General features: G+C 41.3%; 1 protein-coding gene across 1 annotated transcript; it reads left to right on the top strand.

The window, feature by feature from the left end:
• The first annotated feature begins 39,994 nt into the window (after positions 1 to 39,994).
• Positions 39,995 to 61,752, top strand: oprd1a (opioid receptor, delta 1a). Its single transcript, XM_042077574.1, has 3 exons — positions 39,995 to 40,516; positions 57,731 to 58,086; positions 59,082 to 61,752. Exons 1-3 carry the CDS (start codon positions 40,281 to 40,283, stop codon positions 59,624 to 59,626), a joined length of 1,137 nt encoding a protein of 378 aa, XP_041933508.1. The 5' UTR covers positions 39,995 to 40,280; the 3' UTR covers positions 59,627 to 61,752.
• The last annotated feature ends 10,337 nt before the right edge of the window (positions 61,753 to 72,089 follow it).

The following is a 72,089-nucleotide window of genomic DNA, read 5'->3' as shown; positions in this document are numbered from 1 at the left end:
TTAGGGTGTGAAATGACAGTCTGACCATCTTTGAGAAAGATAGTGTGATAGAGAGATGGAAAGAGAAAGTGTGGGAGGAAGGGAGAGAGGATACAGTAAAAGTAGAGGGAGGGAGAGAAATAGGGAAAGAGAGAAAATGAGAGGAAGACAGGGAGAAAGGGAAATAAGAGAGAAAGTGAAGAGGGGGAAGATGAGAGGAGAGACAAGGAGGATACTGCATTAGAGATGTCATGTGTGACGAAGTGCCTACTGATTCAGGTCTGATTGGGAGTCTCATCATCAAATGACAAAATAAGGGTGTGATTTCTGAGGGACTGTTTTGATGACGGGGCCATAGGAATGCATGCCCATGAAGTGCAGAATGAGTCGGAGAGAGAGAGAGAGAACGAGAGAGAGAGATAAAGAGAGCCGAGAGAGAGAAACGAGAGATAGAGGGATAGAGAAAGATAAATAAATAAAATAAGGATAGAAAGAAAAATAATAGAGGGAGAAATAGAGAAAGTGGAGGGAGGGCAGAGACAGAGAACAAGAGCAAATGGGACAAGGTGAGCAAAACTGAGTCAGAAATCCATGGAGAGGAAAATGAGAGTGAGAGAGAGAGAGACAGAGAGAGAGAGAGAGAGAAGAAGGACAATGAAAGCTGAAGCAACAGGGAGGAGACACAGACAGCGAGCAGACAAAGAAGCCGAGAGGGAGGCAGGGAGGGGAAGCTATTTGATCTGATTTCATGCGAGATATTGTAGGTAATGGTCCTAACTCTGGCTGTTCATTCAGCTGTAGCCTTAGCCTATGGGGATGAAATAGGGGGGGCAATATTAGATCACATGTGAGGAATCGATGGATAGTGTGATAAGTCTGTGTGTTAATCACACTATGAGGTCTTCACAGGGGGTGTGGATGTTGGTTTTACATGACTTCTGAATTAATAAGTATTGACTCTCTCTCTCTCTGTCTCTCTAACCTTGTTAAGTATTTGTGTTATTTACACATACAGTTATATGACACACACATCTGACACTATACATTACATTGACATACTTAACTCAGCCAGAGCAACAACATGACTTGACTGAATTGAGTCAACAAATGATTCCTTGGAGTGTCCTCAAAGCACTTCAACAAGGTGATCAGACATTACTGAAGGACTGGACACACTGGAGGGTGTGCAAGAGTAGAGTATGCCTTTTTTAAATGCCTCATAGTCACAAAACATTTAGCAACATTTAAGAAGCAATAAAAGCAAACTCAGACACATCTGTGGACCTCCCAAACACATTAAAAGCATTTGAGCAAGTGGAAAAATCACTCTTAATTTAATATTTTTTGCTTTCAGAATAATCCCTTTATGACACTTTACTTCTAAATTACCTCGTAACCACAAAACATCACTTTTTTCCCTTTAAATTCAGACATAATGCCCAGCAAAATGACACATTATATGTGTATGTGTAGGCTGCTAGGGAGTCATGGCTGTAGATCCTTTCCATCTGTTCCTGGAATGTTTCCTGTTGAAACAACCTTTTAAATATATTCCTTTCCCAAAAAAGTACAAATAGAAAACATGTTCATGTGTACAAGAGCTACAGTATCAGTATTTTGTCATTATCATATAACTCTCAGTGCAATAAGTAATGATTATAGCTGGATAATGGATGGAACTTCAGCATAACCAAAATATTAAGAGAGAGACAGAGAGAGAGAGAGAGAGAGATGGAGGAAGTGAGTGAATAGAGAGGGAGAGCCAGATAGAGAATAGGTATAGGTGGGATTTAAGATTGAAGACATAAGAGGACAGACAGAAGACAGAAGAGATGATCAAATATTTAACTTTATATTTTTTCTGAGGAAGGCAGGCAGACAGCAGGCGCTGTTGTCCTCTGGCTATGGTTTTGTTCAGCGAGACCCGTGTTAGTAATGCTTCCCCCGAGGCTCCTCTGAGCATAATTACATTGTGGCCAGTCTTGTCCTCCTCGTAGACTTGCCCTTGCCTCATGAATCATTTGTATTCCGCTTTCAGCGCGCCAAACATCTGCAAAGCACCATCAACAGGCTCCTGATCTCTATTCAGATTTGGATAATGGTTTATAATTACATTTTAGCGTACCGGTATACCGTCAGTTTTTACTTTTTAAAGAGGCAATTTAAAAATCAGCCTTAACGTATGCATGGGGTGGAATAACAAATAGTTGTGCTGCAGTCTTTGTAGTGACACTGAGCATGGTAAGAAGATTAAACAGCACACGCCAGACACTGGGGTCATTATGAACACACTCCCACAGAAATAATCTTGTGAACAACCACTGGTAGGACGAATGCTGACAAAGGTCACATTGCCACAACATTCCGTGCATGAAAGCACAAGTGATCGTAAGAGTTGAGAGTGTATAGAGTGAGTTTGTTGACCTTTCAACATTATTGCAGGTTTATAAAGACATTTGTCAATTATTTTTACTGTTACAATAAAACATCATTACTAAATAAACTTGCAATTTAAAATATTTAAAAGATCTGAGCTTCAATAATATCTCATGTCTGGAATTTAAATCCGCTATCATTTAGGAGTCTGCACATATAGGGGATGAGTGATCTTCTGTATCTTTCAGTTTGAAATCGTGGAATGGTCAATTTGTGCGAGTCCCTTGAGTCGACCTGTAAGCTTCTCCATAGGGGGAGGTAGCCAATCACTGAAGACTTTTGTGGCTTAGCCTCACTTGAGCGCTTCTCTGTGAGCCGAGGGTACAAAGAGCATACCCTGAGTACCTCCGACCAAGTTTGATTTTACAAGCTCGCTGTGCCAAATAGGAGCTGCACTTACCCTTTGAAGATTCATACCAATTGGATATCAATTGGTATCTATCTACAAATACCAGTCTTGGATGGCAAATTGTTTAGGCGGCAAAGAGCAAATTGCTTCTCGTATGGCCCACTTCGCTGTGTAATTACGAGTTACCTTGGATAGTGACCCCCAGGACTTCAACTCTTCATTTTTATCCAAATTGCTGCCTGTTTGCTTGTTTAAGTGTTTTTAGACCATGGTCAATGGTGAAGCTGCAATTTAAATAACAATAAATTTAATTTAATTGACTGTCATACACTTCTGTGGTGTTCTGGTCAGTGTGAAGATTTGGCAATGTTATGATGCGAGGGTCTGAGCATAACAGCTACTAAGGCTATACTGTCAGGGGCCCACATTTGCCACAACATTAATAATAAGAAACGGAAAGAAACACACTAAAGTCTAACATCCTACACCCTGTCCTTAATATTGTGCAAGTAGGTGGAGGTAGGCCCCAGTGTAAGTTTGAGCAATGTGTGTTTGTGTTGAGTTTGGCAGGAGCCTCAGAGAGTGGTCACACACCTGTGATGTGCTTGAACACTCGCACACACAAACGTTTCATTATATTTTCCTATACCCAGATGTCAAAAACATTTAAAGGCATCTTATGCACGTTTATTTACCCCAATATCAGAGATTTGAGGTCATTTTGATGGTAAACTAACTAGGGAGAATGGTGCACCTTCCTAGCCAAAGGTCCAAGAGGCACCAAGCTGCCGTTGTCTGATCTACAGCCTCAAAGGCCTGGGCTAATTCAGTGACGGACTGATTCCAAACTAATATCAAGACCTTAAAGCAATATGATACACTACTAGCATACTTTTTTGAAATGGGGTACTCAGTGTGTCAAATATGGCACTCCTGTTTCTGCACGGTTCCTACAGTATATCAAAATTACCAGGCTTTCTGGACACACAGTGGCAATGATAGAGATGCCATTGTCCTTATATTACAACTAAGTGTACGATCAGTTTAAAAGCTGCTATCTTAAGGTAAACAAAAATCACACACTGTTTCTTTAAACCACTAAGCCAATAAAATAATCTTTTAGTCCGCATGAGTCCCAGTAGAGCGTGACTGCGTATGCGACAGCCAGCCGTAGTCACATACATATGAAAATGCCATGCAATAGAAGCATATAATAATAATACGCTTCATGATGATGCATGGTGATTTGCAAATTATGTGCATATATACAGCATATAGCTGAATTTTGATATTGCACTTAATGAATATCTCATGAGCTGGAGAAAAAGTCATCAGTCACAGCTGATAACATTTCATTTATAGACATTTCTGTTGCTCCACAATGTATGGTGAAATAGATGAACTTTATTCATTGATTTGTTTATCAACGACAACCAGCAGCTAATAAACAATGTATTGCCATTTTGCCTGCTACATTCTGATGCCTGAAGCCTTGCTAAAAACAAAGGCTTCATCTGACCCATGCTTCAGTGAAATGACAGTTTGCCTGAAACCATGGCCTTACCTTTAAACACAGAAAAAGACTGACATTTGGGAGTTTTTTTTTTATGAGGTCTTTTTAATCCTTTCTCCTTGTGATTAAATGTGTATGGATAGGCAATGTAACATTGATACCTGCGTGTTGTACAGCTATGCTGCTAGATTTACACAAGTTCAGAAAGAATTTTGATTGATTTCATCAAAGTAGCAGTCATTTGTTCTGAGGAATAACACTTTAAAGGGATCTTTTAATGATGATGATTGTTGTTGTCTTAGTTGTCCTGGTACATGACATATTTTATCTGTTATCATGGTTATATAAAGTGTTTTGGACTTTGTCTTTAAGAGTTCTTTCAACTAAAAACAGACATTGATTAAAATTACTGTGTAACATATGTGTGTGTGTGTATGTATGTGTGTGTGTGTCCCTACAGGTTAGCTGATACAGAATGTTTTTTTTTACTTCCCAGTGAGTCATGGGATTAAAGATTTTCTATGTCAATGCTATGCCAATAACGCAGTAGTCTCTACACATATCTCGCCCCTTCCAGTATACCTCCCCATTCACTTGAATAGGAAAATAGCTGCCCGATGCATTGCAAGTTGGCAGCCAAGTGGGAGGACTTGCGTAAAAGGGGCTGTTCCATAGGGACTGTCCCTGCAACTGGTCCCCACAAGTCCCCTTGGATGAAAGTGTTATCTAAATACATAAACTCATGAAAAAAAACTCTTTCCTTTTTTCTCTCTAAATATTCGAAGAGGCATTGTCTCCCTTTCCAACCTCTGATGAGGCGCCACTGCTAATCCTGATCTGGGTCTGGTCTATCCTGCATCCCTGCATCCACATGCATAGATTGCATGCATAGTTGTTAGGGGAGCTCCCGCATACCTTTCAAGTCTCTCGTTTCATCTGCGAGACGCATGGATTTTCAACCTTTCTCATACTCAAAGTATGTGACACTGATTCTTGCAAGTCTTAGTAAATCTCATGGATTTTCACTCCCAATGTAGCACTGAATAAATCCAATAAGTGCAGTACTGTGCTGCAGAGTGGGAGTGAGAGGCTGCTGTATTCACACTGTGATTCACTATGTCTGCATATGAGTTCAGATGCAAAACCCTCTAGATCAGTGGTCCCCAAACTACGGCCCGCCCCCTCATTTTGGGTGGCCCCCCAAAACATGTCTGTGGTATATAGCAACCGGCCCGCACGGGAGTACGACATCGTCAAACTATAACCTCCGCAATTTCCCCCATTCATTCTCTATGGCGAGTCTTAACAGTACACATGTAATACTCTTTTTGTCCACTGGTGGTTGTTTTGGCGCTGTTTCGCGTTTGCCATCAAAAACGGAATGAAATGTAGTCCTACCTGCAAACAATGTAAGAGGCCTATGCTGACTGCATCAGTGCTCAAAGTATTCTAAAAGTTTATCAATGAATTGTTAATAACTAACTAACTTATATTCAAGTCATATTTCTGGGACTTTCTGGGATAATTATTTTTATTTGTTCAAATGTTCATACAATGTTTACAAGTTCAGGTGAGTGAAAGTTAGAATGGTGGTCATTTCAGACCACTTCAGCACTTCATAAAATTCTCATAGTTTGAGAACTTTAAATTTTCAGAGTTCAGAGTTCACACATTTTTAATGAAATATACTTTTGGAACTACCTGCTAATACTTTTGGGAATGCAAACGTATTTTTATTAGTATTATTATAGTGGATGGAATCCACTATCTTGAAATCTCCAGGCTTCTTCTTCTTATTACAGTGCATGAAAATGCACTGTACTGTTCTTCCTAGGCTTCTTATTATTATTCCGCTTACCACTTTTTCCGCACGCAATTTCTCTTGAACAGTTTAACTTTCAAACTTTGTAACGTAGGTCGTCAAACAGATCGGGTTGCTATGTCTTTTCAATTTTGAAACTTTTATACTTTTTAAACTATTAAAGAAAAACTTTTTAAAAATCCCCATAGACTTAACATTGCCGATTATGACATCATAATACGGCCATTAAGCAATTAGAATCCTATGGCAGGTGTTCAGGCCACCTGCAGCCTCAGGCTTTAAGCATACAATCTGGGTCAATTAAGACTACACATCCTATTCAACTGTTTCCTCTGCCCAAAATTGTTTCAAAATAAAAGTCCTCACTACAATAACCACTGTTAAACAATGTAACCCATTAAACTACTGAACTTTTTACATTCAATCTTTTAAACAGTCTACTTTTAAACTATCATTAAACTATCTATCTATTAAACTAGCTGTCTATCAACAACGTTTAAACTATCTACATTCAACTTTTAAACTATATACATTCAACTTTTAAACAGTCTACTTTTAAACTATTATTAAACTATCTATTAAACTAGCTGTCTATCAACAACTTTTAACTTGTCATCAACTATGTCAACACTTGTCATCAACTATGACTCCTACCCAGGTCAAAGGTCAAATGTCAAGGTGAAAAACACCTTGAGTGTTAAATCTGAAGGACGCCTTGACACACAAGGTCTTTTGGTACGAGGGTTTGTACGAACTCAAAGATTAAGTTATTTAATGTTTTTTTTAAAGACTCTAACCGCTTAACGTACAGACATGTTGAAATAACCGTTTTGTAGGTCTGGAGTTGGACAACAGAGTAACTTTTTCAGATTTTCTTAAAAGTTTATACTTTTTGAGAAATAGGGGATTAAAAATGGTAAAAAGCTAATTTTTTCCCCCATAGACTTGAATGGCTGTGATGGCCTAAAGCCAGCTGCGCTCGTTAAGCTCCCAGAGTAGTTCCCGGGCTAATTAGATTTGTATTTGTATGGATTCAAAGATGAAGTGAATTGATGTTGGAGGTCAAATGTCAAGGTCAAAAACATCTTGAATGTTATATCTCAAGAACGCCTTGACACACAAGGTCTTTTGGTACGAGGGTTTGTATGAACTCAAAGATTAAGTGATTTAATGTTTTTTTTCCAGGTATTTCCCCACCAACATTAAGCCAGCAGCTTTCCATCCACTATTGTAATTCCTCTGGCATTACATTCTAGTTATTATAACCATTTTTTCTTTTTACCTTTTCAAGAATTAATGCGACTCTAACCGCTTAACGTACAGACATGTTGAAATAACCGTTTTGTAGGTCTGGAGTTGGACAACAGAGTAACTTTTTCAGATTTTCTTAAAAGTTTATACTTTTTGAGAAATAGGGGATTAAAAATGGTAAAAAGCTAATTTTTCCCCCATAGACTTGAATGGCTGTGATGTCATAATGGCCTAAAGCCAGCTGCACTCGTTAAGCTCCCAGAGTAGTTCCCGGGCTAATTAGAACACTGGCACAGGTGTCACCTGTGAATCAAACTGTCTCAGCTTCTAATGCATACAATCTGGTGCTCTCTAAAACTGCACATCCTATTTAAGTGTTTCCCTTGTGTCAATAAAAGTCACAGCCATATCTCATGCTTTGCGCATTATATCTCCAGAACGGTTTGACACATATGCTTCAAATTTGGTACAAGTGTTTGTATGGACTCAAAGATGAAGTGAGTTGATGTTGGAGGTCAAATGTCAAGGTCAAAAACATCTTGAATGTTATATCTCAAGAACGCCTTGACACACAAGGTCTTTTGGTACGAGGGTTTGTATGAACTCAAAGATTAAGTGATTTAATGTTTTTTTCCAGGAATTTCCCCACCAACATTAAGCCAGCAGCTTTCCATCCACTATTGTAATTCCTCCGGCATTACATTCTAGTTTAATTTGAGTTACATTTTACACTGATATGGCATGATGGCAATATAAACACAGCTAACAATGGTATTAAATTGCAATAGCCTATAGATTAAATGTAATGGAATATTCAACTAAGGTAGACTGCTACTCTCTTACAGCCAGGCATAGTAAGCTGGCCCTCGGAAGAAAAAGTTTGGGGACCACTGCTCTAGATTTTTACCTACAAATCGATATTTCAGACCAGGAAGAGAGTGGTATTTAGTGTGTTTTGAATTGAACTTATTTGATTAACATGCACTATGTGTGGAAAGCACACCATTGTTATCTCATTTTTGATGGAGGTGGCGTTTAGAGGCTTTTTGTATCTGAATTCTTCATATATTATACTAGTTGTATTGGAAATTCTAACTTCGTATACAAACACTATCAAATTATTTTCTCCTGAAGGGAACACTGTTGGTCCCAAACACACATACACACAAAAGTTGCTTTGTTGGTGATTTTGTTTTTGATGCTAAAAATACCTGTTTTTTTTTCCATCTGTCTATATCTGAAATATCTAAAGTTTGACACTGATTCATCCCCATGGAGATCTTCTCATACCAATAAGCTTGAGACAAGCCTGAAGCCAGATAAGGATTAAACATATGGGTTTTACACCACAACAGTTGATGTCAAGGTTCACCGCAAATCATTTTATTTTCTTATTATGTTACACAGCACGTAATCAAAACATTACTATCTCTCCCTTTGAGAGATAGGACGTCTCCAACTCAATCGACGATGATTGACATTTCATTATAGGCCAAGCATTAGTGAGCTGTCTTGTTAGTTCTGAGTTTGCATGTACGATAAGTGACCCAGAGCTCAGTGTGAATGTGGCTGTAATTTCGGACTGATAATGCAATTGCTTAGTTTAGTTATCCCCTTAAATGTGCCAACGTAGAATATCCTGTGATGTAGCTCTTTCAGTTAACGTCTACAGTATTTCATTCTGCTATCCACTAGAGTTCATTTCCTGTTTCCCTTGCATTTTGGGCCCAATATAGTTGCAGTTTGTACCCAGGCTGTGTGTTCACCCAGTCTGTATCAGTGTCTCTATCAAGTGACAAAGAAGCTAAAGATATACCTGACTCTGCATCATCTCCTCCACAGTAGCAGCATTCCTCCATTTATTCTACCTCCGTGAAGCACAACATCCTGCAGGTGTTCTGATAATAGATGAAGAGCACAGTCAAGGCTGTACGGTGTCTGAAAAAAGAATAATGGGATAGAACACTTTATGCCAAAGCATTTGATCATAAAGGTTTATATGAAAGTAAATATCTCCATCAGAGCAATGAATGATAAAAAAGAACACCTAAAAGCACGCATGAAAAATACTTGCAATAATACATAATGACATTTAGCTTCGCCATGGTTTGCGCAGACGCTCTGTCACAAAGCAGATGTTGAAGTCATCAAAGGGAAAACGGTTATCTCAACAACAATATGTTTCAAAGACAGAAAACCCTGTACACTTTTTAATATCAGTTTAATTAAAAAAAGCATTTAAGCTTTTATTTCATTTTTCATTACACACCTTTAGTCACTGAAAACATGTCTTATCTCTTTAGAAAGAAGACAGATGTGATTACGAAACGCAACACAAATTCTTTGTCTGTGAGTTTGTGTTGAGGGTGGTTTAAGGTTTATCACAGATTTCAGTCATATTACAACAGATATGGTTAAAATGGATTATATTATACAACAAGTATGTAGATTAAATAAGCAAACAAACTTGCTGGGCATAGGGCTGATAAAAATGCCATGACTGCCCATCCTCACTGCAGGGATTGTGTTGACCAGTTGGGTTTTTCTGTACGCATGGCAAACCACTGAAAGAAAATTGAACTGTGATCAATGCAATTGCACCCACCCCATAAGTGTATCTAAATTATCGCTATATAAAACTAGATGTACCGCATAGCGGTACAAAATATGACCGCCGCTCAGTCCTGTACATCCGTTCCGCGAAAATAAATCACACTTCAATTTGTCTCCATATTTTACTCAATCCCCCACTCTTGAAACTTTTGTGTATGCTTGTTTGGCATGCCTGAGTGTGTGTGTGCGGCTGCACAGAAAGTACCCTACTGGTGCTGAAAAGGTGAATAGATTGTAGAATAGCCAAAGAAGATGTAGAATTGTTATAAAACCTTTAAAATCTCTAAACAATCACAAGTAGGGCAGTTCATCACAGTTCATCCATTGCAACTGGATTGATGAAAGGTCACTTACACCTGTAGGCTACATTGTATTTGGGAAAAGCAAAAGGTATCAGCATAATGTTATTTATTTATTTATTTATTTATTTATTTATTTATTATGTATTTTTAAACAAAAACATCTCTGTCAGTTCCATGCCGTTTTCAACAGCTATCAAAAACAAAGGTCATTTTTGGATGGATGGATTTTTTGTGAATGTTTCTTCTTCTACATAAGATTTTAGTCATCTTTAGTTCATGTAATACTTTATTGTCAATGCACAAATTAAGTAACAGTAGTCTGAAACGTTATTGTTAATGCACAAATTAAGTAACAGTAGCCTAGTCTGAAACGAAATGCTGTTTTACATCTAACCAGTGGTGCAAATAACTGACATGTCCAAATGGGCCTTGATGAAATGCATCGCTAGACTGTTCATACACATTTTAACGGGCCAAAGTTGAAGAGCTTTTGTCCGTTATTGTTAGTGCAAATATAGGCTGATTCATGTTCCCTTGCATTGTTTAACTGAGGTCCATGGCTAGTCTGGCTTTCATCAGACCAAGCTCAATCTTTTAAGAAATCAAAAAATAAATAGCGGGCAGATCAGGCTGGGTTCACCCAGCCTAGTCCATAGGCACCCGATATTGTTTAATTTTCCGATTGAGATATACACGCTCTGGCTATTCTAAATGCAAAAATGCATCAGGGAGTTATGACAAAACGGTAACTAACAAACTAGATCCTAATAGAAAGCTGTTAGCTTCCCTAAGCTACAGGTAGGATTATAAGGTAGGCCTATTTACAACATAAATTGTCAATAGGCTATGCTGGCGACACAAATAAAATCTCCTTTGGAAACCAATGGCTTACGCCTTACAGTATCAAGCGGACTTAAACTGTCATATCGTGGCGAAAAGTTGTAATAACATTCACGCAGCTCCATGAGTCAAGGAAAGCGCGAATGAAGTAGCCACTTCTAAATGGGACCCACTACACAGTAGCTTAAGGTGTTTTGCTAAAGCAGCCATAATGAAATTAAGGTGTCATTGTTTGGATACTTCACACACACGTGCTTTTTAATTTCACAGACTACAACTACCAAGCTGTAATCAAAGCACATCGATTCCCCTCTCACACCCTGCACGCACTTAAAACAAAATAAACAGGCGTCTCAGTCTCACGCATGTATAGGCAAAACTGTATCAGACCGGTGTAGTGTAACGTTGGTAAATCTTCCATTGCACAGAATGATTTTGTAGCACGTGCAATAAATGACAGTCGAAAGATACAAACAGTGCTGCTATACATTTGCTTGGTATAACCGCATTTATAGTTTTCTACAAATGCAATAAATCAAATGCCTCCATCACTCAACCAACGCTAACGGTAACATTACCTAGGTCCTTATTGATATTACAAGATTAACGTACCTGCAGTAAAAACCAAGCATGTCCGATAAACATCCTCAGATTTATTTCGGCTTCAAGAAGAAATGGGAATTACACTTCATGTGAACATCGTCCTATCCTTATTAGATGTTCGCTGCGGTAAATTACAGTCCTTGTATGAAGCGTCCATTGTTTTTTCCAACCCACTTTTAACTTCCAACAAAATTACGTCTCACTGCAACGATGCGCCATCTAGTGGACAAACGACTACTTCTCGCCAGTACTGAAAATGCAGCCATGATGATGATGATGAATATTTATTTTGGCTTTCTTTTAATCCTACTGATTTTCATTTTTTCCCGGGGGGGGGGGGGGGGGGGGCAAATCACAAATGAGTGATTATGAGCCAGGTTGATGTGGGCCCTTGAGACCAACATACCATAAAAGATTCACAGAGAACTGTGTCTGCCCTACCCTCCTTTCGGGGGGTCCAGTCCAGCGGGGGGGCTGCAGATGAAAACGAAAAATGACGGTTCCATGCTATCCATGTGGGGGTACATGCCCACCAAGTTTTGTGTATCCCGGTCTTTTCCGATCCCGGGAATCCTTGTTGGTGTACGTCACTAAATGTACACATAAATTATTTTATTGTAAGGCCCCCCATGAACGAAAGTACACAGAACTTGGCATGCATTCAGAGGGTGTCATAATGATCCTACACTTTTAATTTCGTGCAGTTTTGACCTTGTCAGCCAGAGATATTGAGATGAAAACACCTAATTTTTTGCTTTTTAATTTTTAACTAGGTGGCGCTATACATGAAATAAGTGGTAATTGGATGGGTTGACATGCCCCCTTAAGACCAACATACAAAAAAAAGGTGGACCTCCTAGGCCCTACGGTTCTCGAGATATTCACAGAAAACTGTCTCCGGCCACCTACAGGCCAGTTGGTGTATAGTAACATAAATGAATTTATTGTGTGGCCCCCCATGAACGGAATTCCACAAAACTTGGCGTGCATACAGAGGGTGTCATAATGATCCTACACTTCCAATTTCGTGCAGTTTTGACTATGTTCGGTCACAGATACCTTCAATTACACCACCTCATTTTTACTTTTTTGTGTTTAACTAGGTGGCGCTATACATGAAATGAGTGGTTATGGAATGGGTTGACATGGCCCCTTGAGATCAACATACAAAAAATAATGGTCCTCCTAAACCCTACGGTTTTCGAGATATTCACAGAAAACTGTGTCTGCCCTACCCTCCTTTCGGGGGTCCAATTCAGCGGGGGGGCTACAGATGAAAACGAAAAACGATGGTTCCATGCTATCCATGTGGGGTTACATGTCCACCAAGTTTCGTGTACCCCGGTCTTTCAGTGTCCCGGGAATCATTGACGGAAATTTGGGCATGCGAAAAAAAAAAAAGAAAAAAAAATCTGACTAAACCTATATGACCGCCGCTTCGCTGCGCGGCGGTCATAATAAATGACCTCGTACAGTGACTCGAAAAGCTGTAAACAGTGTTTTTGAGACTGCGTGTAGCCTACAAAAGCGCATGGAGCTCCTGTGAATTTTGATTTTGCAACGAGAAACTGTAACACAGCTAGTCTAACATTACTTGTTTGAGTTTTCTACCCCGCGTTTCCTCTGGTAGTCACTGATCTGAGCTAATGAGCGAATTACCTAGCCAAGCCTAGCCTATCGTCGCGGGAGAATAAAAAAAAGTTTAAAAGTGTTTTAACATCTCCAGTGTAATGGTGGGCATTCTAAGTTAACCGTAGCATTAGGCCTATCTATTTAGTAACCCCATGGTAATGCGAGTGATCATAATAAAATATAAAATGTGACATGTAAGTCCTTCGATAAATTACCAGGCTATGAACTCATAAACATGAACAGCATTTTGTCATCGTTTGTCATTCACCGTGCTGTGAACAGCATTAAGAGCTTGAGATTCAGACAGGTGAGCACCTGGGAATGGTGTGCATCATGTCAGAAAATAGCAATTTGATCAGTGATCATGCATCATCAGCGCAAGCTTGGTTTGAAACTTTCTGGGGATGGGGATTTTACACGATCCTTCATCACTGGGCTAGCCATCACTGGGCTAGTGTGCCCTGCTGTGTTAATATGACCGTGCTGATGCTAACAGCTGCAGCTCCCTCAAATCTAGGTTCTCTCATGCATATTAGGCTAGCTTTTGCCAATGAAAATGAATGCAAAATAAAAAAAACAGTCCTGCTCCTAACTGAAGAAACGTTTACGTTACCAACAATGTTAACAACAAACTCAGTTTCACTGCTGCAAGTACAAAGTTGGCTGTAAATATGCTTCGCCATATTTAACGAACCAGCTAGCTTTGTGATAACAAAATCTTACCTTTTATGTGTTTAGTCCACTGAAAGTTATCCACATAACGATTAAATCCACAGTTATGGAGGAATTGTTTTGGGGAAGCAGTTGCACTTTATCCCACTTTTGCTGCCCTTTTTAAAATTAAACCACTTAAATCCATAGCCTAGATGAGCATTGTGCATAACGTTACAACTATGTTGCCATGATGGTAGCAGCTAAAGCTAAATTCCCAAGACACGTCAAGTCATAAAAGTTGTAGGCTACAAACGCAAAAACTTAATGACAGCTCGTTTGTGGTGTTGCCTAGTGCTGCCTAATTGAAATGGTATAGGCAAGGTTTATCTTATATTAGGTTATTATGTGTGGCACATTTATTGGGCTTTAGCCTCTTTTAATTTATTTGATAAGGAACTGATAAAAACTGAGCAGCAGAAAAGCTGTCAAAGTCGATACATAAATAGTTTATTATTATAATAAGGTTATTAATACTATTACTTTACTACTATTACTATTGTTACTGTTAATATTATTATTCGGATGAGCCAATAATGTAAATCTGAGTCTGAAATGTTGGCTACAAACAGTCTGTAACTGCACTGCTGCTATTATAAATTGTTAACTTTCGGGAACTATTTGAGGCTTCCATTAGCCGCCATTGTTGAAAAAAATGGAACATTAGCGTCAAATGGAGTTGTCGCAACTCTACCTTTATATGGCTCTGGCTGCTACTATTTGCGATGCACTCTGTTTTCAACATTCATTTACATTAGATTCCATTCTTTTCAATACAACTCCGCACACCAGCATCACACTTTGCCGCTGTGTAAATCACGATTCAGTTATATTTGGTCGACGCTGCTCCATAAAAATCCATTGTTCATCCAGTTAACAGTGCCTGTTAAAAACTTCGGCGTTGATGTGTGTGGCAAGCTGACAGTCCACCATAGACTGTAGGCCTATAAAATGGCAATGTACTCATGTTGAAAAGTTCCTTATTTTCAACTGAACTCAAAGATAATGAATATAGTATGAATAATATTTTCTGTTTGTTATGCCCTTTATAATGTGTGTAGGCCTACATTTTGTGCATGCACTTCTGCGGTAGCATTTATTTCAGTTTATATCAGCTATATTTCTGAAGAATATATTGTGTTGCCTCAGGTCTGCTGCATATCTTTTGAAATTTGATTTGAAATAATCAAATAGAAGTTAAGTTAATAAAGTAACTTGCTTTGCTTTCATTCGAATCACAATCAAGATACACAATAATTACTTTATTTTTAATATGGACTCCTGTCCAAAATGCAAAATAATAGAATTTTAATCATATGATAAAATATGTGATTAATCGTGATTACCTATAGGAATTCAGCGATAATTCGTGATAAAAAAATTGAATCGTTTGACAGCACTAGATTAAAGTAATGGCAAAATCATTTAGCAATGTTTAGTATTTGAGCTCTAACAATTCTACTGTGTTTTCTGTAAAAGACCTAAACACTTAATGATCCAAACATGCATAATGTATGTGTGTTTATGTGTGTATGTGTGTGTGAAAGTCAAAGTCTGCTTTATTGTCAATTTCTTCACATGCCAAGACATACAAAGAGATTGAAATTATGTTTATCACAATCCCACGGTGGAGACTAGACATATTTTACCAATTAAGTCCACAGACAAACATAACATTCAAGTAAACAATAAAAAGTAAATAAGAAGGAACATACAATGAAAAAATATATGTGTGTGTTTGTGTGTGTGTGTCTCCAGTGGCGTGCATACACAGACTTCTTAGGGCACTTTTTTCACAACATGGGGTCCCAACCTCAGAAAGTTGCTAAGTCAGCATGCCCCCCCTCCCTGGAGAAAATGTTGAGAAATAACCTCTTAGAAAGACGTCTGGCAAGTTTTGCACAGAAAAACTATTTGGTGGCATCCTAGACTCACATCATGGCACTGACTTTGGGTAAACCTTCCCTAGAGGGCACATGGTAAGACTGTAGAGCACTACATCTCATTTTTACTGAGACTGCACCCCTCGCCCCCTGTGCACACATATGTGTGTGTGTGTGTATATGCACATGTGCACGTGTGTATGTTTCTGTGTACGTATCACATGCATGTGTGTTTGTAGCTTTAGTTAAGAATTTGTTTGTAGCTTAGTGTTAGAATGTTTGTAAGCATGTGTTTGTGTGTGTGTCTGTGTGTGTGTGTGTGTGTGTGTTTTCATATCTTCCCCTCTGATGCCTAAACTGTATGCAAAGACTCTCAGATGCCTGCCTCATTAGGAGACACATCAAAGTTATGGAGCGGAGTCACACAGCATGCCCTCACATGCACCCCCCCCCCTCTGCTCTCCGAGGTGAGCTCACTGACTGACTAACCCTTATTAGCAAGCACCCAGGGGCCTGCGGCCAATTAGAGATTTCTCACCCACAGAAGATATCCATGACGGCCAGCATTGACAGGAGGATGTAAAGAAAGTTGGATATAACCAAGTCATCATTTAAGAGTCAGGGGTGACTGTGTTTTAAGTAAAAAAAAAACCTGGATGTGAGGTATGGTTTTCAAAGTTTTACAATTTCTATTCCAAAGTTTCCTATTCAGCAGAAATGCTATATTAAAAAAAGCCATATTAGATGATATATGAAACTACTGGGGACAAAAGACCTTTTATGACTTAAATCTCTTTCATACTAAGACCATTCAGCATAGATAGACAAGGTGCAGCATGGCATTAAAATGGAAATGTTATTACCTGCCAGTCATCATTTTAAGAGTCAGAGGTGATTTTGTTTTAAGTAAAACTGGGTGTGAGAGCTTATTTGAAAACAGGTAAGGTTTTCAAAGTTTTACAATTCCTATTCCAAAGTTTCCTATTAAGTGGAAATGTACTTACTATAAGCCATATTAGAAGATATATGAAACTACTGGGGAAAAAAGAGCTTTTTATCTCTTCAACTTAGATAGACCAGGTGCAGCATGGCATTTAAATGGAAAAGTTATTACCTGCAAGTGATTCATTCAAGCCATTTCAAGGTGCACATTGACCGCTTGCAAGGCAATCATTTTTTCCCCATACTTATGGTGGGTGTCTTACAGCAGTAATGGAGCTTTTAACTAAAGTTTGTTGTGCATGTGCTTCAGTAAGTTAAATTTAGCCAAGGACATACTGGCAAGACTGCTTCTCTGCAGTTTTTGGGTGACTGAGAAACTCAAATGAGTTAATAATTAACAGTTGATTTCCCATTAGGTGTCCCCCACCAACGCACCGAAGCCATGACATAGCGTTGTCTAGGCAGCAATTTCACTAATCTAAACAAATCTAACCATAGTGGTGACCAAAGCAGTGGCTTTCTTAATCTATTATCATTTTACGTTTCTAAGACATGCCCATGAAAGTTTCATGTGTGCACATGAAACACATGAAAGTTTCACGTGAGCACATGAAAGTTTCGCGTGAGCACATTAAACTAAACTTTAGCAAAACTTGTTTTATTGCTCATGTCCCTTTAGGGGCTCTGTAGTATATTCATACAAACACGATCAAATTTGTGGCTGCAGAGTTTGGGCTTCCTCCGTAAAAGAGACCAGCATGTAACTTCACAGCATGCGGTTAAAATCCTTAAAGGTGGTCTTAGTGTCATTATGCGGTTTTTAAGATAAAACATTTGGTAACACTTTATAATCACTACACACAATGCATAATTTATTAAGCATTTGTATAACTATTAGTAAATGGTTAGTTAATCATTAGTAAAGTATTGCTCATACATTATTTCTCATCAATAAAGCATTTGCACAGTTATAAATGGTTTGCTTATAAATATGCCTATATCTAAAATGTGTTATCCCGATTCCTGAAGTAAGTTTCTAGTTATTTTTTCTCCCATTGAGAACTGGATTATAAGGCATAGAATTGTAACCACCTATGGTAGACTCAAAAGCAGGGCTCCGAACCGGTTCAAGGAACGAAAACGAAAACCGAAAACGAACGGAATTTTACGAGGAGCGGAAACGGAAACGAAAACAAAATGGTCTTCAACTGTTCCGGAACAGAAACGTTATTCTGAAATCCACAAAACCGTTTGATAACGTTTTTTTTTTTCGTTCTCTATATATTTTAGAAAATTTCACAAAAGCATATCCTAAGTGTTCTACTCGTTTGATTGTAGGCAAACAGCCTAATAATTTGATTTCTGCAGTTTGAAAAAAAAGGAATAAATGGATGGACCTTTGGTCCAAATGTGTATATTTTGTCTTGCTGTTGTAATGTAACCTATCCGTCTGCCACTTCGGATCTTAGGCCAGCTCGTAGCGTAGGCTACTGAAACTAATTTGGAAATTGTTTGTAGCCTATGCGTAATAGCCTATTTTGCCTGTCCACGCCTTGTCGTTTTAAAGTCGGGATTTGAAATGTTTGCGCAATTATAGCCTATTCTATGTAGAAGAGTTAAACGGGAAATTTGAGATAGGCCTTGTCAGCAACAGACAGGTTCGTTTATAAACAGGGTTGGAATTATAGTGCAAGCCTTTGAAGATCTCCATATGGATAAAACTACAACCAGGTAAGGAGTTTAGCACGTATCCAGAAATATTTTTGATAAGAAATTATTTATAGGCGTTAGGCCTACAGTAACTCTGTAGGCTATGGGATGGATAGCCCATCTGAATGTTTTTGGATGCCGCCTGTGATTTATTATTTTTGGGCATAGCTACGGTATAGGCTAAATCAAGGGGAAATAATGAGTACGTCTATTCTAAGGTAAAGTCCACAAAAATAGACTTGATAGGCCCGCCAAACACTGCCGGAACTTTAAGAACGAACGATATTTTGCGTTCCGAACCGGTTCAGGACCGATATGTTGGTGGCGGAATGCATGCAAGAACGAAAACGTTAAACATAGGCCTACCTGAACCGTTCGGAACGGAACGTTTGAAAAATAATTTCGTTTTCAAGCCCTGCTCAAAACCAGCTATGTCATGACCAAAAGTTCATGGGGCATCAACCTTGTTTTGAGAAAAATGTAATATGTTATTCGCAATTTAACAGAAAAGTACCACACTACCCAAAATCCTAACATGTAAAAGCTGGTAAAAGCAGAGCCTTGATTGGTAGAGATCACTGTTGCCATGGAAATGTTTATACGTAAACTCCCTCCACTGTAAGTTTATTTACTTGCTTGAATTTCTCAAACCAAGATGGAGGTAGAGGCAGTCAGAAGTGATGTGTGGACATCCAATGAAAAAATATGCAATATGCAAAATGTCTGCAACACTGCTTTTGACTCCCAATTATTTAATGCAACGTTTCGACCCTGCTGGGTCTTCTTCAGGCAAATATTGAAATATTTTTTTCAATTGAGTATAGTTTTCTTTTGTCCTGCACCTGCCAGAAGTTGGGATGTGCACACTATAACTGGACATCCAATGAAAACAGATTTTCTCACCTTTGAAAGTTGAATTTACTCAATGTAAACGGTAGGAAGTTAGTAATTTTTTTGTCTTACATTCAAAAAGAAGCATGTATCGTTATCTGGAAAATGTTCGAAATGTATGCTTTTGCTATGGCTGATGGGATGAGTAGTCCCTATGCTCGGAAATTAAAATATGTACAAAGTCTTGTACCTTAGCCTTTTTTTGTTTTCTTTGCTTGAAATGAGTCAAGTCATGGTCAACTGGTCAACCTTAGGCAGGGTCAACAACTCTTTATATATATATATGGATTTTTCCGACGTTCATTTGAGAAATATATGGGAAACTACTTCCGGAAACTAAGCTCTCTCGGAGGAGGGGCAGGACTTAAAGAAATTCATCACTTTGATTCCTTCCCTCTCAAAAAACGTTCCTGCACATATGTACATTGCAAAGAATAGTTAATTAAAAATGCATAAATTGTATCTATTCTCAGTCTTTCTGTCAGTCTAACTCATCTATGTCAAATATGGATAGATACACACACACACACACACACACACATGTGTATGCACACACACACACACACACACACATGTGTATGCACACACAAACAGACAAATAGAAGGACCTGATAACAATACCCTCCATTCCCTATAATCAGTGAAACAGTAAGTGAGCTCTCCAGACTTCAGTGATTAGCTGATAGCTCTACAGATATGTATTATGGCTTGGGTACAGATTAGAGGATTAATCTAATCACCGTGACACAGCAATACCTCCTTGTGTCAGCAGAATTCAAGTTATCTTGGATGTTGTTATCTCGAGTGTCACTATTAACCCAAAGTTTGGCTGAACTCCTTCATATGAATACTGAGTCTTTTTTGAGTCATTTGCAGAACTGGATTTTCTGAGCAAACAAACCAAAAAAAAAGTCACAAAAGGGGAAGTGTGGCTCCTTGGCGATGGAATAAAACCTAGTGCTGACTGACTGACTGCAGAGCGTGGAATTAACGCCTACCAGATGCTCTCTCTGTGCGAGTAAACACCAACAGCGGGCTTGCCCGGAGTCTGCCCATGGCTAAGCTCACAATCACTGCCATCTGACAGAGTGGTGTGTGTGTGTTTGTGTTTGTGGGTGTGTGTGTGTGTGTGTGTGTTTGTGTGTGTGAAAGACAGAGCTAGAATGTGCATGTGTGTGTGTCTATCCCTGAATGTGTGTGTTTGTGTATGTCAGTCTGTGTTTGAATGTTCCTGTGTGTGTGTATGCGTGCATGAGTGTGTGTACTGTATGTGTGTGTGTGTGAGAGCGAGAGCAAAAGAGAAAGAGACCGACAGGGAGGCTTTGTGTGTCTATGGATGTGTGTGTGTGCTCTTTAAGACAAATCTTTTTGCCAGGAGGTGTTAGGAACCACAGCCCGTGTTGGCAGATGGGCTGAGATTGTGTGTGTGTGGGGCAGTGACTGGAGCCACCAATCCACTTGGGAGGGGTGGGGGTAGGTTCCTTTCCCTTTCCCCTCTCTGCAGGGCATAATCCCAAAGACACAGTGCCCTCTCACTGTCTGTACAAAGGGTCAGCCTCTACGGCTTTAAATCACCGGACTAATTAACAAGCCGTAACATTAAAATACCCTTACAGAGCAGGAGGAGAGGGGGAAGGGGTAATGAGAGCCTGATGTAGACGCATTTAGAGTTCACTCTCCCCGTCTGACCTGAGGCCAGTAAAATATGTCCTGTCTTTTGCTGAGTCAGTGGTTATTAAATTTATTTATTTATTTTCATGGGTCAGCTCTGTCGGCTAGTCACAAATTCGGTGACATGGTGTTGACATTGCATGCTTTCTCTCGCCCTGAGAGAGACCCACAGACTTTGCAAAGTCAGGCACGTGAGTGTGCGGAATGCTGCTCTGCTTGTGAACAAGGCTTTATGCTTGTTCCGTAGGGCTTAGCTCCATGTGCTCTGCAACGCCGCCAGTTTTTAATGGTGTCATATAAATAAATGAAATGTCATTGAATTGATCGACAAAGAGACAAAAAGCCCAACAGGTCTGGCTTCAGAAGGCATAACGCATTAGCATTGTCTAGGTGGAGAGACAAAACAACACCTCAGCAGCCATGCTGACAAGGGCACAGAGGATGCAAAATGTAATAGCTACGAAGCACTCAGCTCTGCCCTGCTGTGTCTGCATGCACATCATTACAGGCCTGAGCATTATTAACAACGTACAAAGAGGAGCTATTTCCACCATCTCCCTTTGCTCCTGTGCAAATGTATCCCTGTTTGCTGTGTTCAAGAAACATGATCTTCCCCTCCTTTGATGATGTCTGAGAGAGGTCCTCCACTCATCAGAGAGGCCATCTTTGTTTGTTATTGTTATCATAGAGATGGACGAAATGGAAGTTCCAAGGTGACTGCATAGTGTTTGTGTTGGGGGGTCTTTGTTGGTCATTACGGTTCTGTCCTGTCCTCTCTCGGACCTCTTTCTCTTTCTATCTCTCGCTCACACTCGCATCAGTCTCCGCCAAAGAGCTTTTAAATGTCCTTAATATGAAGAGAGATATGCGCTACTATCCTTTCATCCATCCACATGTACACACACACTCACACACCTACGCGCGCACGCACACGCACACACACACACACACACACACACACACTCACACATGCATTACGCACATACATACACACACACACACACACACACACACACCTTTCACCGTAGATTGAAACGCCAGCCCAGATGATGGAGGATGCTCCAGCTTGTAAATAACTGTCTGTTTATCTCTGACCAGCGGCCACTTAATTCTCCAGGGTTTGGACACACACTTGGGCCTGTGCCAGCTTCAGTACTTGCAAAAGCTATCACGACACTCATCACAAAACACTGACACATTGCGAGAGATATATCGCCAGACACACACCGCTTAGCACAGACATTACCTAATCATGTTGCTATTGTGTAGCTTTTGTTAAGACAAACACCTATTTTCTGTCAAATCTAACTGTCAACACCACCCAAAAAATAAATAATGGCAACACTCCATGTGGTTAGAGGTATAGGATTAAACCATCCATGCACAGCAGAGGCAGCAGGTGTTAAAGATGAAATAAAGCTCATTTTCCGTCCTCACCATCAATTATCATCCGTCACAGCAGAATAAACAGAATTTCAAGAAAACAAGAGTTTCAACTTCAGAGACAGCCAGAGGAATGTGTTTACATGTTGTCTTAACATATTGACTTTATCTTAAAAAAAATGGAAGTAAAATGTTTAGTATATTTTTTCTCAGATGAGAAAATAAACATTTCTCCACTTTTTCAAGTCCTTCCCCTCCTGTGGACGAAAAGCCTCTTCTGTCATAACTCTTTCTCGACCAGCAAAGCTTCAGACCCGAGCCCCAATAAATCCTTAATCCTTCATAAGGAGGCACCTTAATCCTACCACTCCATAATACCACAACGCTGACATTCCATCTGCCCTCAAACCACCATCCTGTCTCTCTCTCTCTCTCTCTCTCTCTCTTATTCTCCATCTTTCTCTCTCTGTCTGTCTCTTTCTCTCTCTCACACTCTCTCTGTCTATCTGTCTCTCTCTCACTCTATCACTCTCTCTGTCTTTCTCCCCCCCCCTCTCTCCAATATGAAATATGAATGTCATTCTAAGATGCTATTGCAGAATTGTTAAAAGTTTCTTTTCATCCTTTTCTTTCTGGTTACAGCTAGTCATTGCTCTATAATGTTTCTCTATACGCACAACCAAAGGAACATAACAAACCAACACAACAGGGACACACATGGGGAGTGTTTCCTTTACATCCTCCGGCCTTTGATGTCTGAGAAAGGACACCTGGAGCTGAGGAACGCTGCAGGCCCACACTGTGCACACCAACAGAATGTGTAGCACTGAGAGATGCTACACTAGCCTTTGACATCTCACTGTAGTCTGTAGCAGGTGAACATACAGACACAAAGAACAACAGTGTGGGTTTGTAGCCACACACTTATAGTAACATAAAGATAGATATGTGCTACTATCCATTGATCCATCCACATGTACACACGCACACATGCACACACGCACACACACTAAACACACACACAGTGTGTTAGAGTCGAGGATAGTCCTATCACAGTTTTACACAATTGTTAAAACACATTTTTTGAAACCTTCCACATTTTTCACACAAATCCCTCTGACAACCTCTGCGAAACCGAACAATCACATCAAAACAGTTGTACCTCTGTGCTCCAAACCAAACATTCAGATCATCTCACATCTCACACATTGAACACTACATCAAAAAATGGAAAACACAGTGTTCAGGGCAACTCCTATAGCTCCAGGAGAAATTGCCATTGTTTACAATACATTTTGCATCTAAAAAACAAAACAAAGCAAAAAGATTCCATAACTCAGTGGATTTACTGTAAATCCAGTAAACATAATGTATTGAGAATGGAGGTTTGTGTTTACAGTTTTGAGAAAAGGGTGGAAGGTAGCTATTGTGGAAAAACTCTATACTGGAAAAGACAGGCATTTCAGTACTGTAAATGAGAAGTAGTTTACAGCCTACAATATACTCTGAATGCCTCACTGACTTTTTGTCCAATGTTGATATGAACCTGCACTGCTCAGCAACCTGTTCACACTCTGAACTAGCTTATATTGGTTGTGTAACATCATTTGAAACAAGTGTGATCAATTTTGAGTTGTGGTGTTTAACGTATGGCATTTGTGCCTTCTTTGTGTTTACCTTTTGCCACTTGGTTACCATTATGCATCACAATACAAAATGTGTTTTATTGCATGAGAATGTGTAGAGTTTTGCAAAAAGAGTTTAGACCTGCAAATTGTGTATTATATGTGAAAACGGTTTAAGGCAGTTAAACGAAGCTGCGAGTTTACGCTCCCAAGCTGCGTAAAACTCGCAGGTGGTACCTTATTTGGCTCTGGCCTGTACATTTGTCACGCCTCAAAATTTACATACAGACCAGCCCACTGGTGCTCTGAGCCAGGAGCGTGAATGGAGAGCGAAGATGAAACAAACACTAGTTTAGCTCGTTTACTTCCACAGGAATTATAAAGCAGACAGTTCTTCAAGGATATCGAAAGCGATCTATGATGAAATTGTTTACATGTTTAAATCCAAGCCCCGCCGTCTTGCACTAGCCTCAAAACGCAGCCAGCGCGCATTATGGACGCGTCATCGGAGACCCTGAAATAACTGTTTGCACAGCAAATTAGGAGTAAAGTAAGTGGAGGTAACTCCTGTTCCTCATTGATCGTGGTTCCTGATGTCTGTTCAAAGGATATTTTCCCAAGTATTAATAGCTCAGGCTACTTCGGCCAATTGGTTACACCGTTTGCTAAGCAATAAGCAAAGCCTAGTTCACGTGTTGATTTAGACCTATAAAATAAAACCAATCTCTAAAATAGGCACTGCATTCTAAGTTTTTTATTCTAACTTAAAATAGCTTTATGGATTATTATTTTTTCTAGATCTACATTTACGTTTTAAAATGAATTATATAGTGCAGCCTCTGAAGAATTATTCTTGCGAGTAGGCCTAGCATATTTTAACGTGCGGTTTTTGATTGTCATTACGCGATCGCGTTCATTTTGAGAGCACTGATATACAGTAGCCCATAGTGTTTACATTTACAGGTCATTTGCGTTCCACCTGTCATATGTGCCCCACACTTGTACTGGGTTGATGCCACCGAAAAATCTTACAGGCACACCTTAATTATAATTTCTGGCCACGCCCATAAAAAGTAACCTATTTATTTTGTTTGTTTTAATTAGCCTAGTCGCCTGCTGTAGTTTTAGTGGTCACCTTGCTATTTTAAAGTTGTATCAGGTAGCTTAGTTAACTTTACATTCTCCTATGTGGGCCTAACACTTCAGCCATTTGGAACAGATCGAACACACCAGAATAGGCCTGTTTAGTAGGCCTAAGCAGGATTTGATGGCCGCATTCCTACACTTATAAAATGCAATTCAATGCGGAAGTAATCTAAGTATTCAGAATACGTTACTCAGATTGAGTAACATAACGGAATACGTTACAGATTACATTTTTGGGCATGTATTCTGTATTCTGTAACGGAATACGTTTGGAAAGTAACCCTCCCAACACTGTTCATTGGCAAGGCTATTTAATTTTCCTGTGTGTTATTCGGATAAAACCTGTGTTGTCGTTATGTTCTCAGCAAGATGGCTAACTGAAGCTGAGTAACACGATAGTTTGGTTGCTAAGCTGTAATATAACCCATACCCATATAACACATACATATGTCAGAAGTGGAAACAACTTCACGTTATCAATTCAAATGATATCTAGTCGATATGTTGAAAACCGTGTTGTCTAGATACAATGGATTTATTTGCACGTTCTTATTTTAGAACATTACAAGAACGGCAACATGACAAACGCAGCATGCCAAACAGATGCTCCAAGTGTGGCATTTTGCGGGGCTTAGAATATTTGGGGGCCAAGCAGCGAAGCTGCGAGGACCTCATTGTGTTTCTACGTTTTCCTATTATTATTATTATATGCAATGGGAGTCTATGGCAGCCCATAGAACCGTATGGTAAAAAGTTGGGAAATTTGGCACACTGATTGGGACGGTCCCATGATTCATGTCACCAAGTTTCATGTCGGCAACTCGAACCCTCTAGCGCCACCAACAGGCCAAATTTGGAGGTGCGTTCATGCACGTAACTTTTGACCTGTTGGTCTGATTTTCAAAAGTCAGGTATTGTTGGAATCCTTGGACCAAGCCGAGTTCAACGCACCCTATGACGTCATTTTCCGCCATTTTGGATTTCATCAAAAACACTTAAAATGTATCAGGGGTCACATACTTTCTCTGATTCCCACCAAATTTGACACAGATCATCTTCAGACCAAGCCTCACAAAAGTTATCACTTTTTGTCTTCGGAAGTATTACCGTTCGCCCGTAAAAGCCAATCAAAATTTGCGGCGAAGCCGCCAAACAGGAAGTGAGCTCATATCTCAGCAACCCTTGCATGTATCAAAACCAAACTTGGTACATTGACTCATGACCCCATCAGGAGGACCCTCAAGAAATTTGGTGACCTTTGACCTCTAGGGGGCGCTGTAATTCACATGCCTTTTGGCCTGTAGCTGCTGCTGTGCTTAGCATTAAATTGTACTAGTGGTGTCTGGTAATACTGTGAAAGGTCCTTCGGTCAACTGAGGGCAACTTGTCACATCAATATAATTTATTCGGCCGCCATATTTGATTTGATCAAAAACACCAACAATTTCGCACAGGTCACAAATTTCATCTGATCTTCACCAAAATTGGCACAGACCATCTTCAGACCATGCCTTGTCACTTCATTTATTTCTGTAACAATTGATAGAAGCGTTCGCCCGTCACATCCAATCGAAATTTGTGGCGAAGCCGCCAAACAGGAAGTGAGCTCATATCTCAGGAATCGTTGCATGTATCAAAACCAAACTTGGTACATGGACTCATGACCCCATCAGGTGAATGCCGAAGAAATTTTGTGACCTTTGACCTCTAGGGTCACTGCAATTAGCAAAAATGCATTTTGCCTTGTAACTTTTGACGTGCTAGACGTGAAACTTGCTTTGACAGCTTATGGCCATACGTCTGATTGCAGCATTGAGCTAACAGCATTTCGTTGCCATGGTTACTCCAGCCTATCTGCTTGGCCCCCTCATTGCTGCTTGCAGCTATATTAGCAAATGCTTTTGCTGTGAGTTAACAGCTTGGTGTGTGCATGCAAAAGTGACTTTCACTTGTGTTACAACATTTCTGTTGTTTGGTTTAGGTTTTATCTTGCAGCCATGCACTTCTGCTGAGTCCCCACAATGGAAGACAGCCAAGGAGAAACTATGTATAGACTTGCCAAATAATTTGTAAGTTTAATAAAATATATATTTTTATTACAAACAAATCAAAATGTACAACAGTATAGGCACTAAAAAGAACTTATCGATTCACACACAACAGGCTGTCTTAGACCTGATGCTACTGGTGTCGAAATCATCATCAGTACTGTAAACAAAGCACAATGTTCAGGGCCATACAATTTGTTTATTGTACAGCCTACAATGCACTGTATTACAGTATCCAATATAAGTCCTTTTTCTTGTACTCTTCGAGATCATGAAAGACCCTCTTCCTTATTGGGATGCCGTCCAGCGGATTCCTGTGCCCCAGGACTTGTGTGCTCAACTTGACAGACCTTCCATGGAGGATGCTGTTGCTGAACATGTGTCACGGTTCAGTCAAAAAGGGGTCTGAATCCAACGTACTGCCCTGAAGTAGCCAGAAGCTCCCTCCATATGCGTAGTACCACACACAAGGGTATCATGACACAGACGCTTCTTCTAAGGAAACCCCAGCTCCTGCTCACAAAAGACCTGTAGGCCAAGTCATTTCATTGCCTGCAACGAGAACAGGGTGGAAAAGCAATTTTTTTTTACTATTTATTTTTTAATATTTTACATCAGAGTATCACTGGATGATTGTTAAAAAAATAAGTAAAGTTTATCATTTTGTGGTGTTGATCAAACTGTGTTTTTGCAATATGCTGAACCAATAATGAATGTGTATTGGTTAAAAAATATTTTATTTATATACTGTAACTGCTAACACTTGTATCAGATTGTCTCTCACCTTTCCATCCCCCTGATTCTCAAACGGCCATGGCATGCATTTTGCAAAGAATATAGAGGCACAACGGATCGAGGCCATGATGGTCATTCAGGTCAGCTCCTCAGGAACCTGGGTCATTCTTTTAATAACCTGTAAAAACAAACATAATTTCCCTGCTGTTATTTCGTAATTTTGAATGAGCAGGTAGCACAAAGTAGCAAATGTCTCCAGTTTTAGTTACCAGAGTTGTAAGATCACATATTAGGCTACTACATGGAAAGAAGGTAATAATCTCAATCAGATGTCAGCAGGATAGTTTCAAGATTACATTAGACCTACTGACTGTACCTACTGTATTTTAAACAGTGATATTTATAGGATTTTTGATTATTGTACTCTACTCCATGGTACTATGTAAATTGCCCATTGGGGATAAATAAAGTGTTTTTGAATTGACACAAACGAGAGTAGGCCTAGTAATATTTTCGTTGACCTCATTTCACTTTAGCCATAGGCTACAAACTGCACAGAGCTCCTGTCCAGCTAACTGGATGTCCCGTTGTAAGATCACATATTACTACATGGAAAGAAGGTAAAAATCTCGATAATCAGATGACTTAATCAGCAGGATAGTAGTTACAAGAGTACATTAAACCTACTGACACAAACATAATATTTTCATTGACGCGAGCAGGCTACTCGTTTCACTTCACCCATATAGCATACGAACTGCACAGAGCTCCTGCCCAGCTAACTGGACGTCCTGTTGTAAGATCGCATATTACCACTACAATAATGTATGTACTCCTAATCAAATGACCTATTCAGCAGGAGAATATACTTTCTGACTAAAATGAGTACTTGCAAGCAGCACTCCTTTCACTACAGCATAGCCTGGACTGGCTACGAACTTTTCAGCTAGCTTCTAACTGGACATCTTGACAAAAATTGCACAAGGGTACAAGTTGTAAAACATTTGTTTGTGTGCAAATTAATAACTTATGTTGCTTACAATGCTAAAAACGAACCTAATACAATGTTTAGCTTAGTCTACGACACTAACGTGCAAGTATTGCACTAGTATTACAGCTAGCTAACTGGGCTACGTGTGGCAAACTAGTAAATGACAAAACTTACCACTCTGAAGTAGTCATTTCCAATCTATGGGCGACTGGTTGCTCCTCTATTTCAGATTCTTCCTCAATGATTCAGGCTCAAATATGCTGTTCAACACCTATTGTATGTCTCCGTATTCCACCTTCGCTGTTTCAGCGAGTGGTGTCGGCCATGTTGCCGTCTTTGCTCTGGAGCTTCGCTCGTTGTAAACCAACCAATCAGCACGCAGTTCATCTAAATATTCATGAGCATACCATAAAAGGGAGAAAACCTCTCGTTCATTCTAGGGCCTATTTCCTAGGCTTGCCTTAGGGCGCATAGAACAGCACATGGGCCATTTTCAGCCCAACCAATGTTACATACTCTATTTGGAAACCTTAAGGAACAGCATGAAATACCCTATATAATCATTCTATCACTCCTTTAACAGTACACATGTAATACTCTTTTTGTCCACTGGTGGTTGTTTTTGCACTGTTTCGCGTTTGCCATCAAAAACGGAAAGAAATGTAGGCCTATCTGCAAACAATGTAAGAGGCCTATGCTGACTGCATCAGTGCTCAAAGTATTCTAAAAGTTTATCAATAAATTGTTAATAACTAACTAACTTATATTCAAGTCATTTTTCTGGGACTTTCTGGGATAATTATTTTTATTTGTTCAAATGTTGAATGGTGGGCATTTCAGACCACTTCAGCACTTCATAAAATTCTCATAGTTTGAGAACTTTACATTTTTAGAGTTCACACATTTTTTATGAAATATACTTTTGGGACTACCTGCTAATACTTTTGGGAATGCAAAAGTCTTTTTATTAGTATTATTTAATGTGAGTTACATTTTACACTGATATGGCATGATGGCAATATAAACACAGCTAACAATGGTATTAAATTGCAAAAGCCTATAGATTAAATGTAATGGAATATTCAACTAAGGTAGACTGCTGTTGTTCACAGCACTAAGCTATTTATGGTTACTGATATACTCTGAGTCTCTGGCCCTCTCTTACAGCCAGGCATAGTATGCTGGCCCTCGGAAGAAAAAGTTTGGGGACCACTGGTTTAAGGTTTTGCCAAAAGGGTGATTGATTCAAGAAATGTGTTCAGGCAACTGAGAATTTGGTTCATAGAATGTAGTTTAGAGTTTTAGCAATTGTGAATACTGCAGTGTCCACTGTGGCCAGATGGCAGATTTAGCTCAGCTCACCAGTGAAATGTCCAGTGGTGATCAGAGAGGTCACTTGGGGGGAAAGCCCAGTGGTGTTCCCACTTAGTCTTCCATTACTCTCTCTCTTTCTTTGTTCATCCTATCAAAATAAAAGCTTTTAGGTATACTTAAAGAGAGAGAGAGAGTGCGAGTGCGAGAGAGAGAGAGAGAGAGAGAGAGAGAGAGAGAGAGAGAGAGAGAGAGAGAGAGAAGCCTACTCATAAATTGACAGAGAAAACATAAACTCATAGAGAAACAAAGTGCCTTGCACTTTCTTTCCAAAGTGCTTATAAACACATTTATGTTCCCATCACCATCCCAGACATTATACCTAAAAAAGCAGCAGGGTTTCAATGGCATGAGATTACCAAGGTTACAGCTGTGCACTTGCTTGTATGTGGTGCCTCATACGGTGTGCAGTGAGCGTGACGGATGCCATCGTCACGTTTTCGAGTTTAAGAGCTGAGCTATGTTCATTCACAGCAGCTATGTTTATTGCATGCAAAGTGGTTCATCTCCATCCACTACCTCAGACGTGAAGTGCTGTAACAGGTGGCTGTGAAGGAGAGTCATGTCATGCTGCAGCCTCTATGGTCTAGACACTATGGTGCTCAAAACAATGAGGCTGAATGGAAGCAGAAGATACACAGCTGTTAGTGCCTATGACAGCAATAAAATATGATGCGACGGAGAGACATTACAGGATGTTAAGCTGAACATAAAACAAAAATGTTACAGCACATAAAACAGCACAAAAACCCCCAACAGATGGCAGAAGATAGATAGCGGAGGTGAAAAGATAATTCAAAAATAATATTGGCGCAAGCCAGGGTCCAGCAGAGGTCCTGCTAGAGGTTGATCCTTTATGATCTGCATCTAAAAGTAATGCAAAAAGGCCTGGCTATGAGCCCAGATAGGCTATACCAGGTCAGATTATTAGACTGAAAGACCGTACCAATACAGTCACTCAGCTAGCAGAATCTGCTTTCTTAGACAATTCTAAATGATGCTATCTTTGATAAGATAAATGCACATACATGTGTAAATGTATGTATGTTAATACATGTATTAATATACATGTTCACTGTACCAGTATATAAGTGAGTAAGAGTGTTGTGTGTTGCATCCACTGTATTCTCTGTTACTCACTCACCAAAACAAATGTCTCCATTTTGAGACAATAAAGGTTAATCTGATCTGATCTAACTTGTGTATCTGAAGACCTTTCTCTGACTCACAGGCCTATGTAACAATATCAATTGTGCCCAGTTCAGTGTTAAACCTCCCCTTGTGCATGAAAGCTCCAAAACAATAGATGAAATTGGTGTGAATTATATGTTCAGTAAAGTTCTGGGTATTGCTTGGCCTGAGAAAAACAAATCTTCATTCAAAATCACAAACTGGGCACTGCACCATTCACTGTGCCCTGCATGTGTCTTCTCTGCAACAAGACGATGGTGTTTGTTTGTTTGTTTATCTATCTTACAAATAATAATTTCCGACCTCTACTGGATTAGTACAGAGAGTACATAAGTCTCAGTGTGTCTGACAGTGTGTAGAATAACAGCCCTTGGATTCAGTCCTGATAGATAACAGATGGGCTATAAGCAGTAGCCACATTGCACTAGTATCCTGCTGAAACTGATGGGACTGTCAGTTGTGTCGTTGTGACTGAGCAACAATCTGTGCGTGCATGCAGGCTTTCCAGCATGTCTCCGACAACAGACAAGCAATGATGTTAGAGCAAAATGCTTGGGCCTTGTAATTTCACCCAAGAATATATATGGAGTATTGTAACATTTTAATGTTTTTGGAAAGTCTTCAATAAATCATTCACATCTACATCATAAGCTTATTTTGCAGGTAAAAAGAAACACTTTTAGAAGTATGTTTTCTAGGTTTCAAACCCTTAACCTGTGTTGCTGGGTATTTGTTCTACCAGTTAAAATACCCTTCTCTAAACTAGTCTAGTCTGGTCTTTGGTAGTCCTTATTGCTGGTCCATAAAGCAAGTCATGTGGGCACTAGTAATGCTGATAATGGGAACAAAGACAGCACAGTTGTAATGTCTGACGTGTGTATTTTCCAACGCTTGTAAAATTGGCAAAGTGGACGTGTGTGTCACACACCCTTGCCAACAGCAGGTGGAGAGTGAACACAAAAGCCTGCAACACCATATGGCACCAGAGACACTCTCATCTCGCTCTCAGAGTGGACATCCACAGGTAAATGTGTGTGTGTGTGTGTGTAATTACAAATCCAATGCTGATTCCCAATTAACATCTTTTACCCACCCATGACACCTGTGTGTGTGTGGGGGGGGGGGAGTTTGCAAGAGTGTAAAAAAGACAGTAAGGAAGTGAGAGGTTGAACAAGAAGAAACAGAGAAAGGGAGGGGGGAAGGGAAAATGATTGAAAAGGAAAAGGCAGACACATTGAGAAGAGTGACAGACAGGCAGAGGGAGGGATGGAGGGAAAGAGAGCCAGAGAGAGGAGGGAGAAAGAGGGCTACGTGCCCTCCAAATGGCTCTTTACAGATCATCGGGGCAACAGGCTCATTACCTGCCCCCGTGGAGTAGGCGGAAAGTGGCCAGGTCAGTGGTGGAGTGGGTGGAGGCGGGCAGAGGGTGCTGAGCGGCGGAGTATGGGCGAATAGATGGGCGGCGAAGAGGATGCAGCGCACCACATGATCAGATGATGAGTCGCATGATGAGCTGTCGGAAGAAAACAAGAAAGAAATCACAAAAGAAAACAAAGGGGGGGGGGGGGGGGGACCTGACACAAACAGCTTTTCATCTCTGATTGCATTTCTTGTCTCTTGTCTCGTCCATTAAACCATTAATCAAATCCTGCATTCATTGTGAAGGACCTCAGCTCTTAAATGTCTCACTGTCTCTTGTGCATTGGAAATGAGGAAGGCTGGCAAGTTCTCTGAACTGTGTTGATATCATAATTACGGCTTTTCAAATGACATGAAAGATTGGGGATGGTCCCGTACTTATCACATAATCATAACTGTATGAAAGAATTCAAATAAAAACATGAAGAGATACAGAAATAGCATTGGGTGCACCAAACATGTAGTCACATTAACAAATGGCCCCACTTACCTCCACATTAACACCATGCAGGTGATTTTGTCTGAATTAATTTATAGTGCAGGAAGTGAATACATGTATTTTTGTATTTATTTTATTAATCCTGTTAATACATTTTCCCTTTATTTCCCTGATTGCTGCCTTCTGCATGGTACAAACAACTGATCTATGGAAATGTGTTTATTTGCATTAGGGCTGCGACAATTGATCAATGAATCGATTAGTTGTTGACTATTAAATTAATCGGCAACTATTTTGATAATCGATTAATCGGTTTGTGTCATTTTTTAAGGGAAATACATCAAATTTCTCTGATTGTAGGTTATTAAACTTTTCAGCTTCACTTACTCCTCTCTGACAGTGACCTAAATATCTTTGGTGTGTGGACAGGACAAAGCATTGGCAGACATAATCTTGGGCTTTGGGAAACAACGATCAACATGTTTTCACCATTTTCTGCCATTTTATCGATTAGCCTACTAATCGATTAATCGAGAAAATAATCGGCAGATTAATGAAAATAATTGTTAGTTGCAGCCCTAATTTGCATATGCAGCTGGAGGGTGAGATCCACCACAGTGGTCAGGACCCATGTCAAGACATTCTAAAGTGAACTGCTCATTCAGTATCTTTCTCTGCATTTGGACAGAAAACCAAGTCCAGCTGTTGTATTGTTGTGTTTCTTTTGTGTGTGTGTGTTTTGGTGATACTTCTTCTATTCAGCATATCTAGTTGGCAGCCAGTTTCACTGTGCACAATGCAATAATCTGCCTATAAAACTATTCCTAAAGTGGCATGGATCTGTTAAGTTAGTGTGTACTGTGCTATCTAACAGCATATGCATACGGTCACAGTAGGCTTCAACATGTAATTTACAACCTAGTTCACTGGTGCAAATATTTAGGATTTGTTGCCTTGGACCCACCCTATGGGGAAAAAAAACATGCCATGACATGCTTAGCTAGCAATTCCTGGTGTTTATGTGCCGTTGACAGTCAGTGTCATGTTAATAAATCGTTCTGCTAATCTGTAGACGTGTGTGGACATGAAGTTCAAGGAACCGTGAACACATGCTTGACTCCACGTCTCACACATCGATCTTCATGTACCCACATGAGCCCGTGCATGTGATAGATGGACAGCACGCATCACTCATTCATGACAGCTGGTGCCTTTCTATACATCATGGATGTCAAATTCAAATACATTAGAGGGCCAAAAAAACAAATTTGCTACAAGCCGAGGGCCGGACTGGTTCAATGTTTTAAAACATATTAAAATGACTGCACGTAACCTATTGAACCAAGACGTGTACTGTATTTTATTTAATGATTAAATGAATAATGACTGTGACTGAAGTGTGGGCAAAGTTTGCACAGAAATGTACGATTTTTCCCATCCTCACCGACCCTGTCATAAAACTTGTTTAAATGATCATACGATGCCTCCTTGCTGCTTTGTCGTCTCTACATCAGCCTTTCTCAAACTTCTTTGACCTGAGGCCCAGTCAAGGCGTACTTTGGGGTCATAGGGCCCACCTACATGAACCCACCCACTCCTCCACCCCCCATCAAATTATCATAATGATATCACAATTATTATTATTTTTCTACTATATTGCTATACATGCACTTCAAAACAGTCAATGTTTAAAGTGCTAAGATTGTTCACAAAAGTTTGTGAAAACATGCACATCAGAGTACTGCTTTACTAATGTAAAATATAATTAAGCCTACAATAGTTTCATTGTTTTTGCATTGTTGCATGATGCTTGCATGAGAAATACTTCTCAAAACAACAGCAGTTATGGTGCCGTTGTTTTGGGATGTTTCCCTCATGCAAGCATCATACACTGATAGAATATTTATATGCTAATTACATTTCATTTGAATTCCTGAATGTAAGGATTCAGGAAACACAATACCAGCTTTTATGAATGGTAAATGGCGGATCAGATCATGCGTAAATCACTGATCTGGAGATCTTTAACTATCTTTAACTAAGACTAATTAATAGCTTTTGGCTGACTTATATCTAATACTTAATGCCAAACAGTGTTTTATATAGTCTGTGCTCTGTTTTTTATGGAAGTTGCATAAATCCACGTCGTTCTATTAAATGTCGTTTCATAATTAAATAGCCTTCTAATAGGTTGAAGCTTCCCCACTAACACAAAACGTTAAGGGAACGTTCGGGAACGTTAGTGTATGGTTCCCTAAAGGTTAGTTCGAACCAAACCAAAAACTAACGGTTAGGGAACGTTCCCTAAGGGTTCTAACGTTCCCTAAACGTTAAGGGAACCAACCAACTAAAACGTTCTCCTGTGGTTGCACAGTACCTTCACACAACGTTCCCGTTTGGTTGTCTTTGGTTGTTTTTTGGTTGTTCTGAGTGCGGTTTTGAAATGTTTATTTAAACAAGCTCCATTTCAGTTTTTGAAGTAGCCTAACATACAAAATGTTTGCAGTCACTTGATTTAGATCCACTCAAATGATTGGTCTTATGAAATCTAAGTAAGGTAAACATCATATCAAGATAATATTTATTTTAGGCTAATATCAATTTTACTAAATGAAAAAAAATATACTTTTGTGCTTTTTTTTTACCATATTAGGTGAATGAACTTTAAACAAGAATCTATCAATAGAACACTTTTCACAACTAAGAAAATTCACTTCTTTCATTTCACATTTCACTTCAGTTCAATCAGACAGGCTCTCCCTTACACGTAGGCCTACCCCCACGCCAGTAGGGGGAAGACAGCGCCTCCACATATCCTGCACACACACTCTTTAACTTCCTCCCCTCTGGCAGGCGCTACAGATCCCTGCACACAAAAACAACCAGACACAAGAACAACTCTTTTCCCACTGCCGTCACTCTCCTGAACTGCAGATAAGTGGGGTCATCCCCACTTTGACCATTCACCTGCACATTACATACTTTATCATTCCAATATGTGTCTTGCACACTACATTTGCACTATTACTTTGCACTCTACATCACACTCCATGTGTACTTATATTGGTATTATGTCTTATTTCTATAGTTGTTTTGTATATTATTGTGTTGGTATCTGCCACAATGTATATTGTTGTCTCTATTGTACAGTATGTCTGTCCATTTGTTGAATGTATAGAGCACCTAACAAAGTCAAATTCCTTGTGATTGTATATTTGGGTAACATGGAGTCTGATGTTTATATATATTTTTAGACCTTTTGTATTTTGATTATTTTATATTAAAGTTATAAATCCCATCAATTTTGCCTGTTCATTAATTCCTGCAAATGTAGTTTAATAATGCATTCCTGCTCATGCAGTTTAAAGTAATAATAAAATTGGTATGCAAATTGCAATGTTAGGGGAAGGTTCCCTAAAGGTTACAACGTTTAGGGAAGGGAACGTTCCCTAAATGTTGCAACGTTTAGGGAACGTTATGGGAATGTTCCCTAAAGGTTGCAACGGTTAGGGAACGTTAGGGGAAGGTTCTCTAAAGGTTGCAACCTTTAGATAACGTTAGGGGAACGTTCAGGGAACGTTTTATATAACCAAGAACTAACGTTCCCGGAACATTCAGCAAACTTTCCATGGGAACCAAAACTTACTCAAAAACTAACCTTCGGGGAACGTTTGGGAACCAAAAACTAACGTTCCCGAAAACCAAAAACTATGGTTCCCAGAACGTTTTGGGAACCATAAATTGTTAGCTGGGTTAGCTTTGCTACCAACGTGCACACGCATGCATTGAATACATACCATGACTTAATTCTATGCCTCTATGTTTGATGACACCAAACAAGTATTTCCTACTAATTGCAGAAATGTTTGTTTTCTTTTTCTGTCCGCGGCTTCTTGATCAATTGCGCAGCAAATTATCAGACGATGGCCCGGGAATAATTTCACTCTGCAGATCATTGTCCACATTGCGGACCGCGGCCCATAGTTTGACAAATGGTGACCATCATGCTGCCATATTAAGGCCTTTTTACGATGTGTTTTAGCCGGGTTTTCGCGTGGAAGGCTCTGTAGAAATCTGACACCCTATTCAACGAAGTTAAACTGAAAGAGCGTGCCGTTCACAGACACCAGAATGAACGAGTTCACAGTAACGTTCATCAGGCAGTAGTAGGCTAATACAGTACGTTCAGTTCACGTTCGCTCAAAATATGAACGAGTTCATGAACTTTCGTTCAATGAACGTGTTCAGGCACAACACTGGGGAGGGGGGTAGCTGAAAGTTGACATCTGCCCTGACTGAATACTGATGAATAATGAAGCCGAGGCCCACTTGCGGCGCCGCAGTGAGTTCATGGGCTACCGTTGCATGGTGGGAAATGGAGTATTGGTGCGTGCAAAACAGCGGCCGCTGGCTGTGGCCTGCGGGCCGGTTCTAATACTAATCAAATATCATCCCGGGGCCGTAGATAATTCATTCCCGGGCCTTTACTTTGACATGTCTGCCATACATCATTCTCTTACCCTGGAGTGGAGCGGGCTCATGCGTGCTGGGCTCTTCAGCTTTGCTTCCATGGCCCATGGCAACAGTTGCCATGTGTGGGGTGCAGGGACCTCGAGACGGAGAATGACAAGCTAACGCGAGCTCTTAAAGTGGGACCGAGAATGGAGAAAAAAGCCTCGCTTCTGCTCTCTAACCCAGACAGACGTAAGGGTGACCTGGAAATGGTAAGGTATGCACACAAAGGCGAAGATTGCGCCGCCTGGGCCGGACAAGGCTGAGTGACCAAGGCCTCCGATTGCGCTGTCAGCAGGACAGGGAGTCTGACAGGCAAACAGGACACTGCCACAACAGAATGAGCCCAAGAGAGAGGGGGGCAGACAATGCGCATGAGATGGTGGTGGAGGTGGCGTAGGGAAGCTAGGAGAAGAGATAGTATAGTGTGCGTAGAGATGGTGGGTGGTGGTGGTGGAGGGGGGGGGGGGTGAGAGAGATGCGAAAAAACCCTAATTTGGCAAGTGTACAAAAGGAACTGCTTGCACAGACTTTAGACCATAATGTTACTTGATAAAAATGGCATCACAGCCTGTACTGAGACGCAGTAGATATGCTGTGCGCCCATCACACTCTATAGGCCCAGGGTTCGGATTACCATAGGGCTCGGATGTGCTCGGCCCCCTGAGTTCTGGCCAGGCACTACTAGTTCCACTCAAAATCTTGGGGGGAGTTCAGCGCCTAGCCTAGAAATCTAGACGCACCCTAGCGGCAGCTAGTCTAGTAACTCTCCGTTGGCTTGTGAGCTCGAAAAATTAAACTTCTATCAGGCCAATCAAATCGTGTATAGAGTCGTTAGTATTATCGTTAACATAATGATTGATGGCAGAGTTGCAAAGGTTTGGCTTGAATTCCCTGCTATTTGAAAACATATAAAATAGATGAAAATTCGCTGTTGGCGAACAGTGTGACACGAGTTAAGCTTTTATTAAATTGGCGAAAGTTTGAACTAGCCAACTAGCTCCGCTGGTGGGAAACGCATGGAACTCATAGCGCTGTCCTATTGCGTGCAGAGGGAATTTGAAAGACAACCGATTATCCCGCCCCTCGGACTGAGCACTGCGAACGGTGAGTGCCCAGACCCTACATTTTAATGTGGGTCTGGCTCGTCAGGCTACAGCACGCCTGCTTCACCAGATTATTATTTTAGGCCTACATTCCATTGCAAAAGAAATAAAACAGCATAATGCATTTAATAAACCTATCATTAGCCAGGCTACTAATAACCCCCACTCCACCCCCTCCCCCCGTAAACCCACCGGGAACGACGGGATAATTCGAACACTGACTAGGCCTGTCAAAGTAGCCTATACACATGGAGATCATGTTGAACAGTGATGTTCACCCTTATCATTCACCATACTGCCACCCTTATCATTCACCACACTATACCACAGTGTCACTTGCCATGGTCGGGGGGAAACTAGAACGCAGGATTCTGCTCTTTTGCAAGTGTAATTTCACAATGCATTTGAAGTTGACTGTGCGTTCCTTTTGTCCCTAATTTCCATTTATATTTTATGTTTTCCCTTACATAATATCCTTTGATGTTGTTACATCAAACACAGCTGTGGCCCAATGTTATTAGGTCGTATATTTCCAATAAATGTTCCCGTTCACCGCCCCCTCGGCTCCTTTGCCTCCTATAGCTAGTGGAAGAGTGGTGTTCTCTTTTTGTGAGATAAATTAATTTAATCCTGTGAGAGCTAATCAAGTACATGTATAACATAAATGTTGTTTTTTTCTTCTCTGTGTGAGCTTTCCATTCAAGTTATCACCCGTGGCTTCAAGCAACTGCTTGTTTTTTTTCGGAGCCAACAGCGCCGGTTTGACGTCGACAAGCTGTCGTTTTTTCCCCCCAACCTGGAAATCTGGACGCACGTATTACAGCAGCGCGCAGAGAGCTTTCTGTCCGTTCGCCATCCCTCTCACATTCCCGAGTTATTCTTAGAGCTATATGCCTGGTTAGACCAGACGTTAGAATAGTAACCTCCTCCGAACTAGTCAGAAGTTTGCACGTATTTTTTCTCTTGCCTCTGCATTACACCTGTCCAACCTGAAGCGTTTTCTTTCTGTTTCAAGTTATACGGCCAACATGCTGTGCTGTGCAATTTAATTGCACGCTGAAATTATCCGTGCGTAAAGAAGGCGTCACTTGGAGAGGTTTGTTCATTGCTTGTAGCACCAGCTTTCAGCACCCAAACAAGAGGACAGCGACCATAGCGCATTAGAAATGGAGCCTTCCACGGCACCCGATGCTGATCTCTCCGATCTCTACTCCGTGATCCCATACAATGTCACCTTCCCCGACGATGCCATGGGGTTCGTGCCCGCTGGAAACTATTCGGAGCCGAACCCAACCAGAAGTCCTGCGGGAATCATAATAGCCATCTCCATAACGGCTCTCTACTCCGTCATCTGTGTGGTGGGACTGCTCGGAAATATACTCGTTATGTATGGTGTAGTAAGGTAATTACTTATGGGTTTTTTTTCCAGTAAACTTGGCATTGGCGTTATTTTGCTTGGGCTTCTGTCTTTTCAATGGCAAACCGATAACAAAAGCATATTTAGGAAAACAATATAATTTTAACAGTAAAACTGAAAACTGACATCAACAGTTGCCAGATTGCCATCCGTGCACGCTTTTGCTGGGGTTGAAGTCTGTCTAGAAGCAAATATCTGGAAGTAGGCTAATGGATGGTAGTAGAGGGATACACTGCGTGTTCTCTTTTGACATAAGTTTGGCTCAATTAGTGGCAATCGGACAAAATTCCATCACAGAAGAAGCAGAAATCGCATTATGCACTCCACAAGCAGAAAAAGAAAATGATTTACGGACCCAGTGCGAATGGTTCTTGCACATTTCTTTTTCTTGTTAAAGTTGAAGCTGATCGTCCGAACTCTGTCGGCAACCAGAAGAGTGAGAGATAGAGTGAGACAAATGGGGTTGGGGTTGTGGTAGTGGTGCTAGCTGGTGGTTATATTTCAGGTTTTTATTAAAAGTTATTCGATTTCGATATTCACTACACTACAATTTTGCCTTTCTTTGCTAATAACGTTAACAAGACAGCATGACATAGTCTAGTCTGTAGCAGGAATTCCAGAAATAGGCTATACTAAACTCAGCGCTCCGAGTCCTAGACAGGCAAGGAGACCGATTTTCCATATCATACGAATGAGCCTAAGTTATTCCCGAATGAGCCTAAGTTATTCCTGATCTGCAGTTGCAGTTGTAGCATAAAATGGCTTTGCGCGTGCATGGCATTCTGGTGCACATCAGAGAAAGAGAGTGACTCCGAGACCCATCGGGGGAACGGAAGGGAGGGGATTAGCAGGGGGAGGGTTACCCAAAGAACCATCGCACTCCAAGTCCGATGTGACTCGAATGAACTGGACAGAGTCTGAGCCGCAAAATGAGAGCCTACTGTGAAGTAGAGATAGAATAGAATATAGGAATAGAAATTACTTTGCATCTTGCATCATTGTAAAACCCACATGCTACCACCCCCCATCATTTTGCCTGCTGCAAATGTTGACGCTTGGGCCAAGCTGAAATTATCTAAATACAAATAAAAAAAAGACATTCTCGCTAGCCTTTACTGGTTCCAGTGAAAAAGCATGATGTTGCCATGACAATAGGGATGGCTGGCCACTGACAGCGTGGCGATGGTGATAGGTAGTTTATTAATCTGTATAAAACATGCTAATTGCGCCTTAATGGATTATGCCCTGTGTGTTCTCGATGGCTGAACCCAGGCGAAAATTACTTTGCTGCCACAGCTATTAACAGTTATGCATTGGATGGCATAATATGATCATTTAGTCATTTGAGCAAGGGGATGTTTTGAAGGGAGCGCAGTTGGATATTATTGAAGCTATGACTAGGCACAATGAGGACTTAATGTTGAAGACATGCATTTATTATGGTAAATGAGGCTTTTATATGGATGGAAAACCAGCTGCAGAAATTGCTTCCATACAGAAAGCAATTTCTTCTCTAATTTCAAAAGGAATTAGGTGGGGACAGGCAAATGATTATGGAGTAGAATACTTGTATTGGTCACATGGCTCTCCCTATGTAAATATGTAAAATAGAACCAAGCACAATGTCAAGCCCTCACACAAACACAGAACTATAAATTCCATCCATATAAAAGAGAACAGAATAAGACACTAAACACAATCCAACTAAAAGCCCCACAGATCTAGTCACAGAGTCATTGTGAAAAACATCCAACTTGAATGAAGGTCAGTTTGCTTCCGAAGAGCTTGCATGTCTATTAAACAACGTCAACAAAGGGCCAAGATTCCCTAGATCCCCATGAAGAGCTATGCAGGTAGAGAAGCTGAGCCATGTACCTGCCAGCCTGGCTAAATCCTGACGTGCTGACAGCAGTATGCTAGCCTGGAGGACCAGACCCAATCCGAAAGATTAAGGATCTGGCTACGAGTAATGAAAATGGCCCAACTCGAGGGATGGCACCAAGCATGCATTTGGAAATATCACTGCACGCAATTGAATAACACTACGACCAAAGTTTACTGACCGATTTCGGACGTCAACGCAATTGGATAACACTACGACCAATGTTTCCGGACATTGACGTCGCAGCGCTGTCGTCATCTGTTTAGCTCGCCTCTGGCCCGCCTATATCAGATACACCGATGTCATTGGTGCAGCTCGGTTTCATGAGCATAGGTAATGAGCATCATTACTCGTCGCCAGAGTCACTCTCTTGCAAGAACTCTGGATTTCCAGGGTACCAGTATGCATGAATATAAACACTATTTTTAGCTCCATAGATGGAGTAGGTGCAGTACTTGTTGTGAACATAGCACTTGATTTGGTGTTTTGTGAGTGGTCTGCCTCACGCACAGGCCAAACAAAGCATTCTCCAACTCAAAACAAAAGTCACAGAGCCAAAGCAAAATAAATGATTCTTTTTCACCTCTGCAGGCACTTTCAACTGACACCTGATTCAGTGAAAAGGTTCAAAAATAAAAACGCAAGAAGTAAATGTCATGAGAAATCATGCATATTTTGCTGTGGGTGAGATGAATGTCAGGTCCTTTTAGAGTCTTCTGGTTTGATGTGTGTGTGTGTGTGTGTGTGTGTGTGTGTGTGTGTGTGTTTGCATCAGCATGTGTTTCTATTGCACCAGTGCAAACTTGCGTGTGTGTGTATGTGTGTGGTTTTTGTCAGCATGGATATGCATGAGTGCCAGGGTGTGTGTGTGTGTGTATGGTTTCGTCAGCATGGATATGCATGAGTGCCTCTGTGTGTGTGTGTGTGTGTGTGTGTCTGACTCACCAAGGCACGCTGTGCCTCCCTCTGTGTTGTCCCGCCTTAATCAGCAGAGTGTGTGATTTCCACCAAGCCCAGAACTGCCCCCACCCCCCCACCCCGCAAAAAACCTGCCCCCTCACCACTACAGCAGGGCCAGAGGCCAAGACAGACAAGACTGCTTCAGTTTTATTGTCCAAAAATCCCCTTCACTCCATGTTAAGTGTCCCTCACTGCTTGAGAGTTCTGAAGGGGATTTAGGTATCATTAGGGATTATTTTTTAATGAAGCATTAAGCGCCCTGTTTATTATATGAGAACGAACATATTATTAGAAGTATCTGTGCTTCAGACTGGGGTTAGTGAGAAATACCTGGGAGCATGTCCATATATGACCTGTATATTAAACTCAGCGGTTCCCAAACACAGCGGTTCCCAAACTCCAGGCATCATGTTTAATTAGCCGCCCTATATGATAACAAATAACAGAATCAAAATGTGCAACTGGTCGATGAACTCTCACACTAAAAAAACAGTATGGAGAACAACATTATGAAACGCAAAGAACAAAGAGAACATAGGCTTAAGATAAAAAAAAAATCATTTTGAACACCTTTCCGACATTGCCCTTTTTATCTCGCGTACCCCCTAGTGGAAGCTCGTGTACCACCGATGGTACACGTACCACAGTTTGGGAATCCCTGCCTTAACATAATTAACAAAGGAACAGCACACACAACACTGATACTGCATGTAGAACATGTGTCACTCACTGCTTGAGGAACTGTTGAACAGCTGTAGCGGTAAGATACTGTTCCTACATTACTTGCCTCATGTGCATTATTGCCTTTATGACACAGCTTCCTACCAGCATTCAATACACAGTATGAAACTGATGTTCTACATTCATATTTATGGGTGCCAAGGACAAACTGTGGTTGTTAGTCCCATTTCAACACATGTCACTCCATGGTTAGTTCCACTGACATTTTGCTAGCAGGTCAGTTGAAATGATCTGAATTCCAAATGTATGTCAAATGTAATGACATAAAGCAAGACATAAACGTAGGAACTAACATAATATACTGTATGTATGAGGACGTTTAGTATAAAAGGGCACTAAAACATTACAGTTGTATCTGTATTATTTACACAATATCATGCATATTACAGCAAAACCATATATACTGAAGGATAGAATAATAAACCTATCACACTAGGTTGCCCAGACTATTTGCTTTGTAGAATTGTGTTCAGGGTCTAAGAACCCTGTGAATGTGAGAACAGCTCTTTGTCTCATTTCCTTGTGTGTACTCTGGGGATTCTATGTGCATGCAAGACTGCCCTATAGAGAGATTTGATAATCAAATATAGCCTCCAATGATTTTAGTACTAGTTTTCCTTTTTAGCCCGTCGGTCTCTCCAACTTGGATAATATGTCTATGTCTGGAAGAATTATTTACACTTTATATCAATAGTCCACCTTAAAGGATCAACATTGAGGAACACAATCAGGATTGCTGTGACTGCTATAGTTATATGTTTGTGCACTTACAAGGCTTTTCTGTGGGATTTCAGTGTGAGATTTTATCATATCAAAAACAACCCTTGGTATGCAGAGTAGAAGAACCTCTCTGGGTGGAAGCTCTGCACGTCTGAAAGCTTGACTTTTTCACACAGAGGAATATGGTCTCTATACCTAATATCTGTCTAACACAATTTTGCATTGTTGTGTTGTTTTGTGTGTGTGTGTCTGTGTGTGTGTGTGTGTGTGTGTGTGAGGGCTTTTATTTTGTTTTGACCATCTAAATTAGCGACCTTTAGATGTTTGGACAGAGTAGATGAAGGCCAAGGTGCCAATCATTTGAAGATTTTTGGTGGCGGGACAATTTTGGAGGATGAACTCTGTGCCACTGCCTACCAACCATTGTGCCAACCAATCCCGCTCTCCCCTATACCTCTCCACCAATTAGCAGCCAATGTGATCTCAGCTCCCAGCTCTCACCAGTTACCTCCACAGGAGGATGGGTCCGCGCATACTAAACGGCCGTGAATGAAGCATCCACGATGGACGATCAATCACTGTCTGCGGGGTGTTGGGCTGGATCAGGTGCTGCTACGGTATTGACGGGCCTCCCTCCTGCCAGGGCAGAGGGTTTTGTTGAGGCTCCTCCAAGCGTCGGCGCTTTAGAAGAGAGCTGCCTCTCAGCTGTCTGCACGCAGTGGGCGGTTAAAGTTTTATGGAGCTCGTCATAAATGGCACTCTCGTTCAATATTCTCCTCTGGCTAATCGTTAGTTATGATAGTCCCTCCAGCAATTCGCGATGTTGCGATCGCAACAATTAACACAAATTCAGCAAATCCTCGTGAATTCTGGGCGACCTCGCAATTTTGTCCAAACACCGCAACTTTTTCGCAAATTTGACCAATCATCATGGTTTCCCCGTGAAATTTCACCTACCACAACAGTCCCTCGTGCAGAATATTAAGTCAGATCAGATGCCACACTCACTTCTGCAGACACCAGAGACTGCCCTATGTTCACTCCTCTGCAGTTTTAATGACAATAAATAGAAGGCTAACGTACTTCGGTAAAGTTAGACAGAAATTGGCAGATTCTCAAGATTCACGTTTTGTGGTTCAATAAATCATAGGAGAAACTTTTTCATTGCATAATAGAGAGCTCTATCTAACCGTAGAAAGGTAGACAACAAGCTACAACCCGGTTTTCATCCGAAAGAACCGTGTAGCCTACATATGTGGATAAATAAAACGCATCCCTGTGAGCATTCTGCTTTCAGCCGAGCGTCTAGGGACCATCTACAAAGTGCAAAACCGAAAGTGGATAGAAATATTTAAAAAGCCTAGTGCTTCCAAAATCATAGCACACAGCTAGTGGTTCTCTAGCAACACACTACACCTGCCAATTACAGGAAAAACTCACCCTATTTATAATATATTTTGATTGGGGGTAAAATTCAATAGCTTCACTGTCATTGAGCCTGTGCTTCCAAAATCACAACACACATCTAGGGCCTCACTAGCAACACATTACACCAGCTAATTATGGAAAAACGGACTCACCCTATTTATAATATATTTTTATGGTTGAAAAATTCATTAGCTTCACTGTTATTGAGCCTAGTACTTCCAAAATCACAACACACATCGGGGGCCTCCCAGGCAACATACTACAGCAGCTAATTATGGAAAAATTGACTCGCCCTATTTATAATATATTTTTAATGGTTGAAAAATTCAATAGCTTCATTGTCATTGAGCCTAGTGCTTCCAAAATCACAACACACATCTAGGGCCTCACTAGCAACATACTACACCAGCTAATTATGGAAAAACGGACTCGCCCTATTTATAATATATTTTTAATGGGGGTAAAATTCAATAGCTTCATTGTCATTGAGCCTAGTGCTTCCAAAATCACAACACACATCTAGGGCCTCACTAGCAACATACTACACCAGCTAATTATGGGAAAACAGACTCGCCCTATTTATAATATATTTTTTATGGGGGAAAAATTCAATAGCTTCACTGTTATTGAGCCTAGTACTTCCAAAATCACAACACACATTTAGGGCTAATTTAATAACATTGCAAGACATTTACCTCTTCTGTGATCCAAGAATGCTTTCATTCGAGTTATTTTTTAACATTTATTTTAACTAATGACATAGAAACATCCCGAATTCCATCCACATATCGTAATGCACTATGCAAAAAGTTATTTCCACTTCTAGCCGAACACAGTGAGATGCAAGCTTTCCAATCCACTTAGAAATGTAATTACGCTACTCTCACGTCGTTAAAGTGGCAGGCAGTCAATTAGACGTACACACCACCAATGTAATAACATTAAAGAAAAGTGTAGTCTAATAGTTTAAATCAATATAAAATTACTAGATACTTAGTTGGCTATTAGTAATTATGCAAGTCACAGAATATGAATTATTACAAATATATGAACTTAATATGAATTACAACATATATGAATGTATTGAAACATGACATGATGCCATCTTTTTAGGGGGCTGTCTTTTTTGGACAGTTCTAAGAAGGTTATACTGCTTTGTGAATTACCCCAGTCAAAGTATTAACACAAATAAAGTAGGCCTACCTTGATTTTCTGTAACCCTTACTATTTACCTTTACTTACTCCTTTTAATAAGCATCAAGATAATCAGTGTGATTTTCGTCTTACTAACCTTAATTGCCCTCAAAATAATAATAATTAAAAAAAATCACAACTATTTTTGCAATTTTCACTTCCTCCCACAATTTCTTCGCAACAAACAGCTAAAAACACCGCAACTTCCATCGCAATTTTTTAGAAAAGTTGTCACGAAATCAGGCATTTTAGATCGCAATAATCTCAAAAATTCTCGCGAAATCCTGGAGGGACTGGTAGTAGTAGGCTATTTCTAGATGAAGAAGACAGCGCTATAAGGAGTAACATCAAAACAATAACAATGTCCCATTTTTGGGTTTTGTATATCACAGCAGCCATACAACATTGACCTAATTCATTTCAATTCAGATTTGTAACTGAAACAAATAGTTTACGAAAAATATATTTATTTTCTTTGCTTGTTATTTCTTTCTCTGCTCTTGCCTTTCGTGTTCCCATTGCCCCCCACAGCGAAGCCTTCAGCATCCTACTGTTTTGTCATATTGCATTTGTCACCCTCCTGTTTTGTCGTTAAGTCATTCATCTCAGCTCAGCTTGCAGCCCTTTTGGCACAAAGTAAGAAAACACACACATCAAAACACAAGAAAGCACATATATGTACACTCACACAGAACTGTCTACTTTAACACAAGAAAGCACATGTACACTCACACATGACTGTCTACTTTAACACAAGAAAGCACATATATGTACACTCACACAGGACTGTCTTTAACACAAGAAAGCACATATATGTACACTCACACAGGACTGTCTACGTTAACACAAGAGAGCACATATATGTACACTCACACAGGACTGTCTACTTTAACACAAGAAAGCACATATATGTACACTCACACAGGACTTTATGTACTTTTTATGTACTTTAACACAAGAAAAGCTAAATAGCCTAAATAACCTGAAACAGGGAAATACACAAATCTGTGCTATAATACAATCTAACAAGATAAATACACTTAAGCAATAAGTTAATAAAAAAAAACACAAAGGAAACGGGTAAATATTGAAATATCACACTTAAAATACTTATGTCAACTGTGACAATAGTCCTACCTAAACAGCAAAACAATAACATATCAAAAATGACCACATCAGGTCTGCAACACAATTCGATAATTCACACAATTCGGCAATTCAATAATCATATTTCAAAGAGATGTAATAATTTAATCCATTCCAAATTGACAGCAAAGCATTGAGTAACTGACTGAAATGGGAACCACAGAAACGTATGAAACGGTCTGAACCTTTGCTTAGTAGTGCTCTGCATTACACATCTTCTGAAGACAGACAGCCCTGACACAGTATTTATCTCCCCACCCCAGGGGCAACAGAACTGCGTGTCTAATCAGGGCCTGCCGTCTTACCTGTCCCAAACTGAGCACCATGTCGAGAGATGAGGGATGCGCTGTGTGCTGTCACTGCGCCTGTCTGCCAGGCAGGGAGATTGGTCAGCAACCCTCCCCGGCCGCCAGTCCCCAGACCCCCCCTCCTCTCCCCTGTGTAACTTGTTACGCAACCAGCCTGACTATCCACGGCAAACACTTGCTGACATTGCAGGGACTGTGATGTAACATTTCAGCAGTGTTTCCCTGCCCACCAAAAACAATCACTGCCCAAAACATCCCATTAGCCCTCACCGCAAATGGCCTGTGCATAAAAAAAAGCTTTTATTATAAGGTTACTATTGAAGAGACATTCAGAGGTTTCCACATGACAGACAAAATGTTCATACATTTCTCAAGAAAATAGACCTAAAATTGGCCTGTCTGGAGCTGAAACATCCTTGCCAAGGCCAGGATTAGCCTTTTATTAGGCGCCAGTCAAACCCAACAGCCTGGTACCGAATCCTTTTTCCTCTTTTGGTGGTGCACTGAGGAGTCTTTGTCCCATGTTGAGAACATGACCACTCTGGGATGTTTTGTGTATGCACAGGACGTGCACTGGCGCGGTGCCAGCGGGCATGTTTTTGGGTGAGGACAGAGGGGATGCAGCGCATCACTGAGAGTTAGTCTGGGCAACGGAGCGTAGAGTAGGCCAGCCAGTGACCGCACTAGAGACTGTGTCAGATTAGGATAGAGGACCGAAGAGGTCAAGAATGGAAAGGATGAGAAAAGATGAGAGGAGAGGAGAAGAGAAGAGAGGGAAGAGAAGAGAGGAGAGGTAGAGAATGGGGTGGGTAAAAGAAGACAGATAAGAGGAGAGGGGAGGAGAAGAAAAGTGGGATGAGAGGAGAGGTGAGGAGAGAAGTGGAGAGAAGAGTAGATAATTGGAGAAAGGAGATGGGTAGAGAGGAGAAAAGAGGAGAGGAGAGAGGGATGAATATCCATCCTGTGGTGTCTCAGTGAGTACAGCACATGCAGGCTGATTCATGGGCCAAGTGAATAAGAGCAGAGTCAGACTTGAGCTCAGCCGGCAGGAGGAGAAGAAAAATAAATAAAAAGTAAAATATTATTCATGTTGAATCATTCTTGGTCTTTCACTCTGTTGGGATGCCTTTTCCTCCCAACATTTGTTGCGTGTCCTGAAATAGCATTTAAAAAGCTGAACACAGAGGGACAAAATAAAGCTAATAGTCACGTGGAACAAAGCCAACCCCCACATCAAAAGTCATTACTGACGCAGTGAAAAGGCAACAACAAGGCATCAGCAGAGATCAGTCATAGTTAATGGCAGTAGTACTGTACGCTTTTGCACTGACAAAGCTATAATTCAAGAATTATATGCATACACCTGAAATCATATAATGGGCTCTTTTTGAATGACAGCAAGGTGGTTATGAAAAGCCTAATTATATGTGATGTTGGCACATTAGAGATGTGAAGTCTATGTAGGCTACTGTAAAGCCTAAAGTATGGTCCCGCGTCTGCGTCCCGCGCACGCGGCACTGGTGAGCGTGTGACGAGAATTGCGTCATTTTTACAGCATGCGTCGCGTCTTTGAGTCGACCGAAATTTAAGACCGCGCGTCAAAGTGACGCGTAGACTGCGCATGTGTGAAACGGAACTGCTGTAAACACTCCCCTCCAGTAGGTGGACCACATAGAAGAACAACACTTAAACGTAGAAACAAACCTAGACAGAAGAAGACTTGTTTGGTTACCATAACGACGATGGAACAGAGCGCCTGTCCTCAGCTTGCCTGGCTTTGAGTTACGTGAGACACCACGTAAGGCGGGGATCACATTAGCCAGCGGCAATCGGCAGGTTTCCTATTGTTCTCTATGGTTCGCCAGTGGAACAGTGGCAATGCTGGCGTAACGCTAGCGTTGAACAAGCTGAGCATTGAACTTGGTTCAACTTTAAAAGCGCAATGCAAGCGTATTCAAGTGACAAACCGTTTGTGTTACTTAGGAACAAGACAAAACTTATTATGATCTGAGCGTTGCGTTACGTTTGCCGCTGCCGCCTGCCACTGGCTAATGTGATCCCCGCCTAAGTGTGTCATTCTGCTGTAGACAGGCAAGCGTAACGCAACGCTCGTTCCAATGGTAAAACAAACAATTGAAAATGCACGCGTTGTGCTTTGAAACAGGGTTCTCAAGTTTTGAGCTCAGCTTGGAGTGAGTTTTTTTTTTTTTTTGGGGGGGGGGGGGGGGGGGGGGGCACTCACTCACTAAAATGTTTGGCTTGTGTGCTAAATCGTGTGCTCATTCAATGAGTGTAGAATTTAATAAAGTAAGTGCACTCTTTACTAAGATGAGTGCACCATGCACTAAAATAAGTGCGTAAAACTTGCACATATAGCAAAAGGTGTGTACACATGTAAGGATTATCAGCTACTGGGCCCCTAGGCACAGATGTGAAAAGGGCCCCCCTGGCCACTTCAAAAGGTTGGTAACTCAGCTTAGTTAGGGTGGTCTGGGGGCATGCTCCCCCAGAAGACATTTTTAAAAAATAACCCCTTAAAAGACTTCTGGTGAGTTTTTTGAAAATAAGCATTAACCCTTTGAGACCTTTAATTTGTCATTGTATCTACAGTAGGCTATACATCCATCCATCCATACATTTTTGTTTATTTTTCAGGACAGTCTGGGATTTGTACCCATCTTGCATGTCTCTTATGTCAGCCTTTATATCAAAAGGAAACCATTTGTGTTATGTCGAAGCATGTCAGTAGAAAGAACTTTTCATATTTAGGTGGGATAGATTGGAATCTTGAAATATAATAATCTTGATGGTGGGATATTGGCTCACCAATTTACGAGATATATGTACTGAGTGAGACAAATATTTTATTTATTAGGCTAATTGCTTCATTCACTTGAGTAGCCTGTTGTCACTGAACCATTGGACCAAGAATGTGCATGCCAAAACCAACTTTTTATTTACAGCAAATTCATTATTTTGGGTTGCTATTATGATGGTTGGCAGCTCATTGTCTGCAGCAGTCCTGTATCTTTAGAAAAAAATGTATGTGTAGCATACTCGCTCAAATTGATAACACTCATTGATAATAAGCTAATTTTCATTCATTGTTGACATGGTCCATGGAGGCTCAGACGGGTGTCGTGTCTGATTGAACATGCTGCTAAAAAGCACAAACGAGTGCGAAAGTTGCAGCCGTGACGACAGGGAAAGTGCAGGCAGCCACGAGAGTGATTGGTCGTATAAAATGAACGTTGCTGATGTCTGGGTTACACAAAGCTACAACACAATCATTATGTTTTCTTAATGACCTTTAGTTTAGTTTATGAATAAAGCACACTGTTAAAGTGCCATAGGCTGGTTTACTAAATGACAGACAGTTGAATTTCTGAATAAACTGTTTTTAGTGGCAGGCTAGCACATACCGTTGACTTGCGCTAGCCTAGCACCTGCGAACTCTGCAATTAGAAGGACTGGATGAAACGTGTTGAAAACGGTCTCCACTGATAAATATCACACTTGCTTACTTGGAAATGAGGTCCTATGTCCAAAATCCTGAACCACCCCTTTAATCTGAAAGATTCCAGGGTCTGGTTTACCAGGCTAGTGGCTTCGGGGGCTCAAGCCCCGAATCTCTTTTTAAAAGCCCCGAATCTTTTTTTGTAGGTGTGTGTTTTCAATTTCCAATGATTTTTAATTTAACTTCCCCTCGGTTTCTCTATAAATGTTACAAAATGTAGCCTAGGCCTACTATTACTGAGCAAAAATCCCTTACTTTCAAAGCACAATATTGACAGATAATCTGATTTCCCACACGATGAGTTTAGCCGAGCAGAGCCGAGATGTAGCGGTTTACGTCATAAACCTGGCAGGAAAGTTCAGAGCGGCGCAGTCAGTTTAAACAGCAAGCCGGTAAGAAAAACTATTGTCAAGACATTAGGCAATTAGGCTACTGTACCCCGGAATACAAAAATAAACTTCAGAAAGACAGAAAGTTTGTTGTACTGTATTCTGTAGTCTGTATTCTGTAGTCTCAATGACCGAATCAGTAGATATACCTGTTGTCAGTTGAGTTCGTTCAATTCATTTATTGTAGGCTAGTAGCCTAGGCAAATATGAAACGGAGATGTAACGTACCGGCGGGATTTTGAACTTGCTTGTTTCATGCATTTTAGGGCAAAAAATACCATGGGATGGATGTGTTTTCCATTTGAGGAACGTAATCAATTGCGGACGTGCACAGACAGCTCAGACACAGAGCGCATAGGCCTAGGTTAGGCTACTTTCACTTTCTAGAGCGCATTCATTAGCCTACGTAAAAGATGCTTCATACCAAAACAACGATCAAACATTATCAAATGTATCATGACGTGTTGTCACAAAGACTTACTCCAATTAGAAAATCGAAACCAAAATCATGTAAGTGTAAGTGTTCTCTCATTGACGCCTGTAGGAGACAATATCGTTGATCCAATTTTGTAAATTTGCACGTCGTAAAGTTAAAATAAAGCCAGTCATACAGCAGAACATTTTATTCAATATTTTACACCTACTAAATCATCAAAGTAAATTTCAAAACTTTTCAGCAACCGTGAGTCATAACTCGTCCTGACTGGGGCAACCTATAAGCCTAATATGTCCCACTCTGATGAAAATGATTGCAAAGAAACCGTTTGCATGATCTTAGCTCCTCCTGCTTTGTGCCGTGGGAGAGGCCCGTCCCACCTTACCCTGCGGGTCCCGGGCCAGGGTCGTGCCGCACCTCCCGCACCCCCTCAAGCTCCGCCCCTGGTGGTGCGCTAGTTCTGAACCCTGCGAGAAATCCTCTGGTATCCTTGCGCCTCTAATCATTATGCAGATACCTTGACATCCCTAGTAATATTTCTGTGTGAGAAATGCAAGGTGTGGCGTGTGAGCATGTGAACTTGTTGAATTGCGTGTGTCTCACGCCCATTGCATGAGACTTGAGAGCCCTGTAGCAGCTGCATTTATCCAAAGCAACACCAGCTCGCAACGGCAGGTTTGTAAATCCCAAGCCCAGGCCGACTGATTGTCAGACGGCGCTGATCGCCACTGCTGCTCCACCAAGATTGCTGTGAGCTAACTGTGTCACATCATCCACCCCTCCTCCCTCCCTCTCCCCTTCTCTCCTCTATGATGAGGACGACATTTAACTTAGCTTGACCTTTGACCCCCCAGCCTCTGTGTGACTGATACAGCTCGTCATGGGATCAATAGGCATGGCAACAGCCTCACTGGCAGTGCTGAAGACACCACAGGAGAAAGGGACAAGGGAAAAAAGTAGCAAGGCCTGATGATTGCATGATTAGACCAGCATTCTTTAAGAGTTCTTTGGGGATGGTGTCCACTTTTAATTGCTGTGCATGGGGTAGTGCTTGTCATAACTGCAATATGAATAAGATCATCAATAATTCTGTAAGTCACTCAAACTGAATTGAAAATGGGTGGAAATCTTTTGCCCGGTAAAGTGCTTCAAATGAAGAATGTCCAATCTCTGGTTAATTTAAACAAATGGACAGCATTTATAGACTCTTCTGGAACTGACTCAAGAACAGTTCTGTCTCTGATCAACTATGCCTGCAAACACTGCTGTTAGAGGGGTAAATGCATACGGATGGAATGATACCACTTTTTCATGCCCAATACCGATGAGTTAAAGAGGCGATATTATATGTAATACCAATCTAATTCTGTCTCCTTTCTCTCCCTTCTGTCTTCCTATGTTGAAAGAACAAAGCTGTTCATCCATTTGTCTGGATGCATGCTGAACAATAGGTTAGCTAGCATCCCCATGCTCTAAAAAAAAAAAAAACACTGTACTTCACATTCTTTTGCCCTAAATGACACCTGTAGCATACCCTTGTATAGTCTCTTGATGCAAGTATCTGATTGACGAATCCCTAATAGCAATGCCCACAACATTAGTATTCTGGACCATACCTTGAGCACTTTTATAAAGGCCATACATCTTACACTGAACACCAGGAATGATTTCTGTCTACTAGGACATTAGCTCCTGGTGGTCAGTTCATTGGCTCTGCATAATTGTGACTGAAAGTCAAAAGGAGGTGTAGTGCAAACAAGAGTGTTTTCTTGACAGCTGGGATTTACCTCTTTCCAGTGGAATGCATCTTAATTCCCTTTTGATGTCACCCTGCCTGCATGAGTTGTTTGAATCCTGTGCAGTCAGCAGACACCTCTCAAAGGCCATAAACAAAAAAACATAAAAAACTTTATTGGGACGTCCGCACCACGAGCCTGCTGTTGGTCCGATCATCACCCCTCTTGGACTGTTATTGCTGCTCCACCAGCGAAGCGAGTGAGTGCGGGCAGACGCCAAGGCAGGGCTTACGTCTGTGAAAGAAAAGGTAGAGAGAGGGAGAGAATGAGACGGTAGAGGAAACAAAGCAGTCACTCACACTCATCACCTCTCGACTGCTCCCTACTGCAGGGCCAGCCGTAGAGAGAATAGCACAGGAGGAGGGAAGGAGACCCAGGGACGAGCAGAGCTGAGGAGACCAAGGAGAGTTTGACATAGAAAAAGGAGATGGATACATACATAGATAGAGACACATAAAATAGATAGATAGATAGATAGATAGATAGATATATGGACAGATAGATAGATGGACAGAGAGATACAGTAGATGGACAGACATATATATAGATATATAGATAGATAGATGTGCATCCAAGCATGATGCAGTAAACATCAGTTTGAGGCCCACAGAAAATAAAACAATAACTAGAAATGCAATTCCGAGGAATTACACGAGGGGATGCAATCTGCTGGTTAGGGTGTTGGTGGGGCTGTTGAGCTTGCTGCTAGCTGGTTGGTAGGGTAATTGTGATACCTGCAAAGGTGCTTTTGGAGTAACCAAATTTGAATCTTGTGTGACATGGCATTCTTGAGATATCACACTCAAGGTGTTTTTGACCTTGACATTTGACCTTCAACCTCCAACATCAACTCACTTCACCTTTGAGTCCATAAAAACACTGGTACCAAATTTGAAGCATGTACGTCAAGCCGTTCTGGAGATATAATGCTGAATGCATGAGATATGGCTGGGACTTTTATTTTGACACACAGGAAACACTTTAACAGGATGTGTAGTTCAGGTAGAGCTAGATTGTATCAGAGCCCGTCTACGGAGAGCCTGGCCACTCCGTATTAAGTCCCATTGTACCGAATTTTGGTTGCAGTTCCACCAGATTTCCACTGGTGCAGAGTGCAGAATGAATGGGAGTCAATGGAGCTAGATGGCTAAATTTGTCTCTTTCACCTGATTGTCGTTGACAAATCTCAGATTTGATTGTAGTTTGTATAACTTCAACATGGGTTATAGGTCAAAAGTTGAATGAACGAGTACTTATGTCCTTTTGTTTTCTTACAGGTTGGGTCGTTGTTGCCCATAACACGCTAGCAGTGTCGTCATTAACACGTTTGAAAGGCTTTTTAGAACAATTAAGTGACTTTAAAAAATATAATACTCAACCAAGTGTATTTTTTTTCCCTCCCCTTTCGAATACAATATTCAAATGACTTGAAAAAAAATTATATCCTGAGAAAAGTGGATTTTGAGGGGTACAGCTCCGTAGACTCCCATGCATTCTGCAGTTGATACAGGTGCAATCAGTTTAACTGGCCCTTTGATGGGTCCTAATTATGAGCAGCTGGAAGTTGATACAGGTGCAAATCAAGTTAATTAGTCCATTGTGATGTCATAGTGCTAATGCAAAGTCTATGGGAAAAATAAGCTTGTTTTTTATTAATAACTCAAAAAGTATAAAGTTTACAAAAGTGAAAAATACATTCCCCACGTGTCCTTTTCAAGACCTACGTTACAAAGTTTGAACAAAGTTTCTACGTTAAACGGTTAAAGCTGAATTAGACGCAGAAATTTGGTGGGAAGAAGAAGAAGAAGAAGAAGAAGAAGAAGAAGAAGAAGAAGAAGAAGACTTCGGATAACAGAACAGTGCATTTTCATGCACTGTAATAATAAGAAGTCTCCGGATTTCAATAGAGGGGATGCATCCCCTCTAATATCCTCGGAGGAGCTGGGGCAGGAACAAGGCTTGGCTCGCCCCAGCGGCATTAGATCCCCCTCCCTCATCCTGGTTGGACACACTTAAAATGCTTTGTTGACCTTCCGGAGGGGTCATCTCTGTAACTGGAGCCTGAGCTGTGAGAACAAGACACACTGAAAAGACACACACATTTAATCTGTCCAGCGACTAATGCAAGCTTAGTTTGCTAATCAAAGCTACAAGTCAAAAGTGTCAGAGTGTCTGTCAGAGTTGGTCAATTTCTCAATTAATTGAAATTCTGTCAGATTGATTTGATTTGATTTGAGAAGATGTAATGGACCAAGCATACTGTCTCAGCAAACTCTGTCTCAGCAAACTCTGGTGCATTGAGAGGAAAGCTCGTCAACACCATTACCCATCATATTTTTATATGTCATTTAGCTGACAGATAGAGCAACTTACAGTGAGCCAACTGCAGGGACAGTCCCTCTGGAGCAGCTATGGGTTAGTGGCTTGCTCAGGGGCACAACGGTGGTACTGGGATTGAACTCACAACCCTCTTATGGTCCATTTGGAAACCCAGATCCTTTAATCTCTACAGCACCACCAAAACATATGGTCATAGCCAACTTCATTGTCTCCAGATGCAGCAAGTGCATCAAGAGGAAAACAGTCTTGTGTTTTTGAGCATTTGTTGGCATGCTTCCTTTTCAACCAGAGAACAATGAAAATCAATTCTCCCCTTGTGTGTGTGTGTGTGTGTGTGTGCAGGTACACTAAAATGAAAACGGCCACCAACATCTACATTTTCAACCTGGCTCTGGCCGACGCCCTGGCCACCAGCACACTCCCCTTCCAGAGCGCCAAGTACCTGATGAACACCTGGCCGTTCGGCGAGCCGCTCTGCAAGGTGGTGATCGCCATCGACTACTACAACATGTTCACCAGCATCTTCACCCTGACCATGATGAGTGTGGACCGCTACATCGCCGTGTGCCACCCGGTGCGAGCGCTCGAGTTCCGCACGCCCGCCAAGGCCAAAATCATCAACGTGTGCATCTGGATCCTCTCATCTGCCGTCGGCGTGCCCATCATGATCATGGCCGTAACCAAGGTGACAGACAACGGTGAGTGATGGATGCGTGGTGTCTGGCGGCGAGGTTTGTTGTTTGTTTGTTTGTTTGTGAGTCACTGATGGAAACAAAACAACATAAAGGAGAAGAGGAATGAGAGGAGAGAGGTGCTGCTGCACTTTGATTTAATCATCAAAATGGCTGGAGCAATACAATGCTGGATTTTTTAAGGCTGTCAGGTTGTATATATTTTTTTTAATTTATAGTTCATTTCTGAAACACTGTACAGTACATCCCAAATAAAAATACATTGCTATACATTTTGGGTTTTATTATCATGCTTCTTACAGTGAAATAAATGTCAGTTCAGTAAGGGATAATGGCCGCCTAGGTGTCCCGATACACAGAATTAATGTACATTGTATATAATGGGACACCTTGAAGGCCATAATCCCGCTTATCCCCGGTGACTGCTCATGTAGGCAATAGTCATGCCTTTATAGCACACAACGAAACATGCGGTTCAGTTTAAAAAGAAGCCAACTAGTTCAGTTTGATGTACTACTTTCTTTACTTACTGACAGTGAGTTAGTGGGTAGTTAGCTTACAATATTTACAGCTTTCTAGTTCAACCGTTGTTTACTATGGTTGTTAGTTACCATTCAAAAGATCTGTGGCCATTCCAGATCTCTTTCATAGCTAACCCGAAATACAGAATTAACTGCCAGCTTGTCAGCCAATCAGAAAATATTGTCTCTGGAAGAAATAAAAGGGATATTTCATCATTATCATCATCTAGTCCTTATCATCATTGTCCTTATCATCATTATATTTCATCATTATCATCACCTAGTCCTTATCATCATTGTCCTTATCATTATATTTCATCATTATCATTATCTTGTCTTTGAAATTATTATTATCATCTTTGCTGTCCTTATCGTATCATCTTTATCATCTAATATAATTTCATGGTTTTCACCCTGAATAGTATTTGCATGGTATATAGCAGATAATCGACTCATACGTCTTGTGAACTCTGTTCACAGGGAAGATCGTCTGCACTCTGAAGTTCCCAGACCCTGACTGGTACTGGGACACGGTGACCAAGATCTGCGTGTTCATCTTCGCCTTCGTGGTGCCCGTCCTCGTCATCACCATCTGCTACGGCCTGATGATCCTGCGTCTGCGGAGCGTGCGCCTGCTCTCCGGTTCTAAGGAGAAGGACCGGAACATGCGTCGGATCACGCGCATGGTCCTGGTGATTGTGGCGGCCTTCATCATCTGCTGGACGCCCATCCACATCTTCATCATCGTCAAGACACTGGTGGAGATCGATCAGCGGAACCCCTTCATCATCGCTAGTTGGCACCTGTGCATCGCGCTGGGCTACACCAACAGTAGCCTTAACCCGGTGCTTTACGCCTTCCTGGACGAGAACTTTAAGCGCTGTTTCCGCGACTTCTGCCTGCCGTTCCGTACCCGCGTGGAGCGCAGCAGCCTGACCCATGCTCGGAACAACATCAACGCCAACAACCGCGAGCCCGTGTCTGTCTGCGCCCCCTCGGAAGTGGGCGGGAAGAAGCCGGTATGACTAGGCCTGGACCGGATCCCCTATGGCTCGCGCTCCAGGAGGGTCCAACAAGACTTGCAGTCAGAGGTCACCCAGATCTCCACCACTGAGTTCTAGTGATTCGCCACCTTGAGGGGATGATGTGAAGCTGTACATCCGCTGCGTCATTGTTCTCGCCATCCTGAAATGTGCTGAGTCATGCCTGTGGCCATCAAATATCTGCTGAGTCATTCTACCTAACAAATGAGTGTGAGTATATATGCCAACTTGATCATGACTTCATGGATGAAGAACAACATAGCCAATCATAAGACTTTTACATGTCTCTCAAGGAGACAGAGGAATAGAAACAGAGGGTCTTTTCGATGGACTGTGACAGAGAACCCTTTCATTTAGTTATCTGTTGTGAATTCTAACAAAGGAATGATGTTAGTGTGGACTTTCTCAGAGTAGTGCTATAGTGCCAGTGTTTGGAACAGTGACTGCTTTTCTACATTTTGTGAGACATTACTAGATGACGCAGTTCTGCCTTTTTTCACCATAGATATCTCATTCAGTGTCTTATTCAGCGGCCACTCTAGCATACCTGTGAATGAAGTATTCAAAACAGGACAAGATCAATTCATGGGCCATCTACAGTATGTTTAGCTTAAAGGACAATACCTCTGTAGACATAATAGACAGAAATTCACAAAAGAAACCAGAAGACCAACAAGACAGAACGAATCTATAAATCGGAGAAGCCGAGAATGGACTTTGATAGGCTTCCTGTCACAGTCAGTGGTTATCAAAAGTTCAAGAGCTCCTTTGAGCACAGTGGACTCCTTGGACACTAAGCCAGAAGCGACTGACAGCGACTGATGGAATGCCTTGTCGGAAAGTCTCTATGACATGGCAGGCTTCAGTCCCAAAGGAAAGATCCTCTGCTCTTGTCCGACATTATACTTCAAAGGCTGCACAAGCAGGAGCAATTTTGGGCCCTTCCGTTCCCCTTCTACTTACGAAGCACTGAAGCGTGAGGCAAAATAGCAGGGGATCCTTTGTGACAGCCACATTATAGGTGCAGCCCTCCTGCGCTCAGTCAAGTATAAACCCTAAACGCTGCCACACATCTTTTCACAGGAGATGAATTGGGTGTGTGGGTGTGAGGGCAGCTTCTCTTGCACTTATCCGCAGGGGAATCAGACAGAAGTATCCCAAAATGTCCTTATTCTCTCTCTCTCTCTCTCTCTCTCTCTCTCTTTCTCTGCCTCTCTCATTCTCTCATTCACTAACTCCAACACAATAAGTGTGAAGAGACACTGCTGGGCTAATCATTGCCGATTCTTCTGCTTCAACTGTGATGATTGACAAACAAAAACAAGGAATGTGGCTTTTAAACACCTCCCAATAAACAGTGTGGTATCACCTGACCTGTCTCTCACCTAATGTAGGGTCCTTGTAGGATACTACACATCATGAAAAACATTTTTTAAAGGAAGGAATGCTGAATTGTCAATGCCACAAAACCTGGAGCGATTTGAGCGATTGAATATTCAGATATGGACCTTGAATGGACCTTGAATTCCTCAAAGGTTTGAAGATGAACCATAATGAATTTTTATTATAAGAACTAAATATTATTGCTCTTCTGACATTCAAGGTTTAAATGGAACATTCAACCATGTGTATCATTCACAAACTAATACTGAATTTTCTCATCAGAATTAACTGAGCATTAAGGCTTCTTTTAGAACTCTTATAGACAGGCATATAACCATAGCCAATCCTCTTAGTAAGAATGTCCATGTCTGTGTGTCACAATGAATCTGTAGCACCAGTGGTCAGGGGTGAAGCGAGGTCTGGCATCAGGTCAGTTACGGCACCTTCAGCCGCATCAATCATCAGCTACAGCCATCAACAGCTACGGAGCTGCCGCCTGTCGCCAGAGGAAGCTTTTCAAGAACACTGCTCTCATCTGCATAATTCACTACGCAGATCAATAACTTTAAATTAATGTTCATATATCTTAAGATGAAAAAAAAAAAGTCAAACTGATCACATCAAGTGTGCTCAGCTGTCAACCTGAACGTGCATGGGTTGATGTTGAATAGCAGACCACGAGAGGGTTTTCTGTGTGTTTTCTAGGAGCAGCATATCTGGGTGTATAATAGATATGAAATAGGGGGGTCGGGGTAGCCTACGCACTGTGGTGGAAGGGGGGGGGACAAATAGATGCCAAATCTGATTGAATGTATTTTAATTGTGAACAAGTCTGTGAAGCCAAATTCAAAATAAAGCATTTTGAGGAGACGTGGTGAAGGGAGAAGTGAGAAATAGATTGTATGTAGATATTTTTTACCATGCTTTTTCTATTACCTCCTCTTGATTTAGGCTGAAAACTAGCAAAGGCCTCTGAAAATATGTTTTCTGTTGTGCTTTCAGGTAATTGCTTGCTGTTTTTTTGTTGTTGTTGTGCTGATGGGCTTTTTGAAGCCAGTAGGTGACGGAGCTCCGGATGTTTTGTGTGGGGCCATACGTCTATGTGACGGCCCTAGAGAGAGAAGATATACAGTTCTTTTGTGCTTTGTAGACATTCTGCATCCTGTGGTGGAGATTCCAAACTGTCAAACTGCCACAGGACTATTAGATCAATGTTTTTTTTTTCTTTTATTCACTTTGTGTGATATTTAGCAAACAATTTCTCAATGTCTTTAGTGGTTATTGAATGGACATTTATCTTCTCCAGTTTTGCTCAAACACCTGCAGAAGAAAAGGTGACCTGCTAAAATCAAACTTAAGTTCCCCGCTGTTCAGGACTCTAACCAGTGGATTTGTTCTAATTGCCTTTCATTACAGAATACTTTTACTGAACCATTACTGCCTTATCCTCTTTGACTCTACTCTGTGGATTGAACTCAAACTACATCATTATTTCTGTTCTTGGAGTTTAGTGACATGTTTTCTTTCTCATGCACCCACTGTTTTCATCTTAACACAGAGTCGCCTATAGTGCTCTTTAACTGACATATACATTTTCTGCTGTCATTAGGTGACTATTTTCAGACTCAAGCGGTCGAAAAACAAGTCGTTCATATTTTGTGCAACAATGCTACGAGCTGTAAATTCAAAGCTGTGTTAGTGTTTTTATTGCTGTAGGAGGGCTCGTGTTGTTTGGCTGTTGCTTTACTGTGAGCCGGTGAGGCTTTTAGCCTTGTTGTTAGTGTCTTTTTTTGTGTATGGACCTATAAAAAATGAAAACAAAAACAACAAACAATAAAGCCAACACACAAATGTGTCATGTTCATTTACTCAAAGTCTCAAACATGCTATGAGTGTGGTCAGATTCTTTGTTTATCATTCTAGATCAGGTCAATATTCTAAGATGGCTAAGATATATCTGGCTCCTAGCCTCAGTGTTTCCCACACATTGACTAATCTGTGGCGGGGCGCCACGAAATAAAAATCGACCGCCACAGATGAATATTCTATGTTTAATTTAATTTAATTTAAATTAAATATAAGGTCAAATCCTTGCATTGCCATTGAGCTGCGCTTTTTACGCACGCAGCCTTTCCTTACCCCGCCCCGCTCTCTCTCGTAGCCTGCTGCCCCTCCTCTGCATGTGCATTTAACAAAATATTCACGATTGTTGAAGGATTGTTGTTGCCACATAGAAGCATTGCATAGAAGACGTCTGGCTAAATTGCTATTAAATCCGCTTAGCATCGTGACCATGCTGCGCAAATTTGTTCAAAACTGCTGCATTGAAGTGAACTCTGCTAAGGTCAGCAGTGTAGGCTACATTGAAGAGACTAAACTAAGTTAAGTTATGAAATCAAGCAGTGTCTCGAAGCTAAAGTTAGAATACTGTTTGGATGTCGAATTTAGTATGCTTAGCCTACTTCTAAGCTGCTTGTCAATTTCGTTGAAGGGCTCATTTTATTGACTCTGACACTGAATGTTTGCAAAATCCCGATGTAAATGGAAAAGTGATTTCCAAAATTCAAAGGTGCTTGTCCCAAGGAGAAGTACGAACCTTTATTTTAACTATGTCGAAAACGTTATGAATAGCATCCACACATCAGCAGCCTTTCAACTGTGTTACAAGCCCCCCTTGTCAGAGTCAGCTACCGCCACAAATTGAATCCAATTCTGTGGGAAACACTGCAGCCTACAGTATACATTTTCTATACAGCAATTGCTGTATGTTGATGTTGATGTATTTTTCCCTCCCAGATGGAATTTAAGACAGCGTTGTACATCTGAGGTCAAGTGAATGACACGGAGAGATGGCTACATGTTTTTCACATTACAAATAAATCTATAGCCCATGGATGTTGAAAGACACAGTGAGTAGTCTACATTTCCCAGTGGCAATGGAGAGAAAGAATTTGAACAAATAAGGCGAATATATAAGGTCTCTGTCCAGCTGTGGTGAAATGACTATTAGGGAGAGGAAAAAAGAAGGCCTACCAGTTAATGTTTTGAAATGAGTCATGAAATTCAATCTTAACTGAATTTGAAATGGCCTTATCCACATTAGTTCTCTAGACTGCCCCTGGGCATCAGTGCACTCAGTAACCGTGTGTGTGTGTGTGTGTGTGTGTGTGTATGTGTGTTTTTGTGTGTCTGTGTGTGTTTGCCTGTAGTATGTGTGTGCGCCTGTAGATTGATGTAGTGTGTGGTTTGTGTGTGTGTGTGTAGGCCTATGTGTGTGTGTTTGTGTGTGTGGATGTTTCTGCATGATGATGAATGTGTGTGTGTCTGTCGTGTGATGTTGTGTGGTTTGATTAAGTATACTTTGAATTATTTACTTGTGCGTGTGTGTGTGTGTGTGCTACATGCAGCTTTTGCTCACTCTCAGTGTGTGTGTGTGTGTGTGTGTGTGTGTGTGTGTGTGTATGTGTGTGTGTCTGTCTGTGTATTGTATATTTGCACACACCACTGTACCTTACCGGTCGTTGCCTGGACCTACAGACTCACACAGCCTTGGAGAGTTCCACGGAACCGCTGCCTCCAGGGTTTCTATGAAGTTGTACAGGGAATGTAGTTTGTTATGCTTTACGGAGACGTGGCTAACAAGCCATATCCCCACTTCTAACGTTGAGCTGCCTGGCTTCAGTGTAGCTCGTTTGGACAGAGACTGTAAACTTTCTGGCAAAAAGAAGGGAGGCGGACTGGCACTGTACATTAACAATAGATGGTGCAATCCCGGACATGTAACAGTAAAGGAGACTGTATGCTGTAAAGATGTGGAGTTATTAGCGGTTAGTCTCCATCCGTACTACATGGCGAGGGAGTTCTTGCACGCAATTGCTGTCTGTGTTTATGTTCCACCTCGAGCTCTCCCGGATACAGCGTGTGACGTCATCCACTCCACAATCGCATGGCTTCAAACCCAACACACTGACGCCTTTTTTGTGATCTCTGGCGACTTCAATCACATAACACTGGATTCCACACTCACAAATTTTTACCAGTATGTTGACTGCCCTACAAGGAAAAACAGGACAATAGACCTCATGTATGCAAACGTGAGGGATGCATACAGTGCAAACCCCCTCCCCCCACTGGGAAAGTCAGACCACAACCTCATTCATCTCCAGCCAATGTACAAGCCCAAAGTACAGAGTGGATGAGGCTCTGAGAGACTGCTTCGAGTGTACTGACTGGAGTGTGTTACAGAATGGAGAGGACTTAGAGGAGGGCACACAGTGCACAACTGACTACCTGAACTTCTGCATGGACATTGTTGTTCCCACCACAACTGTACGCTGCTTTCCCAACAACAAGCCTTGGATAACCAGCAATGTCAAGACCCTTCTTAACAGGAAAAAGATGGCATTCAGAGAGGGGGACATGGCAGAGCTGAGGCGCGTGCAAGGGGAACTCAAGTTCAAGCTGAAGGAAGCTAAGGAGGATTACAGAAAGAAGGTGGAACAGAAGCTGCAGGAAAACAACTTGAAGGAGACATGGGACTGCATGAAGGTTATCACTGGCCTGAAGAAGAACAGCAGCTCTGTGGAGGGGGACCTGGACAGGGCGAACCAGTTGAACCACTTCTACAACAGGTTTGACTGCCCTGCTCCAGCTCCAATGGCGGTGGTCTGTCCACCATCCCCCAGCCCCCACCCCCACACCCCCTCAATACCAGCGCAACACTCACCTCCATCATCACAGGCTATCGTACCCCCACCATCACTGGATTTTGCACCCCTCCCCCACATGGCGATCACGAACAATGAGGTGACAATGACCTCAGTCAACAGCCATCAGACACACAGATCCCAGATGCACCCCTCCCCCTCCCCTCACCTTACACCCCTCACCATTACAACAGATCAAGTGACAGTCCAACTAAAGAGATTGCGCAGCAATAAAGCAGCGGGGCCTGACAGACTGTGTCCAAGGCTACTCAAGGCCTGTGCTGCTGAACTGGGGGAGCCACTGAAGCACATCTTCAATTTGAGCCTACGCCTTGGACAAGTTCCAACACTGTGGAAGACATCATGTCTTACCCCTGTCCCTAAGAAGCCACACCCTAGTGAGCTTAATGACTACAGTCACAGGGACGTCCCCCGGACCTTATGCCGACTTTCACGACGTCCCCGATTGGTCCCGAACGTCATGTTCTCTAGCGGACGTTCCGGTGACCTTATTGACGTCCGGAGCAAGTTATCGTTTGGTTATTGCGTGACGTCCGGTGCAGGACTTTCTGGGGACGTCATCGCCAGGTCCCTGGGATGACATTTGCATTTGGTCATTTCAAATACCTCCTAAGGACCCGACAATAACGTTATACCGGGGACATGGGGGGACGTTTGTTTATTCACACATGGCAGCGGAGTTGAGAGCGCTCTGGCTACCACCTGCAGGACGGAGACATCACATCCATGCACGACTTCACATTACACGTCTGGGGATGACTAAAGTATCTATCTATTTAGTCTCTCTAGCAGTAGCAGCATTAGCCTACCGTAGTCTAAGGCAACATATCATACAGTTTATGAAGTTGTGCGTCTATGAGCAAAGTATATGTCTACTTTGCTCATAGACGCACAACTTCATAAACTGGGAAAAGGGTTGTTAACGTTAAACTCAAAATGTTTGTGCTACATATGCAGACATGCTGAATTATGTAGCACATACATTTTGAGTTTAACGTTAATGTATAACGTTACAAACTAGGGAAGGGATTTTATCAAATTCATGTTAGCTGATGTGATGCTTGGTGTAACATTAGCAAAGTCGCTGTTCTTAGCTTCTAGCTTAGCCTAGGCCTGACAATGCGCATTTCTTCAGATAACTGTCATTACGTGATGCATGTAACATGCTCTAAATAGGCAGTGGTTTATTTAACATAGTCACGTACTTATTATCTGTTTTATTTTCAGAAACACACACGGCCGAATTGGGACTGAACCGACTTTTGGAGCTGAATACGATGCAATAAAACTAGAGAAATGTTAAAAACAGACCACGTAGCATTTGTTTAGGGTTGTCTAGCAACAGACGTGACTACTTAATTTGTAAAGCAAAACGATCTACAGTAGCTCTACATTGCAGAAGAATTAAGGATACTGCTTCTTCATGACTTGTTTAAATGTCATTGTAATTTATTTGACGCATGCTCGCGTTTAAAAGTGTCACGCATAGCTGTCCCCGATGTTACAGCAGCTCCTTGTGGAAACAGCAAAGAGTGCACATATCCGATGAGATTTCTGACGAGGAGCAGCTCTCTGCCTCACCAGAGCCTTACTGTTTATTAATAAAACAATGCTATAGAATAGAAACATCTGGAATCTATTTATTTCATCTTAAAGTTGGCTACAAAGAGCATTCATAGCCTAGAGAAAACGATACATTTTTCTTTATCTGCAATGTTCCAGGAAGATAGGCTTACATTTATAGGCTGTCCCTGTTTATTCACAGGTCCAAGAAAACGAGTGGATATAACATCAATGCATTCTAGTTATGTTTCATGTACTTTATTTCATGTTGAGTTTTGCTTCCCAGCATGCATTGCGATTCATTTAGTATTTTTGGCTATTATTAGTTTTTACAATATGGTCTGAACAATTTATCTTAGGCTAGCCTAGGCCTACTCTGATGATGTTTTGAACAATATGCTACGGGATATGCCCATTAAAACGTCTTATTAGTTCATTAAGAAAATTACACCGTAGATGTGAAAGCAGCACATCCAAGCCCGGTATAAATGTCCATGTCTACTCATCATTAGTGTAATGCATTCGGAGGACGTGATTTCATACATGCGTGAAAATATGAGGTGAGTATAGTTGTAGAACAAGTCATTAATGCGTGTTCATGTTCCGTCTACCTCTTTCCTAGTGTTCATGTTCCGTCTACCTCTTTCCTAGTAACGCTGAGACTTACAGGATGTAATAGCCTACCATACTAAATCGCGCTTCATGTTTTTTTTTTTGTTTACCATTGCGGAAATATAAACGTTGCACGCATAACGTCGCGATGACCATTACAGGACGTCCTCTCAAAGTCTCGTGGACGTCTTTTAGACCTCCCGAACAGAGGTCCGTGGGACGTAAAGGGAACCCTACACAATGTCGAGGAGGTGACGTTCGCCAGGGGACCTTTAGGGGACGTCGCCAGGACTTTATTTTGTTTACTGGGGATGCACTCTACCAGAAAGGGCAGAGCAGGCTGTGCTTCCTGAGGAGGCTGCGGTCCTTCAATGTGTGCAGTAAGCGCTCCTCAGGATGTTCTACCGGTCTGTTGTTGCCAGCGTCCTCTTCTATGCAGTAGTATATTGGTGGGGAAACACAAGGAAGAAGGATGCAGGGCGAATTGACAGTGAGAGAAAGTGGAATAGAACATTATGTCCAATATTCCAATATATGGTTTAATGTTCTGCATTATGTCCAATATTCCAATATGTGGTTTAATGTTCTGCATTTCTCATTAGTAGGTCACTTTGATACTAAAAGTATGATTCTAGGTAATGACTGTATGATATCTGTACTTTTCCTGTGTATATCTGTGTGTGACTGTATTTAGAGATAAGCGGGAATATTATGACTTTGCAGTGTTTCACTGTTATGCATGGTTGCGTCAGTAGCTATCTGCTCCGGATTGCCAGGCTGCCACTAATCAGGGTCTGATTCAGTGTAGTCCACGTGAGATGGGATGACCAACGCCATCTCCCGTCAGCCTGGAAGGATACTTAAACTCTAACTATTTCCTTGTCTAGTTAGAGCAGCTGATGGATCTTTAGTTGAAGTCATGAAGTCATGTCTCTCCCTTGATGCGCATTATTGTAAATAAACTCTGTTCCTGATTTTTCATACTATTGGTCTGACTGGGTCTCTATTAAATCTATGGTATCAAAATTACCATCAACAGGCTGGTAAGGAAAGCTGGCTCTGTAGTGGGAGCTGAACTGGAGTGCATCACTTCACTATCTGACAAAAGGACCCTGAACAAACTGATCAATATCTTGGACAATGAGTGTCACCCACTCCACAGCACTATTGTTAAGCAGAAGAGCCTGATCAGCTGGAGACTTCGCTCACTGCCTTGCATAACTGACAGACTGAGAAATTGTCCCCAGGGCCATTGAACTGTTCAATGCCTCTCTGCATAGTCTGTCTGCCTCTTCACCCCCTCCATGTTTGGATACTGTCTGTCCATTAGCCACTTTTACCACTGTCTTTATGCCTCACTGTTTGCGTGCTATATTAGCACATTAGCACATATGCATAACCCCCCCCCCCCCCCCCCCCCATGCCACAGCCGAACTGTGGCCACACTTATACATTTTCTTTTAATAGTTAAATATATAGATATATAGACTTTACTTTATTTCTGCATTGTTGCACTGTTGGACTTACTCATTTGCACTATCACCATGACCACTATCACCATTGCACTACCACCATGACACTCATTCACACAGAGCACCTTAGAGCACCTTACCATACCTTACTATGCACAGAGAATCACAGGCTCAGTCCCTGCCTCAGTCATTGCAAACGCCTCTGATTGATTAATCACCACTATGTGGATACTGTTTTTAGAATTGATTTAGATTAAGTGTTAGTATAATTTGTATTTTAGTATATTTAGCATATTCTTTATCTTCTACTGTCCTTATTGCTTAGTTGTGTTTTTATATTATATACTTTAATTACTCTTTCTGCTGTTAAAGAATGTGTTTGTGTTATCTGTATGCTGCTGAGACCTTGAATTTCCCCTGGGGATCAATAAAGTATCTATCTATCTATCTATCTATCTATCTATCTATCTATCTATGGAAACTGTCCATATGACAAACCCCACACTGGCCAGATGTGGCTGAAGTGTTTCACTTTAATTAAGGATGTTTGTCTCCTTCCTCTTGTTCTCGCGTTCTGTTTTATGGTTTCCTCTTCAAAGCTGGCTTATTTGCCAAAGCAATGAATAGCCGGCGAGTGAAGACTGGGAACCTCATGGCAGACTGGAGAGAAATCAAACGAAGCAAATACACAGGATTCGAGAACAAATCCCATTGGGCAACCGACAAAAGTCAACAGACAAAAAATAAATTAATAGATGAAAAAGGCACTTAGAACTTTGAAGACCCACAAAGTCAAATTAAATTCAAACATCAACCTAGTTTAAGGTAAGTGGGTTTCACCAGAAGGTCATTTGGAATCACAGTTGTGCTGACATCACGGAAATTTCCACAGCACAGGTAGGGAGACATGCTGACCGTTTCTGAGGCACAAACAACCTTCTCCTGGAGGCAGAATCATCAGTACACAGCAGACTAACGACCGTGAGTGGCTAGTCTGGTGCTGCAGTTGTACTGGTTCATCAAACCATCGTTACTATTCCCACACATGTGTACTTGTTGTAACTATATATTGTATAACAGAATGCACCAATACACACAGAAAATCAATGAAAGTACAAAAAAAAATGGTTCAATCCAAATCAGAGAGCTCTGCTCCCTGCCAAATGGGACTTGTAAACAGGGCTTTGGAGAGCTGCGGTTATGAAATATAGATGATTGTGTCTGGTTGTTCAAAGTGGGAGCCTGGAGGGACTGGGAGGAAGAGGAGAGTCAAAGGACGGACGGAGGCCAGGGCAGAGACAGGGCTAATAAGGGAGCAGAGGAACAGGAGGAGAGTTGAAACGAGGGATAGAGAGAGAGAGAGAGGAAGACGAGTCCTGCATTCTGAACATCCACATGAGTATCTTTTTCTTTTTACTGTCATTGACTTTATGTGTGTACACAAACGAAGGAGTGATGATTGTGTTGTGCAATACAGGCAATCACAATCTGGCGTGTACTGGTGACACTGAATTTTCTTTTACTTTTTCGTTACTCACTGTGTGGTGCACTATGTAGTGAGTAAGTGGATATTTTGTTGGCAGCCAAGGAGTATTCCCAGAGGCCATAGACTGAAGGAGATAGGCCTACAGTATGATCGCTACCACAACCACATCCATTAAATATTTACTAACGTTTAGAAAAGTGACACTCAAGAAAATGTTTTCCATATAATGCAAATACAGAGACACTCAGAGAGAGAGGGAGATGGAGAGAGTTTATTGAACCATCCCATGGATCAAGGAGTCCTATTCAACTATGGGGAGAACAAGAGAGAGAGAGCAGAAGATAGAATTCACGTTTGCTTTTATCTTACAAACAAAAAAAAAGCGAAAAGGAGAAATCAAATTTCTTCTGAGTTTTGACTGAAGAGACATCTTCAAGAGCACTTTGGATGAATGGTGAAGATTTGATTGTACCATCGATCCAGGCCACATTTATTCAAAGGGCAGGGGTCATCTGGGTGGTTGTCAGTGTGCAACAACCCACATCCAATCGGGAATCCGCCTGTACAAAGAAACACACGGATGGTCACACACACACACACACACACACACACACACACACACACACACACACACACACACACACACACACACACACACACACACACACACACACACACAAGTAAGCACACGCCACCACATCTGTTCAAGAGGTTGCAGTTATCTCTATGATTGTCAGTATGCACACACAGATACAGAGAGAGAGAGAGAGAGAGAGAGAGAGAGACAGAGAGAGAGAGAGAGAGAGAGAGAGAGAGAGAGAGAGAGACAGAGAGAGAGAGAGAGCACAATATGCTAAGTACAAATGACATTTTTCCTCTCTTTCCCAACTTTAAAGAACAAATGTTCTTTGCTGCCATCCTGAGCCCACTCAATAGACAATGTGATTAAATTAATTACCTCCTCTCTCCAATTCTTGAGTGTCTCACAGTCCATGGCCCTGAGCATCACACCGTTTGAATCGCGCCGCATCAGACGTGACTGCAATAAGTGATCGTCAGCCCTGGGGAACCCCCACAGCGCTGCATGCCTAGGGCACTTTTCACCACCGTAAACCATCCTGATTGGCTTCATCTCCATCATCAGGCCCTTCGAAACGCTTCCTTTTGGTCTTCAGATGCGCTTTATGCTCTTGATTATGCGC

The sequence above is a fragment of the Alosa sapidissima genome, chromosome 21 (genome assembly GCF_018492685.1).
Source record: "Alosa sapidissima isolate fAloSap1 chromosome 21, fAloSap1.pri, whole genome shotgun sequence".
Lineage (NCBI taxonomy): Eukaryota > Metazoa > Chordata > Actinopteri > Clupeiformes > Clupeidae > Alosa > Alosa sapidissima.
The sequence above is the reverse complement of the archived record's forward strand: the minus strand, read 5'-3'. Positions and strand labels throughout refer to the sequence as shown.

What these genes read in the sequence shown, in the direction of transcription:
- oprd1a (XM_042077574.1), top strand. Translation starts at nt 40,281, where the DNA reads ATGGAGCCTTCCACGGCACCCGATGCTGATCTCTCCGATCTCTACTCC. An exon ending in GTTATGTATGGTGTAGTAAG is followed by an intron (nt 40,517 to 57,730) that starts GTAATTACTTAT and finishes GTGTGTGTGCAG; the next exon opens with GTACACTAAAATGAAAACGG. An exon ending in AACCAAGGTGACAGACAACG is followed by an intron (nt 58,087 to 59,081) that starts GTGAGTGATGGA and finishes CTCTGTTCACAG; the next exon opens with GGAAGATCGTCTGCACTCTG.